General features: G+C 38.8%; 1 protein-coding gene across 2 annotated transcripts; it reads left to right on the forward strand.

The window, feature by feature from the left end:
* Positions 1-5,557: 5,557 nt before the first annotated feature.
* On the forward strand, positions 5,558-18,788 carry LOC112867568 (killer cell lectin-like receptor 2). 2 transcript variants are annotated; one of them, XM_025930551.2, is made up of 8 exons: positions 5,558-6,396; positions 6,832-6,868; positions 8,008-8,124; positions 9,700-9,789; positions 10,953-11,159; positions 13,053-13,195; positions 15,778-15,884; positions 18,614-18,788. In XM_025930551.2, the coding sequence occupies exons 3-8, from the start codon at positions 8,010-8,012 to the stop codon at positions 18,771-18,773; spliced, it is 822 nt and encodes a 273-aa protein (XP_025786336.1). In that variant the 5' UTR covers positions 5,558-6,396; positions 6,832-6,868; positions 8,008-8,009; the 3' UTR covers positions 18,774-18,788. The 2 variants fall into 2 exon arrangements, with proteins under 2 accessions (XP_025786336.1, XP_086570210.1); XM_086714084.1 differs by lacking the exon at positions 6,832-6,868 and having other exon boundaries at positions 5,560-6,396.
* The last annotated feature ends 53,301 nt before the right edge of the window (positions 18,789-72,089 follow it).

A 72,089-nucleotide genomic window follows, 5' to 3' on the forward strand; every position in this document is an offset into this window, starting at 1 on the left:
ACACGAATGGCCATCCTCTTCAGGTTTGCCCTGGAACGTCGCCCAATCTCCACGGTGCAAGACTATACTGTCATCACCTGCTGGTCTCTTACGAAAATAAGCATATCTTCTTAAGTTGCAGACCTTGGTGGATATGCAATGTAAAGTCATGTTATAATTTTCTTAGACGTCAGTCTCCAGGAGGAAGGGAAAAACAAATTGCTCTTTTAACCTTCTGTAGGGCCACAATTTTTGGTTGCTCCTTGAGAGAATCTTTATTCTGAGTCTCCTGAGGAAGACATTGACTAAAATGGTGAAGATTGAGGGAGTTGGGGGAAATAGTCCTTAGATTAAAAAAAAGCCTCTAATGTATTAACTCTGTTTTCATTCTCTGACTTCCCTCTAGCGCTGACTCACTTGTTATGCTCTGTCTCCACTATCTACTGTGTTTCTCATATTCAAACCAAGACTGGAGGATCGGTCATTAGGATAAATACTTTATATTGTTTCTGGCTTTCATATACCCTGTTTGAACTGGCTCTCCTTGATGGTAAGTTGCTAGCGGACAAGGATCACTAAAAACTAAATTGTGTGCTAATTTTATGTGAAACTAGATTGTTATAGCACTCAGGTCAGCAGATACATGTTCCCTTTCCCCTCTCCCCGTAAAAAAGAGACCTCTTACAATAATCAAAGTCATTTCCCAAGTATTGGTTCTGTGCCCCGTCCCTCCTTTTGTTCCTTTTTGGGATGGAGTGTCACCACCCAGCACCTAGCACAGTCTTTTCCATAGAGTAGGTGCTTTGTAAAAGTTGATTGAGCTTGTTGTCTTTTGTACTTCCTGCCTTCAGATTATGTGTCTTTGTAACTTAGTCTGAGGTGGAAGAGACTCATTTCTGTCACTGTGCAAACCTTCCAACTGCCATGAATTTTGCATACACACATACCTCTGCCACAGAGCTGTATATTCAAATTCCTCGGAACAGGATGTGTCTTTTGGATGTGGTCCCACTGCGATCCTAATTTTCTCATGTATGGTCCAAGTAGAGCACTTTAACTTTGTTCAGCCAAGGAATAGATAAATGGCCCCGCAAAGAGGACTGGCGAGAATTCTTTATTTTGAGTTTCTAGGTTTTGCATCTCTGCTTCTTACAGTTAAGAGTACATGCGGATACTTCATCGATGTCAGACTGAGTTTATTCATGTGGACATTTTTAATGTAAATGAGAGCTGAGATTATTTTGTGTATCCATCATTAAACCATTTTGTTTGAGACCTGTGAACATGGGTTGTGCTGTAAGTTCAACCAGCGATCCCTGTGATTTTTTTTTTTTAAAGATTTTTGAGGGGGGGAGCAATTTTCGGTTCACAGCTAAATGAGAGGAAGGTACAGAGATTTCCCATATACTCTAGCTGCCCACATGCACAGCCTTCTCTGTTATTAGCATCTCTCAGCAGAGTGGCACATTTGTTATATTGGATGAGTCTCCACTGACACATCATAACCGCCTAAAACCCGTAGTTTGTTTACATTAGGGTTCACTCTTGGCAGTGTGCGTTCTGTGAGTTTGGGCAAATGTATAATGACCATATATCCATCATTCTGGTCTCAGAGCTAGTATTTTCACCACCCTAAAATTCCCCTGGGCTCTATTCTATTTCTCCCTACTCTCATCCCCTGGCAACTGCTACTCTTTATATTGTCTCCATAGTTTTATCTTTTCCATAGTGTCATAGTTGGAATCAGACAACATGTAGCCTTTTCAGATTGACTTCTTTTACTTGGTAATACACATTTGAGTTTCCTTTATGTCTTTTCATGGTTTGATAGCTCATTTCTTAGCGCTGAATATTCCATTGCTTGGATGGACCACGGTTTATCCTTTTATCTAGTGAAGCACCTCTCAGTTGCTTCCAAGTTTTGGCAATTGTGAATAAGGCTCCTCTACACATCTATGGGCACTTTTAATAGTTGGCTTCTTAGCATTGTATGGTAATGAGCTAGAACAGAAAATCCACAGGATTTAATAAAAATAAAGAGCAAAGGTAAATGAATGGTTTGAGGGTGAGCTTAGAGTCTGAACTGTGTGATATAGTGGAGGAACACTAATTCAAACATCTAACTTCTTAATTATGCCACTACTTTGTAGAGCTATTTCCCTTTCAAACCATGAACAGACTTTATCCTTTAGTGGCACAGAGCCCAAATAGCAACCTGAAATCCTTTTTTTTTCTTTTCCCATAATTTTTTCATGCTTACTTATTTCCTGAGATGGTCTTCTCATTTAGGTATTTAGAAATTAGAGGAAAGATGGGTACTGTTTGATTGACTGCTGGAGGGCAATTGGGCCAATATCAAAGATTTTGACTGTAGAGTGTTAGAACAGTTTTTACTGTAAAGACAAGAAGGACAAATAAGGTACTAGTTAGGGGAACAGGAACCTTCAAATGAAGTCTTTTGAGTTTCTACAGCAAGAGCCAGAAGTTGCTCAGTGTCATAAAGTTTAGGCATTAAGTCTAACAACCGTGGAGGTGGGAATCTTGGCTAGGTGAGGTCCACTTCTCAGGAGAGGGAGGAAGACCATCTTTTTGTAGGAGCTAGTGTTTATGCTAGACATACTTCACGTTCAAGAGGAGGAACAGCATGCTGCTGTGAAATGATAAGCCGCTGAGGTTTGACAGTGTGACCAGAAAGCTGGAAGGTGTGACTAGAAGCTGTGATCTAAGCTCCTAGCTGACAAAGTGAATATTGTCAGTAGGGGTTGAGGTAAGTTGTGTGGTTTCCCAAATGGAAAAAGGCTTTGCAGCCAAGCAGCCAGGAAGTAAGTAAACAAATGCTTTGTATATACGTATGTTTTATGTATTATGTGTGTTTTGAGCAAAAGTGAATTCAGAAGACCAAGGATATCCTCTCACTGGCTTCTCTCTAAAATGGAAAAATCTAGATTTTATAGTCAATTCCTCTTAACTCGAACCCCCTTGCTCATCAAGCACACATGTAGGCATCGTATCTCTTGTCTGTGCTGCAGTTAAGATAAGGGGCCAGACAGACGTGGTAGTCACAGAGTTTATGTAGAGAAGACAGACAGGTATGGAAGTGCAAAAAGGTAATCTGCAGCTGTCTAGGCTCCATCGTGAGAACTCTCCACCCTTTCATCAGCTATAAGGATGTAAATCAAAGCAGAATAAAGGCTCAGCATTACTAGTGTCTCCACAGGGACAGGAAAATATAAATAGCTAGATCTGAGGGCACAGAATGGTTTTTCTAGGGCGGTAGTAGGATGCCGCCCATGTTTTTCCAGTACTAATGTGCCCGTCTGCCCCTTCCCACCTCCTTTCTTCCGAGCGTCTACACTCCAAACCTCACATGTTAGGACAGAGAAACTAGCTCAGCCTGTCAGGACTTCTGGATCGCAGTCCTGGCTTTTCTGCTATTTATAGAACCTTGGGAGAGAGAGGGAAAAAATGACTATTTATTTTGAAGTCTGAGAAATCCTATCTGTAGTGCTAATCTCATTGAAGTCTTCCAAGTCTATCAAGTGAGTGATATTCTCATAGGACATGGGAGGAAACTGGCTTGAAGATCGCAAATGACTCGTTCACATTTTTGCAGCTAGAAAGGATTTGAACCTTGGACCTCAAATAATAATATTTAACATGTAATGAGTGCCTACTGCGTGTTTACCAGGTCTGGTTGGCACTTGATAGACCTGGTCTCACTTCACTCTCATAACAACCCGAGAAGGCAAATATTCTCGCTATCTTACTATGATGAACCCGACGTTTTATAGAAGGGTAGTTACTTGCCCCACATCTCACAGGGAAGCTAGTGCTGGTATTTCAAGCCACATCTGCCTGCTTCCAGAATTCATGCTTTGTAGCATGAGGTTTGTTGCAAATCCAAGCCCTTCTGAATCCATATTCTGTCAGTGCTTTATATTCAGTCAGGCCTGATTTTAAACATGGGTCAAGACTTAGCAAGAACGTGGGTGGCGGCAAGTCAATTAACTTCTTAACGTTAGTTTCTTCATTTGTAAAATGGGGACAGTAATAAACAGCTCTCAGCATTGGAAGGTTTTGATATGGTTGGATGTACAGTGGGTCCTCCAATAAATGATAGTGTCTCTCTCTGCCACTTTTTTTTTTTTATTTTTTTTTTCAACGTTTTTAATTTTATTTTTGGGACAGAGAGAGACAGAGCATGAACGGGGGAGGGGCAGAGAGAGAGGGAGACACAGAATCGGAAACAGGCTCCAGGCTCCGAGCCATCAGCCCAGAGCCTGACGCGGGGCTCGAACTCACGGACCGCGAGATCGTGACCTGGCTGAAGTCGGACGCTGAACCGACTGCGCCACCCAGGCGCCCCTCTCTGCCACTTTTTTGATCACCATGAATACTTCTCCCACCCCTGCTCCCAATGTTCTCTCAGCAGAACTGGTTTTATTTATTTATTTATTTATTTATTTACTTATTTATTTTTGGCGCTAGGATAGAAGGCTAAGATCTTTCTCTGTTTGGAGATGAACAAAGTCGAACCAGGAGTGGGGTAAAGACAAGAAAATGCCCAGCAGCATGTATTCTTGAAGTGTCCAGAACCTACCCATGCAACTTTGCTTTGTCTTATTGAATTAAATTAGTCTCTGGGAGGTATTTCAGCTGAGTGCCTGCACATGATGACAAGTGGTGATTCAGAGATTCAGGACCGCTTTGGGGACAGCCAGGGACCAAACACTGGCAACATAACCTAGACATGGTGGTCCTAGCGGTGAGAACAGTCAGTAGCTGTGTTTGTAAAGTGGCATGGAAGTGAGGTGGGCAGCATGAGCAAACTGAAGAATGAGAAATCCTTCTAAAGGACAATGCTTTGGTTGTGGCTCGACGTGGTAAGGGAAAAAAAGAATAAGCAAGGAATTTGGTCAGAGTCGGGTGAAATAAGGTTGAGTTGTCTCTGCATAACCAATTTCTGTTTCTCATCCCACCTCACTCCTCTCTGCCACACCCCACGTTAACCATAATCATGTGATGTGAAGGGCAACGTCAGTTGGTTTCATAGATCTGTATGTCAGAAGACTGACAAGGACTGTATTACATGACAATGAACTTCAGGGAGATTTGGGTATATTCTGGTAAGGTCTGACTCATAGAAACAGTTGCAGAGATGAATTTCCTTTAGCTGGAAGGTTGAAGATCTTCACGAAGTAAGGTTCACGCACAAAACTCGAAGGGAGGAATACTTCAATAGTATCTCTTCTTAAAAGATCAAACGTGAGCATTTTCTCACACACCTAGTGATGTACAAATGGGAGCAACTTCACTGGAAGGCATTTGGCAATATGTATCAAAGTTCTTTAACGTATCGATCCCATAATTTTATGTTTAAAAATTTTTTCTAAGACAGTATTCAAAAATAAGGCCAAATATTTTTTATGTTAGCAAAAAACATGGAAACCACCCAGATGCCCAACCGTAGGGGATTGCCTGAATAAATTGTGATATAATCTGTCTGGGTAATGACTATATATGGTTTTTAAAATCACATTGTAGATGAATATTTTTTATTTATTTATTTTTTTTTTAATTTTTTTTTTTCAACGTTTATTTATTTTTGGGACAGAGAGAGACAGAGCATGAATGGCGGAGGGGCAGAGAGGGAGGGAGACACAGAATCAGAAACAGGCTCCAGGCTCTGAGCCATCAGCCCAGAGCCCGACGCGGGGCTCGAACTCACGGACCGCGAGATCGTGACCTGGCTGAAGTCGGACGCTGAACCGACTGCGCCACCCAGGCGCCCCTAGATGAATATTTTTTAAATGAGGAAACATTTATTAGGAAATAATCAAAAACATCATGTATGGAACGATTCCAACTTTGATAATAAACCCAGTGTGTGGATAGAAAAACTAGAAGAATATACGTCAAAATTTTTGTAGTGGAATTATGGACATGTAAAAACAATTTCTAAAATACATTTATCTGTAGTACACATAAATGGAAAAAAGAAATAATACATTTTTTTCAAATAGCAACATGGAAGACAAAGTTTCTAACAGGCTATTTAAGAGTTAAAGAATTTAGTTACTTAGAATTTAGAACAAAACTGTGTTCATTTATATGTTCAGTCCTCAAATAATTGATTTTGACTGTTATTTTGCAAAGAGTTCGAAGTGGTTGGTTAGTTGAAATGGAGGAAGATATACCTCAACATCAGCCTTTTGATATAATTTCCTTTCACCACTTTGGTCAAGAGGAGGGGCACTAATTTTTGTAGTGTGAGCACCATTCAGAGACAATTCATTTCTGCCTTCTGTCTTATAGTCCTGACGCACACAAGGGATCCAGGATTGGAAAGGCCAGCTTCTTCCACCGCATTTCTGGATCAGTGTTCTCCACCTGCATCACTGCCTGACATAGACACAGGTAACATTTGCTTTTGCTTTCTCATATCTTTGTTATCTGGTATCCTACTAGTCCCACTTATAAAGAAAAAATTCTCAGGAAAAAAGATGCTGGGAATATGGCATTTTATTACAAGTGGCTTGGCATGGATACGGGATTGCTAGAAAAGAATTTTCTAATAATCACATCAGAACTGCATGAACTCTAAAGGATGTGAAAACTACTGCTGCATTCATGGGAAGCTACTTTCTTTTTCTCAATATGCTGCGTGTTTTGCTTTATGCTGAGTTACTTACATACTATCCATCTTAAAGGACTGAATAAGTGAAAACACTCCTGTTCCTTAGGAAATTAGGGAAAATGTGAAGAAGTTAGAAAATTTTAGAAATTAATTAAAAAATTGGAAAAAGATATAGTTACATGTGCAATTTGTTTTCCACGTTTTCTGCTCCTTAGATATCATCTCTTCACACTGATTAATATAAGAACCAAGGTAAATTTTAGACGTTTACTATTTAATAATTTCTTGTTATATTGATATTAATATAGATGAAATCCTTTATGGATATTAACTAATGACTGCCTATTGACAAATTTTATTTTCACAGAGGCTTCTGTGGCAACATCATACACTAGAAAATTATTTCTAAAATTCAAATACACATGGAATCATTTGGGATTAAAAATACAGGAGTCTTGGCTCCAACTAAGAGATTTTTTTAATCGTTATTTTTTAATTAATTTATTTTTGTTTTGAGAGAGAGAGCACGTGCAAGTGGGGGAGTGGGGCAGAGAGAGAGAGAGAGAGAGAGGGAGAGAATCTTAAGTAGGCTCGATGCTCAAAACAGAGCCCGACATGGGGCTACCCGGGATTATGACCTGAGCCCAAATCAAGAATCGAATGCTCAACCAACTGAGCCACCCAGGCACCCCTAAGATATTTTTATTCCACACACCTTGCATGGGGCACTGGAATCAGATTGTTGAGCAATCTGTGATGTTAACTTTTAATAATTCTTTTGCAGATGGTTTATTGGATGTATTTTGGGAAACACTCTAGTAGAGTCATGTCATAACTGAAAAGAATGCAAGAACTTTGTAATATTTATATATAGATCTGAATGTGTATATTAAGGCTTTTTAAGGCAAGATACTTATATTTTTTCAGAACTTCAGAAACAGAATTTTTGTTTTTTGAATTGATAGTTTTAAAACGGTCTCAGTAATTTACAATGATGCCTCAAATTTGCCCAACATTTGTATATGTACATTGAACATTTGGAGTTAAATTGGCTGGGTGAATATGACTCAGCCTATTCAGTGTATTGGTAGATTAAAAAAAAAACACCTTTCTGTATTTCTAATCATAATGGCAATAATCACTAGAAGTATAAATGAGTTTAACAGAAATATTGAAAGGTTTTCGCTTTCCTATATATATCAGGCTCAGTCCACATGCTTTGTGCACTTGAAGGAGTTAAACACACCTCCCCTTACACATACAGATACACACACACACCTCTAGGTATGTATCTTGTATATTTCTATAGACTGACACTGTAATTTTTCTTTTGAAAGAAATCATCCTGTTGTGAGGTTTTAATGCAAAACACGTTTCCCTTCTTCCTGTAGAGATGAGCGATCAGAAAGTGATTTATTCCACCCTGAGATTTCTTCAGTCTCCTTCAGAGTCACAAAATAGAATAAGGCCAGGTAGGACTCAAAGGCCTGGGAAAACTGATGACAAAGGTATGTATCTTAAGCATCTCTTTCAAACTTTGACGTTTGAAAAAAAGTTCCTGTCTGTCCTTCAGGTTCTCAAATGGTGATAGGAAACGATAATGGCGTAGGTAGCAGAGCAAGCCTTTTTTTTTTTTTTTTTTTTAAGTTTGTGAGAATGGAGAAATTGATGAATTCTTTTAGATTCATAAAGCCAATAAAATGTTTTTATTCAAATTTCTGATCAAGAGGAATTTTTGAGGCCATTAAAAGTGAAGGACAGATTACAGTCTCAAGAAAACACTACATTTCCTAGAGAAATAAAGGTCTTAGAGACTGCTTGAAAAATGACAATATTTGTTAGAAACAATGTTTTTATTCAGATAGAAGGTGTTTTAGGTGTCTTAAATATTTACCAAACCTTAACGGCAATGAAGAAACAGAAGGAGCATTCATTTTTTTTTCTGTTCTCTTTTCTGTTCTGCCTTCAAATATTGTCACGAGCTCTAAAGTGAGAATGACTTTTACTGTTTTAATTTAGTGACAGAGATACAGTTTTCAGATCAAGGACCTCAAAAATAGGAGGCAAAATATAATATTGTCTAGGGAAAAATAGAATTGATGAAAAAGGAAATTCGATTTCTAGAAATTAAAAAAAATTTTTTTAAATGTTTATTTATTTTTGAGAGAGAGAGACGGACAGAATGCGAGCAGAAGAGGGGTAGAGAGAGGGACACACAGAATCTGAAGCAGGCTCCAGGCCCTGAGCTGTCAGCACAGAGCCCGATGCGGGGCTGGAACTCACAAACTGTGAGATCATGACCTGAGCTGAAGTCGGATGCTCAACCAACTGAGCCACCCAGGCGCCCCTATTTCTAGAAACTCGTTTAAGGATAGATCCCAATCACATTTCCAGCTTCAGAATATCCACTGTTGGCTACCAATTCCTCAAGAATATTGACTGCTTTTTTGTTCCTCTTCATGATTAGTTGTGATCACAGGAAAGAGTATACAATGTCCGTGTGGATTCTTATAAATGTGTATTATGTCTATTGCCTTCTGTGCTTCTTTTTGAAAACTTGGTTAGATTTTTTTAAATTGAAGGATAGTTGACATGCAATGTACCTTAGTTTCAAGTGCACAGCATATTCATTGGACAGTTCTCTATTTAGTAAGGGAAGTACTTTTAAAATCCTATTGGACTGTTCTTATGTGTAGTATTTCTACAGTGGGTGTATATCAGTCAGAAGTCTGAGACCTTATTTTTACTTTTCATAAAAGGGGAGAGGGGCAGAGAGAGAAAGAGAGAGAATCTCAAGCAGGCTCCTTGCTGAGCCTGACACAGGGCTGGATTCCATGACACTGGGATCATGACCTGAGCCAAAATCAAGAATCAGATGCTCAACCGACTGAGCCACCCAGGCGCCCCAGAAATCTGAGACTTTAAAACTGTAATTATTAGGTTATGAATTTAAATCAATTGGTATGATATATTTTTGTAAAAATTTTAGGGAAGATTGTCTCTTTGTTTCAAATGGTGTCCCAGGCTAAGGTTAGTAGGGGCCATGCTCTGCCCCTGATAATTATCTTTCTTTTTATTTAAAGAGTTTTCAGTGCCATGGCATCTCATTGCAGTGATTCTTGGGATCCTCTGTTTACTACTATCGGTGACAGTTGCAGTGTTGGGGACAAAGAGTGAGTAACTGAAATATATCCTTCAAGCCTGAGTAATAGCAGGGAATGCTAATTGTGCAAATATTAATTGTGCTCCATTAATTGTTCCCCGACTCCCATCAGGGAATGTCCCAGGTGGCTCTTTCTGGGTGATTTTTTCCATAGACATGTCACAGTGCTATTTTCATGTTACTTACCTATTCCAGTGACTCTGTGGTTCAGTGAGTTGTCTTACTGTGTATAGTACATGATAACATTCCTCCAGTTACAGGACTTAGTCATATTCTGACTTCTGAGTTTAGATCACTGTGATTCTTAAACATTCTTCAAGAAATAGCTGTTCAGAAGAAATTATGACTTTCTTGTGATTTTTTTTAAGTATTTAATGAAGATATCGTTTAGTGGAAAGAGTGATTCTGTACATGGACATTAGATGATCTTGAATACAACTTTTTAAATGTTTTTTTTAGTTTATTTATTTATTTTGAGAGAGACAGAGACAGCGTGAGTGGGGGAGGGGCAGGGAGAGAGGGAGAGAGTGAATCCCAAGCAGACTCCGAGCTGCCAATGCAGAGCCCCACATGGGTCTTGAACCCAGGAAACTGCAAGATCATGACCTGAGGCCAAAACAAAGAGTCAGATGCTTAACTAGTTGAGCCACCCAGGTGCCCCTTAAATTCAACTGTTATCTTTCATTTGAATTTCTTGACATTTCTCGAGGAAATTACTAATATGTTACACTCAGATAAATGTACATATTTAAATCTTTCTCTCTTTTCTTCTGTGGATATTCTATCTCCTCCAATAACAATGATGCTATTTCCTTATGTGTCTCAGCACAGTTTTTCATGCTCAGATGTGTTGTTAAAAGTTGATTGACTGATTTTTACTTTGGTACCTATTTATAAATGATGCACTAACTTTTTAAAAGAAACAAAACCGAATTATAAGGTGTTACCATCATAATTTTATTTATTTATTCTACACTCAGGTTACTAACAGTGTGAAATTTGGTGGTTCCATTTCTATGGTTAGTTTATTGAGGTGTTACTTTCTAAATGTCAAATTACTCATTTAAAGTAATGAAATGGGTTGGTTATCAAAGTGAGACTTTCCTTTGTCTTACATTTTAACAGTTAAGCTGTATGAGTACTTTTATATTATATCTATGCTATTAATTTTAGTTTTTCAGTATATTCAAGAAAACCATCAGCAGAGGGAAAATATAAGAAATTTGAGTCAAGAGTACCAAATTGTGCAAAATGACAGCTACTTCAAGGAGCAACTTTTGACAAATAAGATTTTGGAATGTAACAGTCGTGAAAATGAAAGTCTTCAGCAGAAAATGAAGCAGGATTTTATAGAAAGGACATGCCAGAGAAAAAATATAGGTATGGAGGGAAGGGAAGATTGCATGATTTTCTTTTCTTTCTTCCCCTCCCAGAAGGTTTGAGGCTAAATAGACAGGTTTACGATCTATGCTAGTGATCTAGGTTTACCAGGCAACTTTTTATTTCTACTTCTGAGGTAATATGAGTGTTCGGGTTTGCCTGTATCAAATATGAGACTGAGACTCCAGGAGCCATTTGGATTAGTAGGGCTCTATATTTCCCCCAAACTCAATGACAAGCCCTGCATTTCTACTGCTCCCAGAAGGTGAAATCGTGTGTCAGCTTCCCTGAAAACTTGGATCATTTTGGACCTGTGGGCAAATTAGGCACTCCGCTTTGTTGCTGACATGAAATGTGGAGGCTATAAGTAAAGATGTACTTCGGCTAAAATGGGCACAATGCCTTTCATTCGGATGCTCTTGGAAAGATGATTGTGTGCGCGTGTTCCCATTCTGCCTTGAGTTGAGATATTTGGCCTGTATGCTCTCTGCAGTGCTCCTGCAAGTTTTGCCTAAGTGTTGATGTTTGTGCGACTCGGTGTGATAATACCATTAAAAACATCCAAGAGATAAGAATATTAAATCTCACATAATAAACTCTGTTATCATGTATAATGGTGGAATGAACTGACCTGGTTAATTAACAACTATTAAATATTTGTTTAGGATTTGGAGTTTACAAAGATTTTGCATATTTAATATCATTTCAGTATGGTAGTTGTAGGAGTTTATCTTCTCTGTTATTAAAGAATCAATGCTATTTCAAAAATTTGATACATTATAAAATATATGAGGAAAAGAAAAAAATCCCAAAGAATGTTTCTTTTATTTAGAAGACATTCCAGAATCTTTTTTTTTTTAATTTTATTATTATTATTTTTTAATGTTTATTTGTTTTTGAGACAGAGGGAGACAGAGCGCGAGTGGGGGAGGGGCAGAGGGAGAGGGAGACACAGATTCTGAAACAGGCTCCGGGCTCTGAGCTGTCAGCACAGAGCCAGATGCGGGGCTCGAACCCATGAACCGTGAGATCATGACCTGAGCTGAAGTCGGATGCTTAACTGACTGAGCCACCCAGGCGCCCCCAGAATCTGTTTAAAAACTTACTTTGATTGTTTTAAAAACAGCTTTCTTGAGGTATTATTAACATGCAAAAGTTGCACATATTTACTGTATATCATTTGACAGGTTTGGACATATGCATATATCTGTAAAATCATCCATAATCAGGGTGATAGACATATCCATTACCTCCAAAAGTTTTCTCATGTCTCTCTTTTTGGGAGTGGGTAAGAACACACAAGATTCACCCTTTTAACAAGTTTTTCAGTGCACACTTCAGTATTGTTAACCAAAGGCATTTTGTTGTACCACAGATCTTTAGAACTTAATCATCTTGCACAACTGAAACTGTATACCCACTGAACAAAAAACTCCTTACTTCCCCCTCCTGTAGCCACTGGCAACCACCTTCCACTTTCTGTTTCTCTGAATTTGACTATTTTTTGTATCTCATGTAAGTGGAATCACGGAGTATTTGTACTTCTGTGATTGGCTTATTTCATTGAGCATAATATCCTCAGGGTTAATCCATGCTGTTGCCTATGCAGGATTTCCTTTTTCTAAAGGCTGAAGAGTATTCGATTGATTGTATATATCACATTTTCTTTATCCATTCATCCATTGAGGGACACTCGAGGTTGTTTTCTTATCTTGGCTGTCGTGAAGAGTGCTGCCAGGAATATGAGAGCTATCTCTTTGCATTCCAGAATCTTGATGAACGTAATATTGTCATTATTGATGATACTAAGATTTTACTTAGTTATGGAGGGCTGATAAATATATGGCTCTGCTTAATGGAATAGCAGGTCATGTTTCACCTTATATGTTGCAGGCAAACTCTACGAAAGCCACTGGTCCTGTTGTGGAATAAAGTGTTACTATTTTATTCCTGAATATAAAAACTGGAAGGGATGTAAACAGACATGCCAAAGCTATAATTCATTTCTTCTGAAGATAAATGATCAAGATGAACTGGTAACATGGACTGTTACATTCACTTTTATTTTCTTGCACCAGGTCTCTTACCCCTGGACCCAAGATAATGAGGATGTGGCAATCCAGACAGAGGGACCTTCAGTTATCCTCTGGGTTGTATCTGTTGAGTGAGCACAAGTTGTGTAGTTAAGAAAGTTAAGGGTTCTGGAAAACCCTGCCTACTGATGGGCATATATGATGCTGCCACTTACTAAGCATTCCTATATTATCTATTCATGATGACCATTAATATTTCTAAAATGGAAAACCCCCTTGAAGATTCACTTTGGGGTTTTGCATTCATTTCCTTTTTTTTTTTTTTTTTTTAATTTTTTTTTTCAACGTTTATTTATTTTTGGGACAGAGAGAGACAGAGCATGAACAGGGGAGGGGCAGAGAGAGAGGGAGACACAGAATCGGAAACAGGCTCCAGGCTCTGAGCCATCAGCCCAGAGCCTGACGCGGGGCTCGAACTCACGAACCGCGAGATCGTGACCTGGCTGAAGTCGGACGCTTAACCGACTGCGCCACCCAGGCGCCCCTCAATTCCTTTTCTAAGGCATCTTCAGAACAGCTCCCTGAAAAGCATGGCTCTCCTTCAATGGCGCTCTTAACCCTTTGGTATTTGCAGCCTGGAAGCAGTGGTTATTTATCCTTCTAAGGTGGCAACTAAGTACCTGGAGGCAATCTGATCCAGTAGGTACTATCAGGAATCCAGGAGCCAGACTGCCTGGTATCAGGCAAAATCCAGTTCTGCCACTTTCTAACTAAGTGACCTTGGGTGAATTACTTAGCGTCTGGGTCTCAGTTTTTCCAGCTGCAAAATGGAGATAATAATGAGTAACGTAAAAGTGATAACAGTTTTACGAATTAGCGTAATGGTGATTTTCATTGCATCTGTACATAACATTTATTTGATCAATATTCTAATATATCGTATCGATGTATATATTTTTAAAATGAATTGTAAAAAGAGAAAATAAAGTGACAATATCAAAATTATCTTTTTTTTTTATTTTTTTTTTCAACGTTTTATTTATTTTTGGGACAGAGAGAGACAGAGCATGAACGGGGGAGGGGCAGAGAGAGAGGGAGACACAGAATCGGAAACAGGCTCCAGGCTCTGAGCCATCAGCCCAGAGCCCGACGCGGGGCTCGAACTCACGGACCGCGAGATCGTGACCTGGCTGAAGTCGGACGCTTAACCGACTGCGCCACCCAGGCGCCCCCAAAATTATCTTTTAAATTAATTACCAATAAAAACTATCCACACACGCAGAATGTTTTTTACTGAGAAATGTTTGCAAAGATCAGTCTGAAACGTCTACTTATCACTTAGGGAAACAACACAAAATTTATATGCAAATCTACTAGATGTTTTAAATCACAACATAAAAAAAATTTACGATATGAAGTCATAAAATTATTTTTGTTTGTTGCAGTAAAACCCACTTAAATTTAAACCTATATTTTAAAATACACTCACACATTTGATCAGACATTATATGCCACTTTGATATATTACATTTTTTGACATAGCAAATATTTCCAAATATTACCCCTTTTCCCTTCACCCTTTCTAACTACTAAACTATAGCAAGCCTTTCTCAGCTCTGATGCACAACTTCTTATATATACTTCTTATTTTAATAAATTTGTTTTGAAAATTCCTTTCTTCATCTAAGAATATGTAATGATCACTGTCAGTATCCTTAAATATTTTTCTGGAGCATGATTTTGAGTAGTTTCATAGTGTCATAAATTATTTAACAAGTCTATTGTTAGATACTTAAACTTACATTTTTTTCGTGTTTTAAATAATTCATGAGACTTGGCAGCCATTTTTGTTTTTTATTCTATTAAAAAAAATTTTTTTAAAGGAGTGCTCCGTTTTTTTTTTTTTTTTTTTAATTTTTAAGTTTACTTATTTATTTGAGAGACACAGACGCAGCGTGAGTGGGGAAGGGGCAGAGAGGGACAGAGAGAATCCCAAGCAGGCTCGGAGACTGATGCGGGGCTTGAACTCATGAAACCACAAGATCATGACTTGAGCTGAAACCGACAGTTAGATGCTTAACCGACTGAGCCACCCAGGCACCCCAGGAGTTCTCCATTTAATTTTAATTTTAATTTTAATTTTAATTTTAATTTTAATTTTAATTTTATTTGAGAGAGAGAGAGAGAGAGAGAGTATGAGCAGGGGAGGAGCAGAGAGAGAGGGAGAGAGAATCTTAAGCAGGCCCCATGCCCAGCATGGAGCCCAACTTGGGGCTCAATCTTATGACAGTGAGATCATGACCTGAACTGAAATCAAGAGTTGGATGCTTAACTGACTGAACTACCCAGGAACCCCTTGGCAGCCATTTTTAATACTAAGTAAATAATCTATGATAAAAAATTACTTCAGAAGATAAAAGCACAGGGATGGACGGGAAGAGAGGGTTTTCTAGGAAGTAGAGATGAAGGATGGTATGGAACATAGCAGAGTACCAGCCATAGAAATAGCTGGGACCTTTATCTGGTTTTTTCATTTATCTAACCGATGGGAGCTAGTCACATGATATGTTTTGTTTCCTTTACAGACCTTCATTCAAACCCAAACTTATAGGAATTACTACTGGATTGGATTATCATATAATCGAGGAGAAAGAAAATGGAAATGGATTGACAGTGACCCACTTTTGGGGATGTAAGTCTCTGGAATGAATGCATTCAAACTCCAACATTGGTGTTGGAATCAGGATGTATCTGTATCTAAAAAGAATCTTGTCTTGTTTCCCACAGTTTTCCCACAGAGGTCATTGGTAAGAACAAGCAGAATGATTAAGAAAATGTTTTAGGAAGTATAATTAAAAAGGAAGGGAAATGTCATGCAGATTATTAACAAAATTATGATCCTAGGCACATGCTCAGACGTATGTGTTATGGGGCACACAAAATAAACCAAAATTATAAAGTACCTCATTCTGACTGAATTATAGTGATCCCTCCCACAATGACAGATGAGTATTCTGAGGATACCCCAAATTCATCTGACACACCTTTGTAGATGGTCCCTGAGTTATAATGGTTTGACTTATAATTTTTCTACTTTACAATAATGTGAAAGCAATATGCAGTAGAATTTGTACTTTGAATATTTCATATGATCTTTTTCTGGGCTGGTGATGTGCAGTATGATCTCTTGTGATGCTGGGAGCTGCGGCTCTCAGTCAGCCACGTGATCCCAGTCAGCCACGTGATCACAAGATCACCAACCCAGACACTTACAACCATCCTGTACCCATCCAACCATTCTGGTTTTCACTTTCACTATCAGATTCAACAAATCACTGGAGATACTCAACACTTGAGTATAAAATAGGCTTTGTGTTAGATGGTTTTGCCTAACTAAAGGCTAACATCGGTGTTCTGATCATATTTAAGGCATGCTAGGCTAACCTAGCAGGTTAGGTGTATTAAATGCATTTTTGACTTAGGATATTTTCGATACGTGTGAAATATTATCACATCATATGATCTGTATATTGTTAGTTATATTATTTATAGACATAAATATACATGAGTATACACACACACATGCATACATATATCTTCACTATGGTTTTATTTTGAATTTGTTTCTTTATGCAAGTAAGTGAGTAAGTAAGTGATCTCTATACCCAATACGGGGCTCAACCTCATGGCCCTGGTCGCATGCTTTTCCAACTGAGTCAGCTAGGCACCCTTAAAGTTTTATTTTGAAGTGCAGTGTTTTGTAAATGCTTGGGTTTATATTTAGTTATAATCTTCTTTTAAATTGCTCAATGATTTTTAAAAAATCTTAATTGTTACACTTTTGATTTCTAGGGGTTCTGTTTTAAGTTTTCAAATCTTGCTAGTTACTCATATTTTCAAACTGTCTTTGGAAAGATATCAAACATACGTGTTTATATTTGGTATCCGATAATTCTAATATTTGAAGTCTGTGGGTCTACTCTATTGTTTCTGCTTGCTTTTGTTCATGGTGTCATTTCCTTTGTAGTGTTTAGTGATTTTTGTTTTTCTTTTTGAGCTGCTGTGGAAATTATTTGGGGACTGAGAGGAAGGTTGCTTTTTCAAGGAATAATTAGCTGTTTTTGGATACCTTGGGGTATGGTGTATATGGGTCACTTTTAATTCTAAATTTAGGTCCTACAAGTAGTGTGATTTTGGGCTGCAAACTTACAAGAGATGTCATGAAGGAGATTACTTCAATATAGTCGTAGTGAGTACACTTCTAGGCAAAGACCTCAGAAGCATAGAACAGAAAGGCTCATGGGCCAAATTAAGATGCCTAAATTGTACAGTTAATCAAATCAATTTAAAACAAATAGCACTATGCAAGGGGAAAGAAATGGGACAGCTTTTCACAGTGGGCTGGAATGGGATCAATTGTCAAACTCAGGATAGGGTGCCAGCGGGTAAAAGGATCACTTGAATCCTGGTTTAAGTAATCTTCATATGCCCTGATTCTTCTGCATACCGCTTTCCTGATAATGGTGTGGTTTCTAGGACATCACTTGAGTTTTGACTAAGAGGGCCCACCAAACAGAAGGTTCTATGGCCAGCATACACATTTTCTCTATTGGGGAGAGGCAGGAACACGTAAGCCCAGCCACAACTGCAGCTTTTCAGTGAACCTGCTGAGCAGGTATGGATTTTATTTGGTTTTTTTAGGCAGAGGGCCAGTATGCATGTCATCATGGGAGGTGAGTTTAAGACCTCATGGATGTTGAGTATCTCTGTTCATAGTGTATATTTTGAGTGAGACATTTAGTGCTGCTTGGTTCTTTCTTCCTTTCCTATGCTCTATTTATTGTATATATACCTGACATGTCTCCAAGTTTACTGATTTACTTATCCATATATATTTAATACATCTTATGCATTCTGCCCATGCCTCACAAGATAGTTTCATTTATCTCCCTTCCTTCCTTCCTTCCTTCCTTCCTTCCTTCCTTCCTTCCTTCCTTCCTTCCTTCTTTCTTTCTTTTTCTTTCTTTCTTTCTTTCTTTCTTTCTTTCTTTCTTTCTTTCTTTCTTTCTTTCTTTCTTTCTTTTCTTTCTGTAAGAGATTTGGATATTCAAATACATAGCAAATACAAATTATATGAGGAATGGAAAGCAGGCTTACTGTATCGTGACTCCATAGCAATATTGCAAGGTAATTTTGCCTTCTAACAAAAATTCCCAGTGTAAAATAAAATGAGAGATTATTATGGGATCAAAAGGTTGATATTCTGTTTAATAGGCTAAGACCAAAAGAAAATCTTTTACTGATGAAGTTATAATATTTCCATTTTCTAGATATTTAGGCAATGGACTTGAAAAATTATAATTTATGTTATTGTCAGCTTCAGAATTAAACAGCTGAGCGTGTATGCTTTCTGTTCTACAGGCACTATGCATTCATGAATATTTCTGGGAGAGGACAATGTGCATTTTTATCTTCAACAAGAATAACAAATGCTGAGTGCTCTCAGATGTACAATTGTATCTGTGAGAAGACAATTGGTGATATTTTCTTTCCCTGCTTCAATAATTATAAGAAAAGATGAGTTAGAATTTTGTAATTTTTTTTGTTTGTTGCTGTGATAATTTGTGATCATTTACAAACTAATGTTTTTGTTTTTTTTGTTTTTTTTTAAATTTTTTTTTCAACGTTTATTTATTTTTGGGACAGAGAGAGACAGAGCATGAACGGGGGAGGGGCAGAGAGAGAGGGAGACACAGAATCGGAAACAGGCTCCAGGTTCTGAGCCATCAGCCCAGAGCCTGACGCGGGGCTCGAACTCACGGACCGCGAGATCGTGACCTGGCTGAAGTCGGACGCTTAACCGACTGCGCCACCCAGGCGCCCCCAAACTAATGTTTTTGATAGCAGGACTTAGTTTACTGTGGAAATGGAGATGAGTTAGAGAAGGAAGAAAATGTTCTTTTTGGACTATGATTTAAGAAATCAGATACCTGATCTTTTCTTGAGGAAGAGGGTAAGATTTTGTCTTTGGAGAGCAATTTCCCCTCTCTTTAATGGCCCTGAGAAATGCTCTCTTTCTATTTCCCTGAAGCAATTAGACATCTCTGATAGTCTAGTCTTTTCCTTATTAATAGGCTGGGTCTTTTAGGCTATTAAAGGCTGGGTCTTTCCTTATTAATAGGATGAATCATTTAAATAGCCTCGGCTTTGAGGGATGGCACGATTAAGAACTAAAAAATAGTTATCTAGCCTCCCCTCTCCCATCTAGATAATCACCTCTCATTAAAATGTTTTTCTTTTGCTATAATTTTATACTTCCTGAATAGTTGAAACAACAGTATAGAAACTCTCATGGGGCACCTGGGTGTCTGAGTTGGTTAAGCATCCGACCTTGGCTCAGGTCATGATCTCGTGGTTTGTGAGTTTGAGCCCGGCGTCAGGCTCTGTGCTGACAGCTCAGAGCCTGGAGCCTGCTTCAGATTCTGTATCTCCCTCTCTCTCTCTCTCTCTGCCCCTCTCCTGCTCACACTCTGTCTTTCTCTTTCTCAAAAATAAGTAAACATTAAAAAAATGAAAAAAAGCCCTTTCATATAGTCTTTGCACATTTACCATTTGTTAATATTTTGTTCTATCTGTACTTTATAGTCCTTCTCTCTCTCCCCTCCCCCCACCCTGCTCACCTGTTTGATAATAAATCGGGGTCATTATGTCCCTTTCCTAAATGTTTTATTAGAACTAGTACTTTGTCTTGTATAACCATAGTAAAATTATCAAAACCAAGAAATTTAGCATTGACAGAGTACTGTGTTTTCATCTATAACCCATATTCAAATTTGTCAACTATCCTGATTATATCATTTATAGGCATTTTTCCTGCACGTTTCAGGGTCATATGATACATTTAGTTGTGATGTATCCTTTTGGTTTTTTTTTTACATTTTATATTAGAGAGAGAGAGAGAGCGTGAGAGGGGGAGAGCCAGAGGGAGAGAGAGCAGGCTCCATGCTCAGTGCTGAGCCCAATGCAAGACGATCTCACGACCCTGGAATCATGACCTGAGCCAAAATCAAGAGTCAGTTGCTTAACTGACTGAACCCCCTTCTCAGGTGCCCCAGTTGTGATGTTTCTTTACTCTGGGAGAATTCCTCAGGGTTCTTTGTTTTCCCTGACCTTGACATTTTAAAATACAGCTTTACTGAGTTATTCTTTCATGCAATAAAACGCACCCATTTTAAGTCATGAGGTCAGTGGGTTTTTAACAAATGTATACATCTCTTAAACACCATCGGGTCAAGACATAGAACATTGAACATTTCTATCACCTGCAAAAGTTCCTTTCTTCCCTCTCACTACCCACTGGTTCCCAGACAACCAGTTACACATTCTGTCACTAAAGGATTAGTTTTGACTGTGAGAGAATTTCATAATCATGTACTCTTTCATGTATCAGTAGTTCATTCTTTTTTTTTTTTTTCTGAATCGTATTCCATTGTACCAATGTACCAGAGTTTATTCACCCACCTATGGATATTTGATGTAGTTCCTATTTTTGTCTATTACGAATAAACCTGTCATGAAAACTTTTGTATAAGTTTCTGTGTGGACATGTGTTTTCATTTTTTTTTAAGTTTTTTTATTCATTTTGAGAGAGAGAGAGAGCATCTGCACGTACTAGTGGGAGGGAGGCAGAGAGAGGAGAGAGAGAATCCTAAGCTGTGCTTACAGCACAGAGTCTGAGGCAGGGCTCCATCTCATGAACCATGAGATTATGACCTGATCTGAAATGAACAGTCTGACGTTCAATCTACTGAGCCACCCAGGTGCCCTCCTCCCCCCCTCCCCCCCTTTTAAGTTCATTTATTTATTTTGAGATTTTTTTTTTAATTTTTAAGTGTTTGTTTATTTTTGGGACAGAGACAGAGACAGAGTGTGAGCAGGGAGAGAGTGGGAGACACAGATTCTGAAGTAGGCTCCAGTCTCTGAGCTGTCAGCACAGAGCCCGACGTGGGGCTCGAACTCACAAACCATGAGATCATGACCTGAGCTGAAGTCAGACGCTCAACCGACTGAGCCACCCAGGCACCCCAATTTTGAGATCATTTTTTAAAATTATTAAATACCTAGGAGTTTGATATTTGAGTCCTATGGTAAGTGCATGTTTAATTTCATAAGAAACTTCTAGTTTGTTTTCCAGTGGTTGCAACATTTTACTTTCCCAGTAGCAACATATGAGAGTCCCAGTTGCTCCAGATCATTGCCAGTACTTGATACTATAAGTATTTTAAAATTTAGCCATTATGGGGCGCCTGGGTGGCTCAGTCGGTTGGGCGTCCGACTTCAGCTCAGGTCACGATCTCGCGGTCTGTGAGTTCGAGCCCCGCGTCGGGCTCTGGGCTGATGGCTCAGAGCCTGGAGCCTGTTTCCGATTCTGTGTCTCCCTCTCTCTCTCTGCCCCTCCCCCGTTCATGCTCTGTCTCTCTCTGTCCCCAAAATAAATAAACATTAAAAAAAAAATAAAATTTAGCCATTATGGTAGATGTGTAATGGTATCTCACTGTATTTTTTAATTTGCATTTCCCTGAAGACTAATAACATTGAGCATCTTCTCATGTGTTTTTTGGCCATTTGTAGATCTTCTTTTGTGAAGTGTCTGTTTAGTTTTTAGCCCATTGAAGTGTCCGTTAAGTCTTGTTTTAAGTTGGAGTTATGAGTGTTCTTTATGTAATTTGTATACAGATTATTTGTTAGATATATGTATTGCAATACTTTCAGTCTGTCTTCTCTTTTCATTTTCTTTTTTAAAAATGTTTATTTATTTTTGAGAGAGAGAGAGAGAGAGACAGAATGCGAGCGGGGGAGGGGCAGAGAGAGAGAGAGAGAGAGAGAGAGAGAGAGAGAGAAGGGGACACAATCTAAAGCAGGCTCCAGGCTCTGAGCTGTCAGCACAGAGCCTGATGTGGGGACGAACCCACAAACCGTGAGATCTTGACCTGAGCCGAAGTGGGATGCTCAACCGACTGAGCCACCCAGGGGCCCCTCTTTTCATTTTCTTAATTGTGTCTTCCCAGAAGCAAAAGTCTTACATTTTCGATGAAGCCTAATGTGTTTGTTTGTTTGTTTTTTCTTTTTTGGTGCTTTTTATGCCTTATCTAAGAAATCTTTGCCTACGTTAAAGTCACAGAGATTTTTCTCCAATGTTTTCTGCTAGGAGCTTTATAGTTTTGATTTATATGTTTAGTCTGTACTCATTTCATGTTAATTTTTGGGTGTGAGAAAGGGGTGAGGCTTATTATTATTGTTGTTTTTATTTTAATTCTCGTTAGTTTACATATAGTGTTGCATTAGTTTCAGGTATACAATATAGTAATGCAACACTTCTGTACCACACTCTGTGCTCCTCACAAGATGTGAACTCCTTAATCCCCATCACTTATTTAACCCATTCCCGCACCTTCCTTCCCCCTGCTAATCAGTTTCTTCTCTATCATTAAGAGGCTCTTTCTTGATTTATCTCTCCCTCCCTTATATTTTCCCTTTGCATTTTTGTTTTGTTTCTTAAATTCCACATATGAGTGAAATCATATGGTTTTGGTCTTTCTCTGACTGTTATTATTTTGCTTAGCGTGATGCACTCTAGCTCCATCCGAACCATTGCAAATAGCAAGATTTCATTCTTTTTTTATGGCTGTGAAAGTAGTATTCCATTTATCTGTCTATCTACCTATCTACCTACCTACCTATTATCTATCTACCTATCTATCTATCTATTATCTATCTATCTATCTATCATCTATCTATCATCTATCATCATCATCATCTCAACTTTATCTTTCCATTCATCAGTCAATGGACACTTGAGCTGCTTCCACAATTTAGCTATTGTAAATAATGTTGCTATAAACATAGAGGTGTGTGTACGCCTTTGGATTCGTGTTCTTGTACTCTTTGGGTAAATACCCAGTAGTGCAATTGCTGGGTCGTAGGGTAGTTCCTTTTTGAGGAACTTCCATGCTGTATTCCAAAGTGGCTGCACCAACTTGCATTCCCACCAACAGCGCAAAGGGGTTCCCTTTTCTCCACATCCTCGCCAACACCTGCTATTTCTCGTGTGTTGTAGATGTTAGCCATTCTGACAGGTGTGAGGTAATATCTCATTGTCGTTTTCATTTGTATTTTCCTGATGATCAGTCATGTTGAGGATCTTTTCATGAGTCTGTTGGCCATTTGTATGTCTTCTGTGGGAAAATGTCTATTCATGCTTTCTGTCCAATTTTAAACTGGATTATTCATTTTGGGGGTGTTGAGTTATAGAAGTTCTTTAAGTATTTTGGATACAAACCTTTATCAGATATGCCATTTGCAAATATCATCTCCCATTCTGTAGTTTGCCCTTAGTTTTGTTGATTGTTTCCTTCTCTGTGTAGAAACTTTTATTTTGACAAGGTCCCAGTAGTTCATTTTTGCTTTCGTTTCCCTTCCATCAGGAGACCTTTCTAGAGAAAATATGGTATGGCTGATGTCAGAGAAGTTACTGCCTGTGTTCTCTGGGATTTTTATGGTTTCATGTCTCACATTTAGGTTTTTCATCCATTTTGAATTTATTTTTGTGTATGGTGTAAGCAAGTGATCCAGTTTCATTCTTTTGTATGTTGCTGTCCAGTTTTCCCAACATCATTTGTTGAAGAGACTGTCTTTTGCCACTGGATAGTCTTTCCTGCTTTGTTGAAGATTAATAGACCATATAATCGTGGGTTTATTTCCAGATTTTCTATTCTGTTGTATTGCTCTATGTGTCTGTTTTTGTGCCACTGCCATATCGTCTTGATGATTACAGCTTTGTAATACAGGTTAAAGTCCGGGATTGTGATGGCCTCCAGTTTTGCTTTTCTTCTTCAAGATTACTTTGGCTATTCACGATCTTTTGTGGTTCCATACAAATTATTTTAGGACTGACTGTTCTAGTTCTGTGGTAAATGCTAGTGTTATTTTGATAGGGATTACATTAAATGTGTAGATTGTTTTGAGTAGTATAGGTAGTTTACCAATATTTGTTCTTATAATCCATGAGAATGGAATGTCTTTTCCATTTCTTTGTGTTGTCTTGAATTTCTTTCATCAATGTTTTATAGGTTTCATCTATAGGTCTTTCGTCTCTTTGGTTAGGTTGATTCCTAGGTATCTTGTTATTTTGGGTGCAATTATAAATGGGATTGTTTTTTTAGTTTCTCTTTCTTCTGTTTCATTATTGGTGTATAGAAGAACAATAGATTTCTGTACATTGATTTGGAACATGGACCTGTATTGAATTCGTTGATCAGTCCTAGCAGTTTTTTGGTGGAGTCTTTTGGGTTTTCTATACATAGTGTCATGTCACCTGCATATAATGAGTTTTACTTCTTCCTTGCCAATTTGGAAGCCTTTTATTTCTCCTCATTGTCTGATTGCTGTGGCTAGGACTTCCAGTACTATGTTGAATAAAAGTGGTGATTGTGGACATCCTTGTCTTGTTCCTGAGCTCAGGGGAAAAGATCTCAGTTTTTTCCCATTAAAGATGATGATAGGTGCTGGTTTTTCATAAATGGCCTTTCTTATGTTGAGGTATGTTCCTTCTAAACCTATGTTGAGGTTTTCATCATGAATAGGTGTTGTATTTTGTCAAATGCTTTTTCTGCATCTATTGAAATGATCATATGATTCTTATCCTTTGTCTTATTGATCACACTGATTGATTTGTGAATATTGAACCGCCCTTGCATCCCAGGAATACTTGATCATGGTGAATGATTTTTTTAAATGTTTATTTATTTTTGAGAGAGAAACAGAGTGCGAGCAGGGGAGGAGCTGAGAGAGAGGGAAACACAGAATCTGAAGTAGACTCCGGGCTTTGAGCTGTCACCAACCGCAAGATCATGACCTGAGCCAAAGTTGGACACTTAACCAACTGAGCCACCCAAGTGCCCCAGTGAATGCTTTTTTTAAAGACTTAAATGCATGCCTTTTTTTCCAGGTGTACAATATAGTGATTCACACTTTCATACATCACTCAGTGCTCATTACAGCAAGTGCCCTCCTTAATCCCTATCACCTATTTCACCCATTCCCCACCCACCTCTGTTCTAGTAACCATCAGTTTTGTTCTCTATAATTAAGAGTCTGTTTCGGGGCGCCTGGGTGGCTCAGTCAGTTAGGCGACCGACTTTACTCAAGTCATGATCTCACAGTTCATGATTTTGAGCCCTGTGTCAGGCTCTGTGCCAACGGCTCAGAGCCTGGAGCCTGCTTTGGATTCTGTGTCTGCCTCTCTCTCTGCCCCTCCCCTGCTCATGTTCTGTCCCTCAAATAAATAAACATTAAAAAAAAAGAAAATAAACTTCCTTAAAAAAAAAGAGTCTGTTTCTTGGTTTGCCTCTCTCTCTTTTTTCCCTTTGCTCAATGTTTTTTTGTTTCTTTTTTTTTTTTTTTTAATTTTTTTTTTCAACGTTTATTTATTTTTGGGACAGAGAGAGACAGAGCATGAACGGGGGAGGGGCAGAGAGAGAGGGAGACACAGAATCGGAAACAGGCTCCAGGCTCTGAGCCATCAGCCCAGAGCCTGACACGGGGCTCGAACTCACGGACCGCGAGATCGTGACCTGGCTGAAGTCGGACGCTTAACCGACTGCGCCACCCAGGCGCCCCTGTTTTTTTGTTTCTTAAATTCTACATATGATTTTGCCATATGTGAAATACAGTATTTGTCTTTCTCTGACTGATATATTTCACTTAGCATAATACTCTGTAGCTCCACCCATGTCATTTCAAATGGTAAGATTTCATTCTTTTTATGGCTGAGTAATATTCCACTTGTCCAATATGGACACTTGGACTGTTTCCATAATTTGGCTATTGTATATACTGTTGCTATAAACATCAGGATGCATGTATCCCTTTCAAGAAATATTATTGAGACTATATAAAAATAAAAAGTTTCTACACAGCGAAGGAAACAATCAGTAAAACTAAAAGACAATCTATGGAATGGGAGCGATATTTGCAAATGACATATCTGCTAAAGGTTTGTATCCAAAATACTTAAAGAACTTCTATAACTCAACACCCCCAAAATGAATAATCCAGTTTAAAATTTTTTTTCAACGTTTTTTATTTTTATTTTTGAGACAGAGAGAGACAGAGCATGAACGGGGGAGGGGCAGAGAGAGAGGGAGACACAGAATCGGAAACAGGCTCCAGGCTCCGAGCCATCAGCCCAGAGCCTGATGCGGGGCTCGAACTCACGGACCGCGAGATCGTGACCTGGCTGAAGTCAGACGCCCAACCGACTGCACCACCCAGGCGCCCCTCCAGTTTAAAATTGGACAGAAAGCATGAATAGACATTTTCCCACAGAAGACATACAAATGGCCAACAGACTCATGAAAAGATCCTCAACATGACTGATCATTAGGAAAATACAAATGAAAACTACAATGAGATATTACCTCACACCTGTCTAAGTGGCTAACTTCAACAACACACAAGAAATAGCAGGTGTTGGCGAGGATGTGGAGAAAAGGGAACCCCTTTGCACTGTTGGTGGGAATGCAAGTTGGTGCAGCCACTCTGGAATATAGCATGGAGGTTCCTCAAAAAGGTTAAAAACAGAACTACCCTATAATCCAACAATTACACCAGTAGGTATTTACCCAAAGAATACAACAGTGATAATTCAAAGTTAAAGGATTTTGTAACATGTACTGTTGAATTCGGTATGCTAGTGTTTTGTTGAGAATTTTTGCATGTTTCTTCAACAGGGACATTGACCTGTAGTTCCCTTTTTTAGTGGTGGCTTTGTCTGGTTTTGGTATCAGGATGATGCTGGTCTCATAGGATAAATTTGGAAGTTTTCCTTCCCTTTCTATTTTTGGGATAATTTAAGAAGAATAAATATTAATTTTGCCTTAAATGTTTGGTAGACTTTGCCTGTGAAGCCACCTGGTCTTGGACTTCTGTTTGTTGGGAGTGTTTTGATTACTGACTCAATTTCTTTGCTGGTTCTTGCTCCGTTCAAGTTTTCTATTTCTTCCTGTTTAAGTTTTGGTGGTTTTATACATTTCTAGGTATTTTTCCATTTCTTCTAGGTTGTCCATTTGTGGACATAGAGTTTTTCGTAATATTCTCTTCTAATTGTTTGTATTTCTGTGATGTTGGGTGTTATTTCTCCTCTTTTATTTGTAATTTTATGTATTTGAGCCCTTTCTCTTTTTTTCCTCACAAATCCGGTTAGAGGTTTTTAATTTATTGATTTCGTTTTTCAAACAACCTACACCTGGTCTCATCGATCTCTACTATTGTTTTTTTTCAATGTCTGTAGTATTCATTTCTGTTCTAATCTTTATTATTTCCTTCCTTCTTTTGGTTTGAAGTTTTGTTTGTTGTTCTTCCTCTAGCTCCTTTAGATGCAAGGTAGGTTGTTTATTGGAGATTTTTCTTGTTTCTTGGCATAGATTGAATTGCATTATTTGTTAAAAAGACCGTTTAATCCTCAGTTGAGTTACGTTAGTGTCTTTGTAGAAAATTGATTGGCCATATATGTGTGGGCCTGTTTCTGGATTCTTTATTCTGTCTCCATGATCTGCATGTCTATTCCTGCAGTAATACCACATGGTCTCAATTACTGTAGTTTTACAGTAAGCCTGGGGATCAGATGTGCTAACCCTCCAAAAAACATTTTTTTTTTTTTTTGAAACGATGTTTGCTATTCTGGGATCTTGTGTTTTCTCAAAATTTCTTCAAAATTGCCTAATGATATTTTGACTGGGCCTGCATTGAATCTGTAAAATAATTTGGGAGAATTGGTATCTTAGCAATTTGAGTGTTATAATTCACGAACATAATTTATCTCTCCACGTAGGTCTTCTTTACTTTCTCCCAGCAATGTGATACATTTCAGGATATAGGTCTTATACATATTTTGCTAAATTTATATTGTTTGATGCTATTATGAATTACACTTAACATGTTTTTCTAATTATTTCTTGTTATTTTGTAGGAATAAAATTGGGTGTTTTTTAGACTGAGCTTATATTATCCTATCACTTTGCTAAATTTACTTATCTCCAGTAGGACTTCTTTCTTTCTTTTCTTTTTTTCCCTTTATTATGAACTTTTATGGTTTTTCTTTTCTGTATACACAACCACGTCTTACAAAAATATGGAAAGGTTTACTTTTTCCTTTCCTTCATTTTTTTCTCTTGCTTAATTGTACTCTGGTACAATTAAGGTACAATTAATTGTACCTCTGGTACAATGTTGAAGAGAATGATGATAGTAGACTTCCTTGTCTTGTTCCCTATCTTACAAAAAAAAAAATTTAGTTTTTCACCCTATGTGTGAGGTCTGCTTTTGGTTTTTCGGAGATCCTCCTTATTATGTTGAGGAAATTCCCTTCTATTCGTGTTGATTGATACTTTTATCATGAATGGGAGTTGAATATTGTTATATAATTCTTTTATATCTCTTGAGATGCTTATATAGATTTTCTCTTATAGTCACAATGTGGTAAATTGCATTAATTGATTTTTCAATGTTAAACGAAACTTGTACTTGTTGGATAATTCCAACGTGGTCATGCTATATTTCTTATCCTTTTTTATATATTGCTAGATTTGCTTGGGTAATATACTGTTAAAAGTTTACTTTGTGTACTTATATTCATGAAGAATATTAGTCTGTTATTTTATTTTTTTAAATCTCTTTTCCTGTTTACGGTATTGGAGAATTACTGGTCTTATATATTCATTTGGGATGTTTCTGAATATCCACCAATCTGGGGGCATAGGATTTGTATTTTCATTCTGTAAATGTTATTCAAATTTACTAGAGAAATAATCTGTTTCTGAAGCTTTCTTTGGGAGATGATATTTAATTGGGAGTATAATTTCTTTAATCGAGGATTTTTAGACATTCTGATTCTTGTTAATTTTGAAAATCTTTATCTTTCAAGAAATTTGTCCTTTTTGTCTAAATTGTCAAACGTATTATCTTGTGGTTTTTCTTTTTTAAAGAGCTTTTTTTTTTTTTTTCAACGTTTATTTTATTTTTGGCACAGAGAGAGACAGAGCATGAACGGGGGAGGGACAGAGAGAGAGGGAGACACAGAATTGGAAACAGGCTCCAGGCTCTGAGCCATCAGCCCAGAGCCTGACGCGGGGCTCGAACTCACGGACCGCGAGATCGTGACCTGGCTGAAGTCGGACGCTTAACCGACTGCGCCACCCAGGCACCCCTATCTTGTGGTTTTTCATGGTTGTATTAATTTCCTGGGGCTGTAGTAACAAAGTATGACAAATTTGCCAGCTTGAAACAATCAAAATTTATTCTTTCATTGTTCTGGAAGACAGAAGTTCAAAACCAAGGTATCAGTATGTTTTCTCTGAGACTTGAAGTGGAAACTTTCCTTGCTTTTTCTGGCTTTTGGTGGTGGCCATTGAGTCTTGGCATTACTTGTTTTGCAGCTGCATTTCTCATTTTCTGCCTCTGTTATCACGTGGCATTCTTCCTGTGTGTCTCTGTCCTTACATATAGTTTCTTCTTCATAGAAGGACACCGGCCATATTGGATTAGAGCTCACTGTAATGACCTCATCTCAACTTGACTACACTTACAGAGACCTTATTTCCAAATAAGGTCATATTAATAGGTGCAGGGGTTAAGACAAGCATATCTTTTGGAGGACACAATTCCACCCATAGCAATAATATTCCCTTATTATCTGTCTACTGTTTGTAAGATCTATAATCCTGTAATTTCTTCTTGGATATTGTTTGTGTTTCTGATATTGCATTTGTGTTTTTCTCTCTTAATCAGTCTAGCTGAAGATTTACATGAATTTTGTTGATCTTACTGATGAACCAGATTTTTGTTTCAATGACTTGTTTATGTTTGTCCATTTTCCATCTTATTCATTTCATCTTTTATCTTTATTATTTTCTCTCTTCTACATATTTTGAGCTGGACTGCTTTTATTTTCCTGGCTTCTTAAGTGAAAACTTTTATATCCTGTCATCAAACGTAGATCTTTACCTATATGAAGTCAAACTTAAACCTAAAAAGTTTTTAAAGACTTGAATAAAAGGTTCAAACATCTTGCATCACTGGGCAGTGTGCTAGACTTGGTTTATGTTCTCAGCCGTCTTACTCACCTGGATGCTTGCCCAGCTTCCCAGCAAGCACAGCCTCAATTCTCTACCTATGGTTATAAAACTGGATCATCATAACCTGTATAGTAGCTAGACTTTGGCATGGCCTCCATCGTGTCCATCTTGGCATGATCTAAAGCAGATCCAATGCCCAGATTGACCAGATCCCTCAGAGGTTATGGGTATCCAGAAGTTGTCCAAAGGGTTCAGTTAACACAATCCAGAAATGCAAGAATATAAGATCTTATATGACAAATTTCCACAGAAAAAGACAGGAGACGGGAAAGAAGCAGCTGATGAATTGCTAGCCTCTTCCACCCAATGTGAAGGACTGTTTAGAGATGCAATGTTTGTGTAAGGGCTCTTCAGAGATGTTCCATATGCATGAGTAAAAACCTGTTTTTTTTTTTTTTTTTCTGTGAAGGTATGGCCAGTCTGAAAGTGTACGATCGTGTGATTCCATTTTCCTTCTTCCCTGACTCATTTCCCTTTCCTTTTGCCTCTCAGGCTTGCTTTTTTTGGATTTCACCCCTTCCTCCATTAGGTGTTTCCACATAATGCTTGCCTCAGGCTCTGTTTTCCAACAACCCTGGGCTAATGAAAGGCACGGTTATAGCCATCCAGGGGAGTTTGCAACCAGGATTTGGTTCACACAAAATAAGCCTTCTCTAAATAAGTAAATATATCATTAGCCAGTGAGAAAGGCTATCATATTTACAATATAAGAGAGAGGGGAATTCTATATTATCTTTGATCCTTTCCTTAGAATCCAAACCATACTTAGAGAGGAGATACAGGAACAGCTGGCTTCATGTTGTCTTATACCTGCTTTGGAAATGAGAATTCCAATCCCTTCTCCACAAAATTTTTAGTTGTTTGTACTGCTACCATTGACTTATCAGGTGATTTAGGAGGGTTAATTTTAATCATGAATGATTGAAAATTATGTACGAAAAACCTATAGAATGCAGAAATACAAAGAATATGTTGTGGGGAATAAGTTGAGGAATTCCCTGAGCTTGCACCAATGGATTAACAAAGGCTTAGGATGAAAGCGTCCAAGATTAGGTAAACAGGGCAAAAGCGCTTCCCTTATAGAACAAAGGCATAGGAATAGGAAGCCACAGGATGAAAACATCCAAGATTAGATAAGTAAGGTGGAAGTGCCCCCAACATAGTAGGAAAACAGAAAGCTGCTTTCAGAGGAAGGAAGGTCCAGAATAGGTAAACAAGTAAACAGGGTTATAGACCTCCGCAGCAGGGTGAAATTGCCCAGGGCAGAGCAATTAGCAAAAGAAAGGTGCCTTGTGGACCCTGAGGTAGCATGCTCTATCTGTCTTATCCCCTAGGCAAGCTAAGATAATCAGATGGGGCACCTGCTTGATGCTGTGATTTTGTTTTGTATTGACCCAAACCCCTAACACCGCATATCTTTGAAACCCCCTTTCTCTCACACACATGAATTAATGTTCACCATTTCATTGTCTCTTGTTGCACATCCATCATGTTTGTAAGCCTTTGGATCCTAATAAAAACGGAGCAAAGGCTCCTACAAACAGGGCTCTTGTCTCCTCCCGGACATTAGCCTCTCTCACATTTAATTCTGCATCTGCTCTCTTGTTGGACAAGAGAGAACTCCAGACTCAAAGGCTGAGACAATATGTGATGTAGAAAATGTTGGGGTTTGGAGCCGACAGCCAAGAAGGAATTCTTGAGACGTCTTCAGTGCAAAAAGGTAGCTTAATTAAAGCAGGGGTACAGGACCATCGGCAGAAAGAGCTGCACTGAGATTGCGAGGAGGGACTGATTATATACTTGAGAGTTGGGGGCAGTAAAGATAAGGGGAAGTTTCCAAAAGGACTTTCATTTGTTAAATAAGACTCATTGGATCCTGGAGTCCTAGCTGCTGTCAAGCTAAGGATGTTTTTACTTCTAGCAAAGCATTATCATTAAGACAGTTGGGAGTTCCTGAAAGAATGTCACACTCTGCCTGCCTCAAGTATTTGTCAATGGGCTGCAGGTTATAAGGAGATTTAATTTTATCTACATCTCTCTCTGCCTTCGCTCCCTATATCATTCTCTCTGAACAGTTTTGACCCTTAAATCTTTAGGGTTGCTGAGGGGGGAAGGTCTTCTGTAAATTCTTTCTACTGAATAGGGGCGTAGAAATGTCCCTCCTTATGAGTCAACATTGGTCAATTGGGGAACTTTATATATAGGATTTACCAAAGGCAGAGACATCCAGCCCAAGGTAGACAACATATATGAACCTCCTGGAGGAGAAAGGATCGTTCGTCAGCTGGAAGTTATGGCAGTGGAGTCTTGGCACCAGAAAATCGGACATCAGAAAAGACAACAAAGTAAGCTTAATGCTATTATGAGAAAGAGAGGTCTGAATAAAAGACCTTTGATAGATGACCAAAATTTTCCTCCCGTCCAGGCATGTAACCAATGTAACCAACCATGTAACCAACTAAAGGAAAGAGGGATCATTTAAAGTGCAGGTGAGAATATTTATATCTTTTAGCAATCCTGCTACTGTTTTGTGTTATCTGCAATATATCCCCAACATTCTGTTTTTATGCTAGTGTGTTTCACCTTGTGCAGCCGTTAAAACATTGCATGCCATTTTGAGAGACATTCAAGGCCTTAATTAAATAACAAGTGGTGTTAGCTACCATATATTCTGTTTGGTTTAGCAACCAATCAAGTAATTAAGAAGAGGCACATTTATGGAAGCAAAAAAAAAAAAAAATCTAGGTTAATGTTTGGAGCAAATTAGAAACCCAGTGTCTTAAGTCTCAAGTGCTTAAATCTTATCTACAAAGATGTGTCCTTGAAACATAATTTTCTCTATCATAACCCTCATTTCTAAAGATAGCCAATCAAGATTAATTCGTTTGTAAAACAAGTCCAATATTAACAGACTTGGCCTAATTATTTACAGAAACTCAGAAACAATAGTGACTGTTTATATAGATCTTTAAAAATTTGCTTTGCTGGAACTTTTTATAAGGAATCTTGATTGAACTTTTAGAAGTTTCTCCAGGCCAGAAGCCAAGACAAGTGCTTGCCATCATATATGCCTGCAATACCTGTAGACTGGGGTGAATTCCTCTTCTCAACATCCCCCAAATATCCTGCGGTTCTTGCCACCTGCCAGGAATTGACATTCTTTATTCATCTGATAAGGCTGCTGGGAACTCTGTAAGCAAGGTATCAGGCCAACATTTCCAAGGGGCTTTATTGGCTTCCTGCTTCATAAAGTCAACCTTAGTTTCTTAACGCTGTCTGCTCATATCTGTGTCTATACATATCTGTCTCAGATATGACATTCTAGTCAGAGGCTTGGTAAGATAACGGGTGTTTCCAATGGTGTCCTATTACAAGGAGAGTGGAATCTTTTTATTTTTTAAATAATTTTTTAAGTTTATTTATTTTTGAGAGAGGGAGGGAGAGACAGACAGAGAGACAGACAGACAGAGAGAGAGAGAGAGAGAGAGCACACAAGCAGGGGAGGGGCAGAGAGAGAGAGGGAGGCAGAATCTGAAGCAGGCTCCAGGCTCTGAGCTGTCAGCACAGAGCCCAACGTGGGGCTCCAACCCACGAGCCATGAGATCATGACCTGAGCCGAAGTCGGACACTTAACCGACTGAGCTGCCCAGGCGCCCCTAAGGAGAATGGAATCTTACTGGATTTATGCAAATAACTATGATTGTCATGAAAGAAAGAATACTTTGAGAGTTTCTGAATTTCAGAGGGTTCAGGTAGAGAGAAAAGTCAAATGCTTCAATTTGTTCACAAAGGAGTATTTTATCTTACTTCTGTATATCATGGATATCTTACAGTTTCTTTAATCTGGAAAAGCAAACATTAGAGAACCAGCAGTATTTCAAGCAAGAGTTCCAAAAACTCTAATCATCTTCAGTTCATTTAGTCCCATGTTACTAATTTTGTTCAGTTTGTGAGGAATAAGCCCATCGACCCAATGAAAGGAGGGATGCAGAGACTCGTAGCACAGTGAAGCGAGGCTTTAATTAAAATTCTTGTAAGAGCGGGTGTCTGACGGACAGGCACACTTGGGGCGGTTACAGCAGACAATTTAGTTTCTAGCATGCAAGTCCCTCCCCTGGTTCCTCATTGGCTGAGTACTACAGACGTTATAGCCTTACCTGGATACTGCCTATGCCCACGTAAGGCAAAAAATAGTCTGGCTGGAGCAAACGTACATTCCCTGAGGTGACCCAGAGACTTTCGGTCCCTCTTCCCCGTGTTCTCTGGTGCATGCTCATTGCAAAGCCCAGGAAAATAAGCTCGAGAAACGGAAAGGGGAAGAAGAACCAGGAAGTGAAGTGTCTGAGGGTTTGGGACTCCATTGTGGTGGGGAGTTCATACATATTTCCAATAGGTTGTAAATGTACTGTTAACTAGACAGCACAGTTTTTGTTTGGCACTTCTGAAAATGAATCATCTCCCTTACTTCTCAAGAGTTTGAAAATAGCTTTTTAGTGAGTTCTGAAAATTTTTACCCATTTCAGTTTTATGATCTTAAAGATATAGTACCTGTATTTGTTCTAAATGCCCTTCTTGTAAATCTTCTTGAAGATGAAATACGTTTTGTAAGAGAATAAGAACAATTAGTATAAATAACAAAAGACTCAAAAGTGGACATGGTTAAAGATCTGATGAGATTTCATTATAATGTAGCTGGCAAGGAAATCTGGTTATTTCTGTGACACACAACACTTCAATAGTCAGAATATCAAGTGATGACCTTATACCAGAACATATTAAAATGTTAGGAATTGCATAGCATATCCTTAGAATAGTTATACCATTTATCCAAATGTAAGCCTTATTATTTGTTTAACAGAGCTTCCAGAGTAATTAAAAAAATATTTTTGAATATTTATTTTTGAGTGAGAGAAAGACAGAGCACAAGTTGGGGAGGGGCAGAGACAGAGGGAGACACAGAATCTGAAGCTGATTCAGATCTCAGAATCTGAGCTGTCAGCACAGAGCCTGACCTGGGACTTGAACACATGAACTCTGAGATCATGACCTGAGCCAAAGTTGGACGCTTAACTGACTGAGCCACCCAGATGCCCCACCAGAGTAACTTAACATACCAAACAAACAAGCCTAAATGGTCAAAAAGATTTCATCTACAATTTAAATCTTGAGAAGTTTGTTTAAAAATCTCAGAAAGTTATAAAACACATGTCTAAATAGGATTACAGATCATTATAAAACTTGATTATTTATTTAACCAAGGTAGCAATAAGAGATTCCATAGGTAAACATGTAAGGTTATATAGTTGTTAGCAAAACTTAGTTCCTTTAATATTGAGAAGTGTTAATTAAGTAATCAAAGACCTGATAGAGACAAAACATAAGCTTTGGTTTTCCAGGTAGATAAAAGAGAAAAAAAAACAAACTTTGTTTATATTTTCTTATCAAGAACATACCAACAATTTCAGAAAACCTTTATTTTTTTAAACAGAAAGAAAAGTAAAATTTCAATCTTATATCAGTATGCTTTAAAAATCCATTCATTTCAACTTTAGTCTACCTGACCACATATAAAATTCCTTTCCAAAGATTTCCCTTCATAAACCTTCTGCAACAACTTAAAAATTTTTTAAAGCTTATTTATTTATTGAGAGAAAGAGAGAGAGAGAGAGAGAGAGAGAGCAGGGGGAGGGGCAGAGAGAGAGGGAGAAAGAGAATCCCAAAAAGCCTCCGTGCTGTCAGTGCAGAGCCTGATGTCAGGCTAGATCCCATGAATCTCGAGATCATGACCTGAGCCAAAATCAAGAGTTGAATGCTTCATAGACTGAGCCACCCAGGTGCCCCTGCAACAACTTTTTAAATTCAGAATTCCTTCTCTTATTTCCATTAGTCTTAATTACATTTAGCAGAATTTTAACTCTTAGAAACCTTAGTCTCCAGTGAAAACTAAGTAGTAGCCAATTGTAAAATGTTACCCCAGAATTCTTTAATTTTTTTTTTCGACGTTTTTATTTATTTATGGGACAGACAGAGACAGAGCATGAACGGGGGAGGGGCAGAGAGAGAGGGAGACACAGAATTGGAAACAGGCTCCAGGCTCCGAGCCATCAGCCCAGAGCCTGACGCGGGGCTCGAACTCACGGACCGTGAGATCGTGACCTGGCTGAAGTCGGACGCTTAACCGACTGCGCCACCCAGGCGCCCCAACCCCAGAATTCTTTAGATGGTAAATTCATGAATCAGTTAAGTACAAAACATGTGTTCCAATAGACCCAAGTATTCTTAGTTTCTCTGCAATAAGAAGTCAAAGCACAAACCTACATTGAGCAATCAATGCTTTAGCATTTTATCTCAGTTGAGAAAGACTTATATGTCCAATGGATTCAATCCCATTTATCATGCAAGCAAAACTTTAAAGTTCCAGGTTACCAAAGTGAAAGCTATCTTAACAGTTACTCATGAAAAGGTCGAGACAGACAAACTTAACCATCATTTTAAGTCATCTTTTGGCTGCTAAATGACAGCAGAGAGAGAACACGAGCTTATTTGACCTTTAGCAAACCTAGATAGAATACAAGTTTCATATTTAATGCTGATAACTCTAGAGGCATGTCTATCTTAATTAAACCAACAAACTTAACAGGGCGCTCTTTGCTTCTTGACAGTGAAGGTAGGAGGAGGACCCCAGGATGCTGGAGACACTGAGGATGGTATATACAGGCTGCACTCAAAGCGGCACAGAAACAGGAGGAGAGGCAGGTGGAGGCAGAAGAGGTGAGGTCCTGTTGGAAGGCAGAGAAAGAAAGTTCCTGGTTCTAAACCTCATCAGCTGGGCTGATGAGCAGCCACCATGTTTTTGTTTTTGTTTTCCCCACCAAAGTGGAAAAACGCAGTCTGTGTTGGGCCAGAGAAGATAGGGAATTTCCCTGAAACAAAGGGAGTTTTGGCAGCTGCTTGGGAATATTCTTTAAAGTCCCCATCCTGAGGTAGATTAACCATAGTTAACTCCAATTTTAGCCATTAATCCAGGAAATGAATGAGAGAGAAACTCCCACATCTATGAGAAGAAGGAAGAGTGAGAGAGTCAGTGTCCCCTTCATTAGGGATGGCCTATTTTTCCTATTTGTTAATAGGCTGCAGGTCATAAGGACATTTAATTTTATCTACATTATTTTCTGCCTTTGTTTCCCACATCAATATATAACCATCAGATGAACATAGAAAGCAGATCCTCTCTACCGTGAATAGATACTGGATGTCTAGAAGATGTAAACGACAATGTTTTTTATATAAGGGAAAGAGATAAAGTCAAGGTCAGGTCAAGAAGCCTGGTCACTGACCATTGTCTGAAGCTAAGGGGCTAAGTCTCACAAATGACCTCCTAAACTAAATCGTGAAGAAGGCATAAGATGGAGGAGTTGCACAGAGACGGGACATCTGTGATGGGGATGTTCCTCAGTGCAGCTGAGTCCTAAATCCCTAGAGTATCTGCTATGGCAGGATTAAGTTAATGGGTAGTTTTATTAGTGCAATAACCCAGAGAGTCCAAGGTAAAGGAGGACATAATGGAGACAGTCCAATCAAATAAAACTTGTATGTAGAATAGGAGAGGAAGAGTTGAGAGGGGCCATTACACTAGAAAAAGAATCCCAACTAGTTGAGGCATTAGCCTCATAAGGAAAATGAATGAGTGGTGGGGGTAGAAAGTGGTAACTATCAACTATGGCTTCATGACCTATTACAGAAATGAGGATGTTGGTAGCTATTTTTGTCATGCCTATGTGATAAGCAATTGTATATTTTTTTCTTTCCTTTCCACTGCCATTTTGTGTAGGGAGTGTTGATAGAATTTATCAATGGAACACCGATTTCTGAATTAGGAGGGGCCACATCTAGAGCTGATGGGGAGGACTGCATGTCATTCGGAGACACGATGTTTGAGGTGGCCTAATGGGGTTTTGTGTCTCTAGGGAGACTAGGGAGAGGGTGAGAGGCTCTTTATTGGCATAGCAGAGAGTCGCCTCATCTTAGGATGAAGCATGAAGTTGTTAAATACGATTTAAATATGAATATAATGATGGCAATGACTTCTGGGCCTGTTTGCACTCAGATCTACTCTTTGCCTCTCTCCTACTCAGCTTTGCACTGCAGGGGAACTAACCCCTCTGGGCTAGATGTCCCAGTGCCTTAACCAAGCAAAGCCTGGGGCAAAATTTCAGTGCTCCACTGCTTTATAGGGTAGTGGAAATGAGGGAAAAGAGAAGCGGGGAGAGAGAGGATGGGAATCATGAACAAGGGGACACATCACTGAGCTGGCCACAGTTTCACGAAGAAACAAAGCTGGCCACTTGACCATGGGGAACACGGCTGCACAGAACATCGTATGTGTAAACAGTCCACGGAAGGGAGGAGTGGAGAGAGAATTTATGTGTCAGTTCCTTTCCATCTCATCTATCATTGATTGTAGTTCATCCCAAGCAAACACAAGCAACCTGCACTCGTGGTACATACAGCTGCTGGTGAAGCCAGCTCTTATAGCCTGTGGTGTGGTGCTTATCAGAGCCTGGAAATGGCATTCAGAGCTAGACAGTTCAGTTGTTGACTTCAGACAGTGGAGACCTATAGGCCTCACTTATAGGTGATCATTGCCGGGGCAACCGTGTAAAAGTAGGGGCTAAGACCCTGAGAGACGTCCGAAGCTGAGGCTGAGAATCTGAGAAGGTACGTAAGATGCGCTTTGTACAACCAGGCTCCAGGATTCAAGGTGGGGTTTGTCAAGAGGGTATGTTGATAGGAAGTTGGGGGATAGGAGCAAGGGAGGAGGCAGGGTGGTTTTAAGCCTTCTCTCCTTGAAGTTGCACCTCTAGCCACAGCTACATTACATTTATGTTTTTCTACCTCTGGTTGGACACGTCGTCTGTGCTGCTCGCTTCCGCCAAATGACCCGGCCACCGCCTTCTTTTGTCCCTAGTTTACCGGTGGTAGTGGCGTCCAGGTAGTGTTAAACTCTGAGTTTCCTTATTGATTGCTGGCTGGTTTCTGAGCATCTTTGCCACTGTCTTAATTCCCTGAATGAAATTACCTTCGCTTTCGATACTCAGAGATGTTTCTGTTTCTTTGCTAACCCTTGCGGACCCACTTATATTTTCTCATTTTACCATTGTAATTATCCTGTGTTTTATTATATTATTGTATTATTGTATTACTGTATTATTATGAAATAATACCCATTTTATAGACGGGGAAACTGAAGATTAGGAAGATTCGTCAATTAATTAATAGTTGGAATTGGGTCTTTGAACCCTGGCTGCTTGCCTCCACTCTGACAATGATATAGCTCTGATCTTCATCTTGGATATCTTTGCATTATCTTAATAGGCTGAGAATAATGATTGATAAAAATAATTAATGATAATAAAGGATATTTTCTTGGGTACAAAGGCAGATGTGTATGTTCTGATTGGCATTTAAAAATGGTAGGTGCAATGCTTTCAGGCAAGTTATTATGCCAATTATTTAAAATAGGCTTTTCAGTGGGAATGCAAGCTGGTGCAGCCACTCTGGAAAACAGTATGGAGGTTCCTCAAAAAACTAAAAATAGAACTACCTTATGACCCAGCAGTTGCACTACTAGGCATTTATCCAAGGGATACAGGTGTGCTGTTTTCAAAGGGACACACGCACCCCCATGTTTATAGCAGCATGATCAACAATAGCCAAAGTATGGAAAGAGCCCAAATGTCCATCAATGGATGAATGGATAAAGACGATGTATATATACACACAATGGAGTATTATTCGGCAATCAAAAAGAATGAAATCTTGCCATATGTAACTATGTGGATGGAACTGGAGGGTATTATGCTAAGTGAAATTAGTCAGAGAAAGACAAAAATCATATGACTTCACTCATATGAGGACTTTAAGAGACAAAACAGATGAACATAAGGGAAGGGAAGCAAAAATAATATAAAAACAGGGAGGGGGACAAAACATAACAGACTCTTACATATGGAGAACAAATAGAGGGTTACTGAAGGGGTTGTGGGGCGGTGGTGGGCTAAATGGGCAAGGGGCATTGAGGAATCTACTCCTGAAATCATTGTTGCACTGTATGCGAACTAATTTGGATGTAAATTTAACAAAATAAAAAAATTAAAAAAAATAAATAAAATAGGCCTTTCAGTCTGTGACAGTAGCAGTAAGACCAAGTATAGATACAAACTGGATCTGATAAAAGAAAACAAAACAAAACATAAAAAACAAAACAAAAACAACAGTTGAACGTGATACTAAATTGCCTTGGTAGATGCTGACTCATGATGTAAAGAGAAGAATATAGGAAATCAAGTGTGGAATAGAGCCGTTTTCAATTTTTTCCTTTGATTTTATCTGCCAGGTGTTTGCTAGCATCTCAAAGTAGAATCTAAATATTCTACCCCAAAATCCCTAAGGTAATTCAGGCATCTGAAGTGGTTATTGTTCTTTGTCTTTTTTTTTTCCTTTTTCTTTTCTCTTTTCTTTTCTTGTCTTTTCTTTTGAGAGTGAGAGCTGGGGAGGGAAAGAAGGAGAGGGAGAAGAAGAGAGAGGTCCCAAGCAGACATCAAGCCCAACGTGGAGCCCGATGCAGGGCTCGATCCCACAAACGGTGAGAACATGACCTAAGCCAAAATCAAGAGTTGGCTGTCCAACCGATGGAGCCACCCAGGTGCCCCTCAAGTGGTTATTGTACTTTGAACTCTCTATGCTTAATGCTGGTCGTATCACCCCTACTTGCTCTGGGCTTGAGTTTCATTTGGCCTCGTGTGCTTGTTCCCTTCCCAGTTTTCTCTCAGGAATCAGCTCAGATGGGACCTTTGTACAGTTGCTCAAGTTCCAGCGCAGTCAGAATTAACTGCCACTTTCTTGCTCTAGGAAACTCTTGTCTTCTATGATGTCATTTCGGATTACATTGAGTAAATGTTTGTTCATAATTGCGTTGGGAAGGATTTTTTTTTAACGTTTTGTGATTTCTATTAATTTAATTTGATTCAATTTTTAATGTTTATTCATTTCATTATTTTTTTACGTTTATTTTTTGAGAGAGACCGAGCGAAAGTGGGGGAGGGGCAGAGAGAGAGAGGGAGACATAGAATCCGAAGCAGGCTCCAGGCTCTGAGCTGTCAGCACAGAGCCCGACGCGGGGCTCGAACTCGTTGACCTCGAGATCATGACCTGAGCCAAAGTGGGAGGCTTAACCGACTAAGCCACCCAACCGCCCCTCTGTTAATTTTAAACAAGTTTCTTTCTCACTTAGTAGCAGTTTGCTTTTGTCATGAAAGCAATACAAAAACAAAACACATCAGTGGCTTTCCTAGAGATGCCTTAAAAGAGAAGCAAGCATTTAAAAGAAAAGGAGAAGAAATTTCTTTGGTTGAATATGAAGAAAACTATTTTCCAGTGGCCGAAAGTATAAGCTGAGTAGTGGTATAGCTCTAACACCTCGTTTGAAAAATCTCTCAGAATATTTATCATGGTAACACTGTCGGGAGAGATCAGGCTCTGGAGGACAGTGTGTACTTTAAGGGTCCAACAGGCAAAATGCACTTCAAAGCTAAATAATAAGGACGTGTTTAGAGTTCAGTTTCAGTCGAGAAATGTTAATTAAGCAACTACTGTGTATAGAAAACTGTGGTAAGTACTAGATATTCAAAGTGCATACGGGCATGGCCATTGCCTAACATCTGGGCTGATGGCAAAGTGATTATTAATTAAAAGACAAGTATCTATGACAGCAAATAACTTGTTAATGAGAAACAAATATTGTAACTAGGGAAAGATTCAGACGATAAATAACATATATTAAGTACAGGGCAGCTAAAGCCTGGGAATATAGATACTATCTGCTCTTACGTTTTCCACATTAACCCACTTGATTCCTTACGGGGTTTGCTAACGGTGCGGGTGTATACACTGAGAATCAGAGGCAACTCTTCACAGAAACATGTTTAGGGACTGATGTCAATGTTACATTAATGTGCTGCACTGATTCCCATTGTGCATAATACATTGCTGACAAGGAACCACACACACAGTGAACATATCAAGTAGTGTCATATTTGTGCTAGAAGCACAAATATATAACTTTGCTTATGTTTCCACACGTGGTGGTAACATATGTATAATATACGTTATATATGTATATGTATAATATAATGTATATGTGTATATATGTATAACATATATGTATAATATAACACATACCTTATAATATAATTTAAATATTTGACCATTATTCTTTTATTCTTTCCTTGGAAGAAAAGAAGGTTGTGCTGTTTTCTAGCCAACAGTTTAACAAAGTAAAACATAAGAGCAATTAGACAATGACAATATTTCATTATTTGTAATCTTTCCTCTGGCTAATTAAGAGATCACTTTTCTTCTCTCCCATTTTCCCACAGCTTGAATTTGCAGTATTTTTCTAAGCGGAGAATTCTCTTGTGTATTTTCTTCTTTTGCTCTGTCTGCCCGGATGTGGGAGGTGCTATCAGACAGAACATTCTGTATCCTCTCTTAGTTCTTCTCGGATTTCCTCTGCCATCATGCAAACATCAGGGAAAGATGACAGCCCTGTATGGAAACTACATGCAAAATGATTACAGAGATTTAGCTAACCAGCTCACAATTTTGACCAAATTATTTCCCATTTCCCTCTCTTTTCTTTTTTTTCTCTCTCTCCATTCTTTCCTCCCTTCCTTTCTTTCATTAGTCATCTATGTTGTTATTTTTTCCTCCACTCATCGGTCAAAAATAGTTACTTTGCAGATACTTGTTTTGGGCTCTCTCCCCTGGGTGATGAGAGGAGCAAACGTCTTTCAAGAAAAATGCAAACAGGGGCACCTGGGTGGCGCAGTCGGTTAAGCGTCCGACTTCAGCTCAGGTCACGATCTCGCGGTCCGTGAGTTCGAGCCCCGCGTCGGGCTCTGGGCTGATGGCTCGGAGCCTGGAGCCTGTTTCCCATTCTGTGTCTCCCTCTCTCTCTGCCCCTCCCCCATTCATGCTCTGTCTCTCTCTGTCCCAAAAAATAAATAAATGTTGAAAAAAAATTTAAAAAAAAAATGCAAACATGTGTAAGAATTATGACCAGAACAGAAACTTTCAGAATGTGCCTGAAAGGTCAAGATCCCTTCTTCTAGTGCTGGGAATATTTTCAGTTGTTCTGCCCATCAGGTCTTTTCTTTCTGTTCAGCCTGTGTTAGGGAAGGTGATCCCCTGTCACCTCTCTATCTGACCAAGCTGTAAACGGCACATTCCAGCAAGGTTAAAGATGTTATCAGCTACTGTTTCTAGATATTGTGTTAATATCCTTAATTCTGTCTGATGGAGATTGATATTTGAAATTCAAAAACAACGGGAGAATAAACTCATCACAATAAAACTTTGGGGAGGGGGAGTACACCTCCTGGATTTTCAGGTAGAATTGTATTAAATTAAAAGAAGATCATTGAGGGGCGCCTGGGTGGCGCAGTCGGTTAAGCGTCCGACTTCAGCCGGGTCACGATCTCGCCGTCCGGGAGTTCGAGCCCCGCGTCGGGCTCTGGGCTGATGGCTCAGAGCCTGGAGCCTGTTTCCGATTCTGTGTCTCCCTCTCTCTCTGCCCCTCCCCCGTTCATGCTCTGTCTCTCTCTGTCGCAAAAATAAATAAATGTTGAAAAAAAAAATTTAAAAGAAGATCATTGAGGAGAAAAATTGGTATTCTGGTAACGGAACGAAGTGAATTTCAAAGACTGAGAAGAGTGAAGATAGAAGTTTACTTTCCTCCTTCTTTAGAAATACTATTTTTGTAAATTTTTTTAATCATCTTTTTTAGTTAGCCTTAATTCTTAGTTATAAACGATAATCCAGATAGGGCATGTTGTGTTCTCTGGAGGCACGTAGACAACTATATGAGATTTCTTTTTTCCTTATACATTGAAAACTTTTTGGATATGAGCCCTTTGCATTTTAATTGAAACAAACCCATTTGAGAGCATCAAATTATTCTTTCTCAGATACCAGAAAACAGAACCAACGGCTCCTTCTTTTTAGATTTGTTTATAATTGTCTCTCCTAAAAGGGCATTCATTTGTTCCTTTATTCACTTGTTTCAAAAATTTGTTTGACTTTTTTTTTTAATAGAGAGAGAGCGAGTGCACATGCGCGCATGTGTGCAAGAAGGATAGGGCAGAGGGAGGGAGAGAGAGAGAGAGAGAGAATCTCAAGCAGGCACCATGCCCAGCTCAGAGTCTGAGTCAGGACCTGATCTGAGGACCATGAGATCATGACTCTAGCTGAAATCAAGAGTCGGGAGGCTTGACTTAGCCACCCAGGCACCCCCAAAAGTTGTTTAACACTGACTATGTGTAAGGCATTGTCCTTAATACTGAAATAATAATGGTAATTAAATCACAGACCTTCCCCTTAGAGTGCTCAAACCTCCTCAGGGAGAAATCTCCACAAATAATTGAAACTCAATGTGAAAGCGAGTAATTGGGTCATAATTAAGGTGCTCTGAGAACTCATAGGGAGGATAGAATTAACTCCGCTCAGGCACAGAGAGGACTTCTTCAAAGAAATCCATTCAATTGTTTTTACAAGACCACTATGTATTTTGCCAGGTGGACAAGACAGGAGAATGGCATTTCACTCAGAGTGATTTACAGGCCAAATGCACAGCTTTCCATGACTGTTGAACTGCTGAAAGGTAGGATATAGGACATTGCTGGAGAGAAGCTGTGAATTGGGACAAACCGGTATGGTGTTCAGCCAGAGCAGGCAAATAAGGGGCAGCTATTTATGGATGTGAGAAGGACTGTTAAAGAGACATCGAAAAGTGTCTGAAGATTCCTGCTGAGGCCCAAACTGTTTCTCTTTTCTTCTTTGATGCAGGTCCCAGAAACTCATCTCTCTTTCCTTTGCATTAAAGGTTTCACTACCTATGGGATTTAGTATCACCACCAACTTGGACACATATTTCGGGCGGAAAGTTTCTAAGTCTATTGTGTTGATTTCCTCAAAGGCAATTGTTTAGATTCCTTTGCTTTTAAGATTTATTTATTCATTCCCTTATCAGTTTGCTTATTTTCACTGATGATTTCTACAGATAAACTAGCAGAGGATAACAATACCAAACAAGTAACACAGTACAAGATTTTTTTTTTTTACTCACTGTAGTCTGTGGCATATAGTTCCCGGTTCTTTTTTCTGAGAAGTAAAAATGCCCTCGTGGCTCCATTACTCCTACACTTATTTGGGGGTATAAGTAGTAACTCCTCAAAAATTTGTTGACATCTGGTTAAATCTTGTGTTAGCCTTAGCCTAGGGTAACAGAGACTGTTGGCCAACCCATGAGCCATTCCAAATCACCTTTTCCCCTGCTAGTCCCACAAGTTACTCACTTTCCTGGCTCCCCATGCAGTGAGAGTGGCCATGCAGCTCACATTTGGCCATTAAAACTTAAGGCAAGTTTCGCTAGAAGACTTCTGGAATGGCTTGCATTGCCTCTGTTCTCTTTTGTTTGCCAGAACACTGACAGTTACCTGGAGCCGTGGCAGCTATATTGTAGCAATGAGGTTGTCAACAAATGCAAAGACAGATTAGAAAGATTTTGAGAGCTGGTGGCATTGATGATGTTGTTGAGCTGTTGGACCAGTGCTCAGTTGCTTGATCTTTAGATTTCTTTGTTATATGTGTCCAGATGTATGTCTAAGAACCACCTGTCCACGGTTGTCAATTTCAGTTGGTTCCTCATCACACAGGAGAGGGAACTCACCGCTGAATTAAAAATATAAACAGATGGTTTGACAAATGGGGAAAACAAGATGGAGGAATCAGAACGATTCTGTATTTGTTATTACTGTAGCAATAAGCTGTGTTCTTATCATCTGATATTACAGTACACATAGTATGTGCTGTGCTATCAAACAAGATGGTTTAAGATTAAAAACAAAACAAGGCGAAGCACATGGAAACTCCTTGTGATTCGTGGTTTAAAAATCAAAGGGCCTTATGGGGCACCGGGGTGGCTCAGTCGGTTAAGCCTCTGACTTCAGCTCAGGTCGTGATCTCAGGGTTCGTGGGTTCGAGCCCCGCGTCGGGTTCAGTGCTGACAGCTCGGAGCCTGGAGCCTGCTTTGGTTTCTGGGTCTCCCTCTCTCTCTGCCCCTCCCCTGCTTGCACTCTGTCTCTCAAAAAAAAAATAAACATTAAAAAAAGTTTTTGAAAATAAAAGGACCTTAATTCTCACAGGCAGTCCAAGCTGCCTTTTCTCTGACAGCTCTGCTTTTATGTATGTTATTCCCTGACCTGTTATTTTATTTTATTTTTCTGATTATAGTAAGAAGGGAGCCTCTTCAAAATGTCTTAACACCTGATAGTTTTGCCCCCCTCAGATTTAACACTTTCTCCATCCTTCATTCACACAGCAGCATCTCTCAAACTACAGAAGATCGCAAATGGGAAAACCCAAGATAAGCTTTATTTAGAAATGCAAAGTTCAAAGGAACAGTCATAAAAAGGAAGAAAAGCTACTCATATATTATTTTTTTAAGTTTATTTATTTATCTGGAGAGAGAGAGAGAGAAGGGGGGGAGAGAGAGAGAGAGAGAGAGAGAGAGACAGAGAATGAATCCCAAGCAGGCTGTGCACTGTCTGCACAGAGCTCAATGTGGGATTCAAACACACTACCCTGGGATCATGACCTGAGCCAAAATCAAAAGTCAGATGCTCAACGTACTGAGCCACCCAGGTGCCCCCTCATATATTATTTTTTTACTGACAACTAAATCCCATATGTCATATGGGATGTATGAATTGTACATAACGATTTTTTTTTTCTTGAACCGGGAGGATATTTACATAATGTGAAATCTCCTGACAATAGGTTTCTCTCCTCCCAGAAATGACCGAGGGGGATATTTACATAATGTGAAATCTCATGGCAAAAGGAAGAAAATACAACCCAGAACTTCTGACAGGAAATATGATTCTAGTGAGCATTTATTTTTAACGGAATCATAAAGTTTGAGCAGGGTCTTTACGTCTAAAAGTCCCTGCTAAGTGGTGATCTACCATGTTCGAACACCTTCGGGGAAATCTAACTCCTTTTTCCCCAAGAGTCAATCACAGACTTTAACCGCTCCTAGAAAATTCAGGAAAGATTATCTTCTTTTATTTGACATTGGGTCAGTGTATGTTTGCTATTTAAGGGTTTTTTTTTTTTTTAATCATTTAGGGAGATGAATACTAATATCAGAGATTTGAGTTCCAGTGAAAGGAAAAGTTAACTTACACAGCAAACTTCATTGTCTTAGTTTGAGAAGTTGCCACGGCCACCCCAGCCTTCAGCAACCGCCACCCTGGTCAGTCAGCAATCATCAACATCGGGGTGAGACCCTCCACCAGCAAAAAGATGATGACTCATTGAAAGCTCACATAATGATTAACACTGTTTAGCAAGCAACAAAGTATTTTTTTTTTAATGTTTATTCATTTTGTTTTGAGAGAGAGAGAGTGCGCGTGCAAGCAGGGGAGGGGTGGAGAGAGAGGGAGACACAGAATCTGAAGCAGGTTCCAGTCTCCGAGCTGTGAGCACAGAGCCCCACACGGGGCTTGAACTGACTTGCGAGATCATGACCTGAGCTGAGGTTGGATGCTTAACCAACTGGGCCACCCAGGCGCCCCAGCAACAAGCTATTTTTAAATTAAAGTATGCACTTTATAGGGGCACCTGGGTGGCTCAGTGGGTTAAGTGTCTGACTCTTGATTTGTGTCAGGTCACGATCTCAAGTTTCATGAATTCTAGCCCTGTGTCGGGCTCTGCAGTGACAGTGTGGAGCCTGCTTGGGATTCTCTTTTTCCCCCTCTCTCTGCCCCTCCCTCTTTCTCTCCCTCTCTCAAAACAATTAAGTAAAATTTATTAAAAAAAAGAATGCACATTTTTTTTTAAAAGACATGATGCTATTAGACACTTAATAGGTTACAGTATAGTTTAAACATAACTTTTCTATGCGCTGGGAAACCAAAATATTCATTTACTTGCTTTCTTATGATCTTTGCTTTCTTGAGGTGGTCTGCAACCGCACCCACGATATCTCTGAGGTATGCCTGGACATAGTGTTACACATACTATCAATAATATTATCATAATATCATCATATCATATCATATCATATCCAGGAAATGTTGGCTAAATGAGACATGAAACTTATATCATTGATAGTAAAGATTGTATAACACAGGTCATAAAAATCCAAAACCCGTGTGAAAGGTAAGAAATTAAAATGTGCTGTTTTTGTAACACATGACGTTTATCTCTAAAACAAGAAGTAACTTAACGGTCTGTAGTTTCAGTTAGATCACAGTGGGAAAAGGAAACAGGTCCCAAACTCTGGCTAAAAATCAGTTATTTGATAAAACATTTCCTGAAATACTTTGGCTTTTATGACCTAGGGAGATTACCGTAAGACCAGGAAGGTATCAGAGGACATAGTAACGCACCTACTGGAAAGTACAATCATAGCCTTGGAAAAGTATAAAAAAATTAAAGGAATAATAAGCAAAATGAAGCTTTAAAACTACTGCTATGTTTCAGGTTGAGTTTAAGAATAAGAAGAACAATAGATTTTGAAACAGTCTTATTTGAGTACGTTTGCTACGTAAGGCATTTCAGGTGTTCAGAAAGTTCGACTCTTTGCTTATTTTTATTTTTTATTTATTTATTTTTTTAGAGTAAGATTCTTTAACTGCATTTTAAATTTTGTATAGGACTTCAGTAACTAAATTGAAATTAATGTTTAAATGTTGAAACAGGTTTCAAATTCCCTCCATTAGTGAATTAGGTATTTCTGTGTAATACATCACCCTACAACTGATCTCCCAGTTCTCGTGCACCAGCAGCGAGGCATGGCTCACAAAACTACCCCCAGGGTGTGGGTCACAGTTGGGGTCTCAACTGGAGGCTTGATTAGGAATGATCCTCTTCTGAGCTCACGGACATGGCTGTTGGCTGGCCTCCTTCGGACCTTCCTGGCTACTGCCTGGAGACCCCAATTTCTTGCTCCATGGGTCCCTCCGTAGGCCTACTCACAGGATAGCAGTTTGCTCTTGTGGAGGTGGGGAGGAGATGGGGGGAGAGTTATGGAAACCAGCTCACACTCCCAAGGAAAGGATTAGGCGATGGCGTGAGTACTAGGAGGTAGGGGAGGTGATTTGGAGGCCATTTTATACAATTCAAAGTATAAATATTATCTTCTGTCTGCAAATGCCTAGGATCAAGTTTGTAATGGTCAGTTTGCTTTCACGTATCCTGATTAAACTGTAAACTCTTCGAGGTCATGCATTGTGACTCATGTCTTCTTTAGCACTTGATAGAGCAGCCACCTTGTGAGCAATGCCACAGACATTCAGGCTGAATTAAGGAGTATCATTTGAAACAGTTGGTAAGCTTTATTTTACTTTCTGTTTTTTTTTTTTAAATTTTTATTTAATTTATTTTTTCGTTTACATCTACATTAATTAGCATGTAGTGCAACAACGATTTCAGGAGTAGATTCCTCAATGCCCCTTACCCATTTAGCCCACCTCCCCTCCCACACCCCCTCCAGTAACCCTCTGTTTGTTCTCTATATTTAAGAATCTCTTATGTTTTGTCCCCCTCCCTGTTTTTATATTATTTTTGCTTCCCTTCCCTTATGTTTTGTCTCTTAAAGTTCTCATATGAGTGAAGTCATATGATATTTGTCTTTCTCTAATTTCGTGTAAGCTTTATTTTATATGGTTACTGATTATTTTTAAAAATCCAAATGGCAAGAATTCTTTTTGAAAACTTGTAAGACCTGTACTGTCTGCCGCCACTTTATAAATTCGATTCTGCTTGCTACAGTTTTTAAATGATCTTTTTCATTTCTGATTTTGTAATTTTGTCCTATCACCACCAGATGGCATCACCACACCGACGAAGCTCTAAAATCAAGGCTCCTAAATTTAGAGAGATCTTGCTCTTAAGAATGAAGTAATGTATATTCTCATAAACTGCTATTGGGAATGTTAGGAAACCACTACTGCAAGTAAACTTAGCAAAATATATTTGAGTGTTAAAACTGGTAGTACTTTTTGACCTCATGACTCTACTTGCAGAACTCCATCTGCTACAAACGGCCGCACGCTTAGATTTTTTACCTCAGCGCTATTTGAATTGCCAAATTCCAGGGAAGATCACATGTCCGACAATAGTGGGAAGGTCGAATATATATGATGCAACCATCCAGTTGAAAGCTATGAAAACTTTAAAATGATTTTGATGAAATATTCCATGATATGATAAATGCTTCTGACATAATGCTAATTGAAAACAATTGGATTGTAAAATAATGTGAGGTCCGTATCGTGTACAAGATAGAGAATATGGGACAAAAATATATTGACATAATTTTATAAGGCAATTTTAAGGTTTTTTCCTTCATATTTTCCTTATTGTTCTGCTTTTTGACAATGACTAGCTAGAAATAGCATTGTATGTCATTAAGTCAGTGTGAGGACAACAAAGCAATGGAATAGAAGTTTTTTGTACTTATCACAATTTAAGATTCTTTGTCCTATGTTAAGCCATAAACAATTCACTTATTCGGGGCACCTGAGTGGCTCAGTCAGTTAAGCCTCCGATTTCGGCTCAGGTCATGATCTCGGGGTTTGTGAGTTCGAGCCCCGCGTGGGGCTCTGGGCTGGAGCCAGGTTCGGATTGTGTGCCTCCCTCGTTCTCTTCCCCTCCCCCACTCACGCGCTGTCTCTTTCTGTTTCTCAAAAATGAATCAATGTTTAAAAATTTTAAAAGGTTCATTTACTCAATAATTATCTAGTGTTTTTTATATGCCAGATATTGCACTGTGTGTAAGACACAATTTCTGCCCTTAGTGAACACGTGGTCGAGAGAGAGAGAGAGAAGCAGATATTCTGAAAGCTATGTGATAGATGCAGTGTTAAAGACTAATAATGGGTTTTCTTTATCTCATCTTATAGTCTCAATTCTCTGAATTTGAACTGTCAAATATTCAATTTATGAGTGTGACATACTGAACTTTGTATAAAGTTTTCATTGTTCAAAGGTTTCCAAGAGCAGACAGGATGCATGAGTAAATAATCTTTGCAAGTATTTACCTACTGGAAGAGATATTATCTGCCTGTGAGAAATACATTATTAATACTGTCCCTCAGGTAGATTACAACATAGAACACTGTTACTGAAAAGTCTTGGTTGTTTGAGTTTACCAACATTTGGATTGTGAGACTGAAATTAGGTTTTCTGATACAGATTTCTACAAGATTTTCCCTCTTCTCTGGAACTCGGTGTTTTAACACAACATAGTATATGTGTAAGGATTAGCTGAGGTGATTTATGCAGAACTGAAATAATAACACAAATCTCCCTAAACCTAAAAAAAATATGGCTGGCACAAAAATTACCTAAAAGTTCATTTTCTTCAGCTGGTAACCAATGAAATATAGATGGCAGCACACAGAATTAGTTCATTCTTACTCATGTTTGAAGAGGAACAAAAAATACCGGAACAGCAACAACAACAACAACAACAAGGAAAAAGCAACTTCTAGGACCAAACACTACAATTTCAAGCAGTAGCCACTTTAGTACAATATCAGATTCTCATGTGAAAGTTCGTTACAGACCATACTGGAAGGATCCATACTGAAGAGGCTAAATTTAAACTAAGCCAAGATTTCAAATGTAAATTTTGAATCAATGTTATTTAAAAAATCTACCTTTTACCTTGTTTCTAGACCTTGTATGAAAATGAGGGAAGATAGGAGGCCCTTGTTGGGGTCACCTTGTCTCACACAGTGAAATGTTCCTGCACAGCGCTTTGAGGTACACAGTGAGCTCCTTGAGTTTGAGACTTCCTGTGTGGTTTTAGCTCCAGTTGCTGGGCTAGATATGTTGGTAACCTCTCAGGAAGTGTCTGAGTCTATTTTTATGTTTATTTTATAGTATCTTTGGTAATGGACTTTCAGTTATCTTCATGATGATGGATGGTGGAGTTGGCATAGAAAAGTAGATGATCTAACATGCATTTATGTCTCACTTAACTATATTTTATATTTTACTATTGGTTTGGGTACACTTTGGCAAAGCAATATCAAATGATGATATTTTTCTGAGCTTTAACCAACTGGTAATTGGTGAAGGTGGATTAGGACGGTGAGGTGCTGGTAGGAAACTAGGTGAGCATGAAAAAACACAAGTGTAAATCCACTAAGTGGAGAAGCCTTTGAGATGTAACACTGAAAGTTGAGTTCAGAGCTATATATCTCTGTGTAGGTTTGAATTGAACCCCTGTATGTATGTATGTATGTATGTATATATATATATATATATATACATATATATATATATATACATATATATATATATATATATCACATTTTCTTTATCTATTCATCAGTTGATTGGCATTGGCTCTCTTTCTGTAACTCGGCTATTGTTGATAATGCTATAAACATTGGGATGCGTGTGTTCCTTCAAATCAGTACTGTATCCTTTGGGTAAACACCTAGTAGTGCACTTGCTGGGTCTTAGGGTAGTTCTATTTTTAAGTTTTGGAGCAACCTCCAGAGTGGCTGCACCACTCTGCATTCCCACGAACAGTGTAAGAGGGTTCCTCTTTCTCTACATCCTCACAAACATCTGTTATTTCCTGTGTTGTTCATTTTAGCCATGCAGACAGGTGTGAGGTGGTATTTCCTTGTGGTTTTGATTTGTATTTCCCTGCTGATGATTGATGTGGATCATCTGTTCATGTGTCTGTCAGATCATCTGGATATCTTCTTTGGGAAAAATGCCTATTCATGTCTTCTGCCCATTTCTTAACTGGATTATTTAGGTTTTGGGTGTTGAGTTTGGTAAGTTCTTTATTGATTTTGGATACAAACCCTTCATCAGATATGTCATTTACAAATAGCTTCTCCCATTCCATAGGCTGCTTTTTAGTTTTGTTGATTGTTTCCTTCACTGTGCAGAAGCGTTTCACCTTGATGGAGTCCCAATAGTTCACTTTTTGCTTTTGTTGTCCTCGTGTCTGGAGATGGGTTTAGTAAGAAGTTGCTCAGGGTAAGCTGCCTGTTTTCTCCTCTAAGATTTTGACGATGTCCTGTCTCACATTTAGGTCTTGCATTATTTCGGATTTAGTTTTATGTATGGTGTAAGAAAGTGGTCAGTTTCAGTCTTCTGCATGTTGTTGTCCAGTTTTCCCAGCACCATTTGTTGAAAAGGCTGTCTGGTTTCTATTGGATATTCTTTCCTGCTTTGTTGAAGATGAGTTGACTATATAGTTGTGGTCCATTTCTGGGTTCTCTGTTCTGTTCCATTGGTCTATGTGTCTGTTTTTGTGCCAATACCATATTATCTTGATGACTACAGCATTACCTTGATTCCAAAATGAGAGAAAGACCCCACTAAAAAGGAGAATTACAGGCCAATGGCCCAGATGAACATGGATGCAAAAATTCTCAATAAGATACTAGCAAATTGAATCCAACAGTACATTAAAAGAATTATTCACCACAATCAAGTGGGCTGTAGGGGTGGTTTAATATCTGTAAATCAGTCAGCGTGATACACCACATTAATAAAAGAAAGGATAAGAACCATATGATCTTCTAAATAGATGCCGAAAAAGCATTTGGCAAAATACGGCATCCATTCTTGATAATAACCCTCAACAAAATAAGGGTAGAGGGAACATAACTCAATATCATAAAGGGCATATAAGAAAGACCCACAGCTAATATCATCCTCAGTGGGGAAAAACTGAGAGCTTTCCCCCTAAGGTCGGGAACATGACAGGGATGTCCACTCTCACCACTGTTGTTCAACATAGTACTGGAAGTCCTAGCCTCAGCATTCAGACAATAAAAAGAAATAAAAGGCATACAAATTGGCAAGGACAAAGTCAAACTTTCACTATATGCAGGCGACAAGGTTCTCTGTGTAGGAAACCTGAAAGACTCCACCAAAATATTGCTAGAACTGAAACATGAATTCAGCAAAGTCACAGGATATAAAATCAACACATGGAAAGCTTTTCCATATGTTGCATTTCCATACACCGATAATGAAGCAGCAGAAAGAGAAATTAAGGAGTTGATCCCATTTACAATTGCACCAAAACCATAAAATACCCAGGAATAAATCTAACCAATGAAGCAAAAAATCTGTTCTCTGAAAACTATAAAACACTTATGAAAGAAATTGAAGAAGACACAAAGAAATGGAAAAACCTTTCATGCTCATGGATTGAAAGAACAAATAATGTTAAAATGTTTATACTACTCAAAGCAATCTGCACATTTAATGCAACCCCTATCAAAATACCATTAGCATTTTTCACAAAGCTGGAACAAGAAATCATAGATTTTTTTTATGGAACCACAAAAAATCCCTGAATAACCAAAGCAATCTTGACAAAGAAAAGCAAATCTGGAGGCATGACATTCCAGATTTCAAGCTCTATCCCAAGAATGCGTTTTAAGTAGTTCTCAGGTAATGCTTATGCTATGGGTCCCAGGACCACACTTCCAGACCTTCTGATCTTGTTTATTTTTCATCATTTCACAATGAAAGCATTTATTATGTTTCCTAATACCATATGCTGAATCAGAATTTCTTCCTTGAAATGGCTTTCTCTGACAAGATAAACTGCTATTGATTTCTTCAAACATTCTCAATTAGCGTTGCCATTTCAGAGCCATATTTTCTGCTTAAATGTTATCTCCCCAATAGAATCTGCTCTCAGAATTAAGGTTTACATTTTTACCTTGTTAAGGTTCACTCCTCCTTTCTGTAGCAGAAGATCTCTGCTTTGCTTGTTCTTAAGGGAATCCCATTTATGAATAAGTTCAGTTCAGTTTTATTTTGGTCAGCGGCCAAGATTATCCCTTTGTGGTTCCAACCCCCCTGCCCCCACCCTCAATAGAACGTTCAAGTTTCCTACCTTCTGTTGAGGAGAGCTTGAAAGTGTCCAGAACTGTTGAGATAGTAAATCACCCAAAGATGAAAGAGAGGTGGTAGAAAATGCATGATCCAGGACAACTGGGTTATTTCTTGCTTTCTGTCCCATTATGTTCAAAAGTTCTCTTGTTGGCGTCCATCTCCCCATCATCTTGTGCTATTCTTTCTGCCTTTCCCTTCCCAAGTGCCTGTGGGAAAACATCAGGTTCAACAAGTGCACTTCTTCCTTCTCTTAGAGTACTTTCTTTGTAAATTAGTTTCAGCTTTGTCCCAGGCTGGGTGAGAAAGAGTGGCTTTCAGGGTATGAGTGACAGGGAGGGAAAAACTCAGAGAACAAGAAAACAGCTAGGGGAATAGCCTTGTAATTCTGCCCCTCTGTATTTATATATTCATTCATGCATACATCAGTTCAGTCATATATTTTTTCTTCATTCAGCAAATATGAGTTCTGTGTTACTTCACTTAATGCTAACCACCACTTTTTAAGACATTAGTTCCCCTCCCCATATGTCATTTTCTAATTAATTAAAATGGCATAAATTTAAAAAATGTTAAGCATGTATATACAAATGAAACATATATTTAAATGTATATCATTTTAATATATGTCTATCAAGTGTGTTTAAAATATATGTGTCATAGACTTTATTTTTAAGCTATAATCAAATATGATACAGAATTGGTGATCTTTGGGACACATGTACAGTTCTTGTTTATCTCCTAATCATCAAGAGTTAAAAAAATATATATTTTTGCTATACTTAATGACTACATTTCTGTAGCTTCTTGATATTTTCCAGCTTTTGTAAATGTTTCTCTATTGTGTCTACATGATCACAAATATGACATGTGAAATTAAAAAATTTGGCCCAACATTCTTAAATACAGGAAATTATGCAACTAAAACATCTGGGAGGACAGAGTTAAAAGTTATTAGAAATTGGTATACTGCATAAAATTACAAAGGACAAAAATTTCACCATCAATAATCACTCAAAATTTGTTTAAACTCCCTTCTAGTCATTGTTTGTTTTCTTGTGTGGTCAACTCATAATAGTTTAATAGTTCTTTATATATATATTCTTTACTGCTGGTTTGCAGCCCTCTCTGGAATTTTCCTGGTGTGATCTGAAATTGGCACCTGTACTCAGAGGTCAGAGTGAGATCAAAGAAAGAAGCAGGCCACTCCAGATTGGTAGGTGGCAAGTTTAATAAGCAAAGGGAACTTATGAGGCTTGTCTTGGGCAGCAGCAAAGTGGATGCATTCCTGCACCCACCTGCTAAATCTTAAAAGTTTAAAAAGAGGCCTTAACTGGTATAGGTGTTCTCAATATCACATCACTAGCTCAAAGCTCAAAGCTCAAAGCTGTGGCCTTGGCACAGCCCCTGGGAGCAGGAAAGGCAAGCAGAACCCACATTCCAAGGACAAGGAATGGGGTGAAGAGCCTCTGAGTGCTTGGGTCCATCTCATGAACCAGTGAAGTCAGGGCACATCTTTTTATTATTCCCCAATATTCACAGACGCTTAAAATTTCACATAAGTACAAAGAAGAACGTCTTAAAAAATACAAAATATTTTATATCACCTAGAATAATCATTGTACGTATACACTTTGTAAACATATAACAGTAGGATACATAGGTAGATAAGTGGGTAGATGCATAGAAGATACGAGTGTTTTTAGCAAAATAAGATCACTCTACTTGCTTGAATTTTAAAACAGTATTACATTTTATTTTAGCAAGATCTCAGAAAATAACAGATTGAAAATTAAACTAAAGAAGTACTACTTCAAATGAATACTTCCTCAAAATAAGACATTATTTCCTAGATTTTATCTGTTATGGTTAAGAGAAAACATTATTTTAAAAGTGTGTTGAAATTTTTAGACTTTTACCCTTTTAAGGGTGTTTTAATTTATTTTAACTTTTTAAAAAATATGTCTCAGCTTTATTCAATATAACTGACAAAATTGTATACATTTAAAATGTACAATGTGATGATTTTATAGACATATAAATTGTGAAATAGTTAATTAACACATCCATTACGTCACATAGTTACTTTTTTGGCAGGCGGAGGAGGTGAGAAGGCTTAAGATCTATTCTGTTAGCAAATTTCAAAAATACAATACAGTATTAGTGTTATTTGCTGTAGCCACCACGCTCATGCTCAGAATGTATTCATCGTGAAACTGAAAGTTTGTACCCTTGACCAACATCCTTATTTCCCCTACCTCCCCCAACCTATGGTAACCAGCATTGTACTTTCTGTTTCTATGAGTTTGGCTATTTTATTTATTCATTCATTCATTCATTCATTCATTCATTCATTCATTCATTCATCTAAAGATTCTACATGTAGGTGATACCAAATAGCATTTGTCTTTCTCTGTTTCTTATTTCCTGCTTTTTTGATGATAGCCATAATAACACATGTGAAGTGATATCTCATGGTTTTGACTGGCATTTCCAAGATGATAAATGATGTTGACCATATTTTCAGGTACCTGTGGGTCATTTGAATATCTTCTTTTGAAAAATGTCTGTTCAAGCAAAGGCAGCCTAAACCCAGCAGAAGAAGAGAAATAATAAAGATCAGAGCAGAAATAAACAATATAGAATCTAAAAAACTGTAGAGCAGATAAACGAAACCAAGAGTTGGTTTTTTGAAAAAATAAACAAAATTGACGAACCTCTAGCCAGGCTTCTCAAAAAGAAAAGGGAGATGACCCAAATAGATAAAATCATGAATGAAAATGGAATTATTACAACCAATCCCTCAGAGATACAAACAATTATCAGGGAATACTATGAAAAATTATATGCCAACAAATTGGACAACCTGGAAGAAATGGACAAATTCCTGAACGCCCACACTCTTCCAAAACTCAATCAGGAGGAAATAGAAAGCTTGAACAGACCCATAACCAGCGAAGAAATTGAATCGGTTATCAAAAATCTCCCAACAAATAAGAGTCCAGGACCAGATGGCTTCCCAGGGGAGTTCTACCAGACGTTTAAAGCAGAGATAATACCTATCCTTCTCAAGCTATTCCAAGAAATAGAAAGGGAAGGAAAACTTCCAGACTCATTCTATGAAGCCAGTATTACGTTGATTCCTAAACCAGACAGAGACCCAGTAAAAAAAGAGAACTACAGGCCAATATCCCTGATGAATATGGATGCAAAAATTCTCAATAAGATACTAGCAAATCGAATTCAACGGCATATAAAAAGAATTATTCACCATGATCAAGTGGGATTCATTCCTGGGATGCAGGGCTGGTTCAACATTCGCAAATCAATCAACGTGATACATCACATTCACAAAAAAAAAGAGAAGAACCATATGATCCTGTCAATCGATGCAGAAAAGGCCTTTGACAAAATCCAGCATGCTTTCTTAATAAAAACCCTTGAGAAAGTCGGGATAGAAGGAACATACTTAAAGATCATAAAAGCCATTTATGAAAAGCCCACAGCTAACATCATCCTCAACGGGGAAAAACTGAGAGCTTTTTCCCTGAGATCAGGAACACGACAGGGATGCCCACTCTCACTGCTGTTGTTTAACATAGTGCTGGAAGTTCTAGCATCAGCAATCAGACAACAAAAGGAAATCAAAGGCATCCAAATTGGCAAAGATGAAGTCAAGCTTTCGCTTTTTGCAGATGACATGATATTATACATGGAAAATCCAATAGAATCCACCAAAAGTCTGCTAGAACTGATACATGAATTCAGCAAAGTTGCAGGATACAAAATCAATGTACACAAATCAGTTGCATTCTTATACACTAACAATGAAGCAACAGAAAGACAAATAAAGAAACTGATCCCATTCACAATTGCACCAAGAAGCATAAAATACCTAGGAATAAATCTAACCAAAGATGTAAAGGATCTGTATGCTGAAAACTATAGAAAGCTTATGAAGGTAATTGAAGAAGATTTAAAGAAATGGAAAGACATTCCTTGCTCATGGATTGGAAGAATAAATATTGTCAAAATGTCAATACTACCCAAAGCTATCTACACATTCAATGCAATCCCAATCAAAATTGCACCAGCATTCTTCTCCAAACTAGAACAAGCAATCCTAAAATTCGTATGGAACCACAAAAGGCCCCGAATAGCCAAAGTAATTTTGAAGAAGAAGACCAAAGCAGGAGGCATCACAATCCCAGACTTTAGCCTCTACTACAAAGCTGTCATCATCAAGACAGCATGGTATTGGCACAAAAACAGACACATAGACCAATGGAATAGAATAGAAACCCCAGAACTAGACCCACAAACGTATGGCCAACTCATCTTTGACAAAGCAGGAAAGAACATCCAATGGAAAAAAGACAGTCTCTTTAACAAATGGTGCTGGGAGAACTGGACAGCAACATGCAGAAGGTTGAAACTAGACCACTTTCTCACACCATTCACAAAAATAAACTCAAAATGGATAAAGGACCTGAATGTGAGACAGGAAACCATCAAAACCTTAGAGGAGAAAGCAGGAAAAGACCTCTCTGACCTCAGCCGTAGCAATCTCTTACTCGACACATCCCCAAAGGCAAGGGAATTAAAAGCAAAAGTGAATCACTGGGACCTTATGAAGATAAAAAGCTTCTGCACAGCAAAGGAAACAACCAACAAAACTAAAAGGCAACCAACGGAATGGGAAAAGATATTTGCAAATGACATATTGGACAAAGGGCTAGTATCCAAAATCTATAAAGAGCTCACCAAACTCCACACCCGAAAAGCAAATAACCCAGTGAAGAAATGGGCAGAAAACATGAATAGACACTTCTCTAAAGAAGACATCCGGATGGCCAACAGGCACATGAAAAGATGTTCAGCGTCGCTCCTTATCAGGGAAATACAAATCAAAACCACACTCAGATATCCCCTCACGCCAGTCAGAGTGGCCAAAATGAACAAATCAGGAGACTATAGATGCTGGAGAGGATGTGGAGAAACGGGAACCCTCTTGCACTGTTGGTGGGAATGCAAATTGGTGCAGCCGCTCTGGAAAGCAGTGTGGAGGTTCCTCAGAAAATTACAAATAGACCTACCCTATGACCCAGCAATAGCACTGCTAGGAATTTATCCAAGAGACACAGGAGTACTGATGCATAGGGGCACTTGTACCCCAATGTTCATAGCAGCACTCTCAACAATAGCCAAATTATGGAAAGAGCCTAAATGTCCATCAACTGATGAATGGATAAAGAAATTGTGGTTTATATACACAATGGAATACTACGTGGCAATGAGAAAAAATGAAATATGGCCTTTTGTAGCAACGTGGATGGAACTGGAGAGTGTGATGCTAAGTGAAATAAGCCATACAGAGAAAGACAGATACCATATGGTTTCACTCTTATGTGGATCCTGAGAAACTTAACAGGAACCCATGGGGGAGGGGAAGGAAAAAAAAAAAAAAAAAGAGGTTAGAGTGGGAGAGAGCCAAAGCATAAGAGACTGATGAGAACTGAGAACAAACTAAGGGTTGATGGGGGGTGGGAGGGAGGGGAGGGTGGGTGATGGGTATTGAGGAGGGCACCTTTTGGGATGAGCACTGGGTGTTGTATGGAAACCAATTTGACAATAAATTTCATATATAAATAAAAAAAAATAAAGAGTATTATAGTTTTAGCTCTTAAATTTAAAAAAAAAAGAGAAAAATGTTCAAGTCCTTTGCTCATTTTTGAATGGGATTTTTATTATTATTATATTGATGTTGAGTTATATGAATTCCTATATATTTTGGATATTGACCCCTTAAAAGATATATGGTTTTCAATTATTTCTCCCATTCTTAGGCTTCCTTTTCATTTTGTTGTTTCTTTTATGGTGCTAAAGCTTTGTAGTGTGAGGTGCATTGTTTATTTTAGTTTCCTTTTTTCCCCTGTGCTTTGTTGTCATATCTAAAAACAAATCATTGCCGAGATAATGTCAAGGAGCTTTCCTCTATGTTGTCTTTGAGGAATTTTATGATTTCAGATCTTACATTTAAGTCTTTCATCCATTTCTTATTATTTAATTTCATTTAATGTATTTTGGTAGAGAGAGCGTGAGTGCGGTAGGGTCAGAGAGAGAGGGAGAGAGAATCCCAAGCAGGATCCACCCTTAGAGCAGAGCCTGATGCAGGGTTGGATCTCATGACTGTGAGATTACGACCTCAACGAAAATCAAGAGTCAGATGTTTAACCGATTGAGTCACCCAGCCGCCCCAAGTCTTCCATCCCTTTCAAATTAGTTTTTGTGAGTTTTGTGTGTAAGATAGGGGTTCAATTTTGTTCTTTTGCATGTGGATATCAGTTTTCCCAGCACCATTTGTTGAAGAGACTATGATTTCCCTTCTGTGTGTTTTCAGTGACTTTTCAGATTAATTGATTGTATATGTGTGAGTTTGTTTCTGGGCTCTCTGTTCTCTTCCATTGATCTATGTATCTGTTTTTATGCCAACACCACACTGTTTTGATTACTACAGTTGTGTAATGTGGTTTGAAATCAGAAAGTGTGTTGCTTCCAGCTTTTTTTCTTTCCCAGGATTTCTCTGACTCTTTAGGGTCTTTTGTGGCTCTATAAATGTTTTAAGATTGTTTATCCTATTTCTGTGAAGAGTATCATTGGAACCCTGATAGGAATTGAATTTAATCTAAATATGGATTTGGATGGGATTGGGAGTTAAGACGGTGCAGTAGTAGGAGGACCCTATGCTTGCCTCATCCCTCAAACAAAGCTAAATAATTATCAGATCATTCTGAACACCCAGAAAATTGATCTACGGATTGAGAGAACAAACTGCACAACTAGGGGGAGAAAAGAGGCCATGTTGTGGAAGGTAGGAGGTGTGGAGACGTGATTTGGGGGGAGAAAAGAATTGCCAGTGCTGCAGAGGGGAGTGAGCCTTGATCAAGGAATGAGAGAGAGAGAGAGAGAGAGAGAGAGCAGGGCACAGGGCATTGCATAAGAAAAAACACTTCTCCAAAACCATTGACAGGGAAAATGAGAGGGGCTGATAATAACAAGTTTTTACAAGCAGCAGAACGAAAGTCTGAAGTTTAGAAATTGATGTCATCACTGGATTGCAGCATGGTGGGCATAGAGGTGCTCCTGTGGAGAAGAGGGCAGAGGCCCAGGAGCAGACAGCGTGTTCTGAGGATCCCCTGGGTCCCACTGAGGGAGACAGAGAGACAGTTGAACTGCCCTGTTCATTAGCATAAAGTAGAGACACCGGATGAGGGCAGCTAACCTGGGTGCTGGCTTTTGGCCACACTTCACCATAAACTCTAAGCTCCTGCATGTTGGTGCCCTTCTGGGACTAACCTGCGCCGGCCCTGACAGTGAGATCATCCCCCAGCGTATCAGGGCAGGTCTGTGTCATGCCGGGTCCCTAAAATTTGGAGTCCTGAAACCCATCCAGTTCACCTGAAATAAAACACAGGAGCGCTGCACTGCCAGGTGGGCAGAAGGCTGGGACACAGACAAGGTGAAGGCAGGGATCTGAGGGAAGCCTGAGACAAACAAAAGGAGATTGATTGTTCGCTTTTCTGTGAAGGCTTCCTGAATAGCAGTGGGCTTGAACTCCCCTCTCTGGGGCTGAAAGAGCCAGATGACACCATTTTTACCCCTCCTCATCAGCACAGACAGACTTCAGTGAACAAAACGGGGCCCAGAGTGGAGGCTTGAGCCGCTTACACCAAGCTCTGCCCCACTGTGTACTGCAGGTGCTTTTTTACTAGGGCAAGTGTGCCTGAGAGTCAGGGTAGAAGCAGGCCCCTCTCCCAGAAGGACCAGCACAAACCCTCCCATGCACCAAGTCCACTGACCACAGAGGGCAGCAAAGCTTCAGCTCAAGCTGATGTAGGATCTAGCTTCTTCTAGCAAGCAGGCCAAAGCACATTTAGTTAAAACTCTCCACACAATAGACTAAGTCCCAACACTCCCCACCGCAGGCAAGGAGAGACTCTGCAAAGGACTGATCTGAGGAAAAGAGCAGACAAAACAAAACAGCAGAGTGCACACAGGTTAGACCAGAAACACTTGCCAAAGTGCCAGGCCCTGGACGGTAGATGAGTTCTTCTTAATATAACCATTACTGTCAGGAGCAGGATACATAACAGTATTTCCTAACACAGAGAAGACAGAGACCTAGACAAAATGCCAAGATGGAGGAGTTCATCTCAAAATAAGTTCGTGGCTGGGTATAAGTAGTATGCCTGGACCAGAATTTAAAACAACAATCATAAGGATACTAGTTGGGCCTGAGAAAAGCATAGATGATCCCCGAGAGTCCCTTACCACAGAGATAAAAGACCTAAAAACTAGTCAGGCAGAAATAAAAAGAAAAAAATGCTATAGTTGGGAAGTCAAACTGACTGAATTTACATAATGATTACAAGGATGGAAGAAACAGAGGAATGAATAAGCAATTTATAAGATAAAATTATGGAAAATAAGGAGCTGAAAAGTAGAGGGAAAGAAAAATATTGAATCATGAATGTAGACTTGGGGAACTCAGCAGCCCATAAAGCATGATAACATTCATATTATAGGAGAATCAGAAGAAGAGAGGGGAAAAAGGGACAGAGGTTTATTTATTTTCTGAGGTATTTAAAATAATTTTTTTTCTTTCTTCCTTCTTTTCTTTCTTTCTCTTTCTTTCTTCCTTCCTTCCTTCCTTCCTTCCTTTCTTTCTTTCTTTCTTTCTTTCTTTCTTTCTTTCTTTCTTTCTTTCTTTCTTTCTTTCTTTCTCCTTCCTTCCTTCCTTCCTTCCTTCCTTCCTTCCTTCCTTCCTTCCTTCCTTCCTTCCTTCCTTCCTTCCTTTCCTTCTCTCTTCCTTAATTTAAAAAAAAATATAATTTATTGTTAAGTTAGCTAACATACAGTGTACACAGTGAGCTCTTGGTTTTGAGGGTAGATTCCCACAATTTATTGCTTACATACAATATCCAGCCCTCATCTCAAGAAGTGCCCTCTTCAATGCCTATCACCCATTTTCTCCACTCCCCCAATCCCACACTCCGAACAGCCTTCAGCTTGTTCTCTGTACTTAAGAGTCTATTATGGGTTTGCCTCCCTCTGTGAAACTATTTTTTTCTCTTTCCTTTCCCCCATGGTCTTCTGTTAAGTTTCTCAAGTTTCACATATGAGTGAAAACATGTGATATCGGTCTTTCTCTGACTGAATTATTTCACTTAGCAAAATACCCTTAGTTCCATCCATGTTGTTGCAAATGACGGATTTCATTCTTTCTCATTGTTAAGTAGTATTCCACTGTATGTACATATATATAAACCACATCTTCTTTATCCATTCATCAGTTGATGGATATTTGGGGTCTTTCCATAATTTGGCTATTGTTGAAAGTGCTGCTATAAACATCGGGGTACAAGTGCACTTATGAATCAGCACTCCTGTATCCTTTATCCTTTGGATAAATTCCTAGTAGTGCTATTGCTGGGTAATAGGGTAGTTCTATTTTAAATTTTTTTGAGGAACCTCCACACTGTTTTTCAGAGCGGCTGCACCAGTTTGCATTCCCACCAACAGTGCAAGAGGGTTCTCCTTTCTCCACATTCTCACCAACATTTGTTGTTTCTTGAGTTGTTAATTTTAGCCACTCTGGTGTGAGGTGGTATCTCAGTGTGGTTTTGATTTGTATTTCCCTGATGATGAGTGATGTTGAGCATCTGTTCATGTGTCTGTTGGCCATCTGGATGTCTTCTTTGGAAAAGTATCTATTCATGTCTTCTGCCCATTTCTTCACTGGATTATTTGTTTTTCAGGTGTTGAGTTTGGTCAGTTCTTTATAGATTTTGGATACTAACCCTTTATCAAGTATGTCATTTGCAAATAACTTCTCCCATCCCATAGGTTGCCTTTTAGTTTTGTTGATTGTTTCTTTTGCACTGCAGAAGCTTTTTATCTTGATGAGGTCCCAATAGTTGTTTTTTTTTTTTTTTTTTTTTTTTGCTTTCGTTTCCCTTGCCCCTAGGGACATGTCTAGTAAGAAGTTCCTGCGGGTGAGGTCAAAGAGGTTGTTGCCTGTTCTCCTCTAGGGTTTTGATGGTTTCCTATCTCACATTCAGGTCTTTCACCCATTTTGAGTTTATTTTGTGTATGGTGGAAGAAAGTGGTCCAGTTTCCTTCTGCATGTTGCTGTACAGTTCTCCCAGCATCATTTGCTAAAGAGCCTGCCTTTTTTCTTTCCTGCCTTGTCAAAGATTAGTTGGCCATACATTTTTGGGTCCAGTTCTGGGTTCTCTATTCTATTCCATTAGTCTATGTGTCTGTTTTTGTGCCAATACCATACTGTCCTGATGATTACAGCTTTTTAGTAGAGGCTAAAGTCTGGGATTGTGATGCCTCTCACTTTGGTTTTCTTTTTCAACATTATTTTGGCTATTCGGAGTCTTTTGTGGTTCCATACAAATTTTAGGATTGTTTGTTATAGCTTTGAGAAGAATGCCAGTGCAATTTAAACTGGGATTGCATTGAACATATAGATCACTTTGGGAAGTATTGACATTTTAACAATAATTGTTCTTCCAATCCATGAGCATGGGATGTTTTTCCATTTCTTTGTGTCTTCTTCAATTTCTTTCATAAGTTTTCTCTAGTTTTCAGTATACAGATATTTTACATCTTAGGTTAGGTTTATTCCTAGGTATTTTATGGTTTTCGGTATTTGGGATAAATTTCTCGATTTCTCTTTCTGTTGCTTCATTATTTGTGTATACAACTGCAACCAATTTCTGTACATTGGTTTTGTATCCTGCAGTTTTGCTGAATTTATGGGTCAGTTCTAGCAACTTTTTTTTTTTTAATTTTTTTTCAACGTTTTTTATTTATTTTTGGGACAGAGAGAGACAGAGCATGAACGGGGGAGGGGCAGAGAGAGAGGGAGACACAGATCGGAAACAGGCTCCAGGCTCCGAGCCATCAGCCCAGAGCCTGACGCGGGGCTTGAACTCACGGACCGCGAGATCGTGACCTGGCTGAAGTCGGACGCTTAACCGACTGCGCCACCCAGGCGCCCCTAAGTTCTAGCAACTTTTTGGTGGAGTATTTCGGGTTTTCATGTAGAGTATCAGGTCATCTGCAAAAAATGAAAATTTGACTTCCTGTTTGCCAATTTGGATGCCTTTTATTTCATTTTGTTGTCTGATTGCTGAGACTAGTACTTCCAACACTATGTTAAACAACAGTGGGCATCCCTGTCCCTGTCAGGCCACCTCCTGATCTCAGGGGGAAAGCTCTCAGTTTTCCCCCATTGAGGATATAATAGCTGTGGGTCTTTCATATATGGCTTTTATGATGTTAAGGTATGTTCCTTCTATCCTGATTTTCTTGAGGGTTTTTATTAAGAAAGGATGCTGTATTTTGTCACATGCTTTTCCTGCTTCTATTGACAGGATCAAATGGTTCTTATCCTTTCTTCTATTAACATGATGTACCATAGTGATTGATTTAGAAATATTAAACCATCCCTGCAGCCCAGGAATGAATCCCACTTGATCATGGTGAATAATTCTTTTAATATACTGTTGAATTTAATCTGCTAGTATCTTGTTGAGAATTTTTGCATCCATGTTTATCAGAGATATTGGCCTATAATTCTCCTTTTTTGTGGGGTCTCTGGTTTAGGAATCAAGGTAATGCTGCCTTCATAGAATGAGTCTGGAAGCTTTCCCTCCGTTTCAACTTTTTGGAACAGCTTGAGAAAGATAGGTATTAACTCTGCCTTAAATGTCTGATAGAATTTGGCCCAGGACTCTTATTTTTTTCTAGATATTTGATAGCTGATTCAATTTCTTCGCTGGTTGTGGGTCTGTTATTCTTGTTTCAATTTTGGTAGTGTATGGGTGTCTAGGAATTTGTCCATTTCTTCTAGGTTGTCCAGTTTGTTGGCACATACTTTTTCATATCTCTCCCTTTTCTTTTTGAGACGTCTGACTAAGGGTTTATGAGTTTTGTTAATTTTTTTTTTAAAGAAAACCAGCTCTTAGATTCATTGATCTGTTCTACTGGCTTTTTTTTTTTGATTCAACATTGTATATTTATGCTTTAATCTTTATTATTTCTCTTCTTCTGCTGGCATTAGGATTTCTTTGCTGTTCTGATTCTAGTTCCTTTAGGTGTGCTATTAGGTTTTGAGTTTGGGAGTTTTCTTGTTTCTGGAGATAGGCCTGGATTGCAATGTATTTTCCTTTTAGAACTGCCTTTGCTGCATCCCAAAGGGTTTGGACTGTCATGTTTTCATTTTCCTTTGCTTCCATATATTTTATATTTCACTTAATCTCCCCTCTGCCTTCTCCATCCTTGCTGTCACTACATCTAGTTTATTTTGCACCTCATTTATAACATTTCTTAATTCATTGTTACTATTTCTTAGTTCCTTGATCTCTGCAGCAATAGATTCTCTCCTGTCTTCTCTGCTTTTTTTCAAGCCCAGCTATTAATCTTATGACTATTATCCCAAATTCGTGTTCCGTTATATTGCTGATACCTGTTTTGAGCAATTCTCTAGCTGTCATTTCTTCTTGGAATTTGTTTTGAGGAGAATTCTTCCATTTCATCATTTTGGCTAATTTTGTGTTCCTTATGTGTTTTAATAGCTTATTATGGGTCCTGCACCTGTGAGCACTATTATATTAAAACGGGGTCATACACTGTCCAGGGTATGGACCTTCAGGAAGTGTTTTTGGAGTGTGTTGTGTGGTCTCTGGTTGTTGTGACCCTGGTTGCTTTATTTCCTTACTCGTATTGGTGGTTTGGGCCTTCCACCAGGTCTGCTTTGATTTGTTCATTGACGTAATCCTGGAAAAATTTAAAAAAAAAAGGGGTGGTGGTGGTGGAAGAAGCCTTATCCCCTACAAAGAGAGACATGACAGGCATGAGGAAAAAGAAATGAAAAAAAAAATGACCAAGCAGAGAATCAGAGAAACGATATGGTTTAATCCAGACAGAGAGGAAAATGAAGACGAGGGAGATACAGAAGAGGTGTAAAAAGAATGGATTAAAAATGTCTGCTTAAACAAACCAACAACCAGGATAGCCAGAATAGAGAAGGGAAGGAACAAGCAGAAGAAAAGGAAGAAAGAAGAAGAAGAAGAAGAAGAAGAAGAAGAAGAAGAAAAAGAAGAAGAAATATATATATATATATTTAATATATATATATTTAATATATATATACATATATTTAATAAGAATTGATGAAGAATCAAGTCAGAAAATGTAAAACTGCTGGACTGATATCTGATGGTGCTTTGGAACTGGTGGTTGTCCTGGTCTGGAGGAGGGGCTGTCTGGTTCTGCCAGTGTCAATCTTGATCTGGTAGATATGCAGTTACCAAGTGCAGAGGGTCCTGGTTTGGTGTAGGTGGGTCCCGCCTCCACTCTGGGCCCGTTGACTATTCCCTGAAGTCCCACCATGTTGGTGATGGGAAGAAAAATGGCAACACCCCAGTCTCTCCCATCCAGACCACGTATCCCAAACCACTCTGGTCAAGCCATGCTCACAGTGCCTTGCACAGTGTGAGTGCGCTGGTCTGTTCGGTTCCACAGTCCCCTGCACCTTCCAGGTTCTAGGCTGGGAGTCAAACCCGGATGTCTTAAAGGGTCCCCCTCTGTGTGCCACAGTTCTGGGGAAGTGCCACTCTGCCCAACCAGCTGACAAAGGGTCTCTGGCTCCTCACAGTGCCAAGAGGGCATGAGAGGCTGGTGTGTTGGATGTCTTAAAGGATCCCACTCGGCACACCTTGGTTTTGATTCCAGGGAAGTGTCACTCCACCCAGTCAGCTGACAAAGGTCCTCTGGCTTGTCACAGTGCTGCATGGGCATGAGTGTGCTGATTTGTCCCACTCCACAGTCTTCCACGCCACCCCAATCCTTAAAGGATCCTGCTTCATGTGTCTCAGTTCCAGGGTAGAATGACTCCACCAGCTAGTGGACAAAGGGCCTCTGGCTGGCAGGCGCCTGCAAAGTCTTTTGTCCTTGGAAACTATTTGCCTTCTTTCCACAGCACTCAAAGGAGAGGATTTCTTATTCTGACTGCACTTCTGAGCTGGCTACTGAGCCAGGCACTGGCTCCCCTCCTCTCCAGGTGTGCACACAGGGAAGCCCCAGTTCAGAGAAAGCCGTGCAATCCTAGAATGAGGAAGAAATTGATTCTCTCTCCGTTTTTTCTGTTCCCTGGTCCATGGCTTTTCTCTTGTCCAAATTCTATCCTACACTTCCACAGCCTCTCTTTCTCTTCCTTTTGTCTCTCAACAGAGGGGGATCCCCCCTCATGCCTATGCCACCTGTTTTATCTCTCCCAGTTCACAGCCATGTACCTATGGCCTGCCAAGTTGTTCCTGTGGGCCCCTGGAGATATTTCTGTCACTCTTTAACCCAGATTCCTGGAATTCCAAGTCTTCTGGCCTCAATACTTCTGTGTGTGAGGGACAAAGGAACTTCTGGTCCCCTTATTTCTCCACCATGTTGACTCCACCCCCAGCAGAAAGTTTATTTAAGCAAATTATAGCTGTGAACATCTCTAATATTTGGAAGGAAACAGACATCCAAATCCAGGAGGCACAGAGAACTCCCATCAAAATCTACACAAACAGGCCAATACCAAGCCATATTGTAGTAAAACTTGCAAAGTACAGAGATAAGGAAAGAATCCTGGCAAGCAGCAAGGGAAAAAAGTCCTTAACCTAGGATGGAAGATAGATCAGGTTTGCAGCAGATCTGTCCACAGAAAATTGGCAGGCCAGAAGGGAGGGGCAGGATGTATTCAACATGCTGAATGGCAAAAAATATTCAGCCAAGAATCCTTTATCCAACAAGGCTGTCATTCAGAATAAAGGAGAGATGAAGAGTTTCCTAGAAAAACAAAAACTAAAGGAGTTTGTGACCACTAAACCAGCCCACCAAGAAATATTAAAAGGGGCTTTTTGGGTGGGAAAGAAGGATCAAGGCAACAAAGACTAGACAGGAGCAGAGAAAATCTCCAGAAACACCAACTTTACAGGTAATACAATGGCACTACATTCATATATATCAATAATCACTCTGGATGTAAATGGACCAAATTCTCCAATCAAAAGACATAGGATATCAGAATGGATTAAAAAAAAAGTCCCATCTATATGCTTCCTACAAGAGACTCATTTTAGACCTAAAGACACCAGCAGATTGAAAGCGAAGGGATGGAGAACCATATATCATTCTAACAGAGGTCAAAAGAAAGAGAAGCCATACTTATATCAGACAAACTAGATTTTAAGCCAAAGACTGTAACAAGAAATGAAGAAAAGCACTATATCATACTAAAGAGGTCTATCTAACAAGAAGACATAACAAATGTAAATATTTATGCCCCCAACTTGAAAGAACCCAAACATATAAATCAATTAAAAACAAACATAAAGAAATTCATTGATAACAATACAATATTAGTAAAAGACTTTAAAACCCCACTTGTGGCAATGGACAGACCATCTAAGCAGAAAGTTAACAAGAAAACAATGGTTTTGAATGACACACTGGACCAGATAGACTTAACAAATATATTCAGAACATTTGAACCTAAATCAGGAGAAGATACATTATTTTCAAGTGCACAGGGAACAGTCTCCAAAATAGATCACATACTGGGTTACAAATCAGCCCTCAACAAGTACAAAAAGACTGAGATCATAGCGTTCGTATTTTCTGACTACAATGCTACGAAACCTGAAGTTAACCACAAGAAAAAATTTGGAAAGACCACAACTACATGGAGGTTAAAGAACATTCTACTAAAGAATGCATGAATTAACCTGGACATTAAAGAAGAAATTAAAAAAAAAATACATGGAAGCAAATGAAAATGAAAACATGATAGTCCAAGACTTTGGGATGCAGCAAAAGCGATTCTAAGAGGAAACTATATAGTAATACAGGTCTACAATAAGAAGCAAGAAAAGTCTCAAATACTAACCTAACCTTATACCTAAAAGAACTAAACAAACAAACAAACAAAAAACAGCCAATAAAGCCCAAAGCCAGCAGAGGAAGGGAAATAATAAATATTAGAAGGGAAATATATGATATAGAAACAAACCAAAAACACAGTATATCAATGAAATTAAGAACTGGTTCTTTGAAAGAATTAATAAAATTGATAAATTCCTAGCCAGACATATAAAAGAGAGAGAGAGAGAACCAAAATAAATAAAACCAGTAATAAAAGAGGATAGATCATAACCAATACTGCAGAAATACAAACAATTATAAGAGAATATTAAGAAAAATTATATGTCAACAAATTGGGCTATCTGGAAGAAATGGGTAAGTTCCTAGAAACATATAAACTACCAAAACTAAAATAGGAAGAAATAGAAAATTTGAACTGACCCATAACTAGCAAAGAAACTGAATCAGTGGTCAAAATCTTCCAACAAACAAAAGTCCAGGGCCAGATGGCTTCCCAGGGGAATTCTACCAAACATTCAAATAGTTAATACATATTCTCAAAATGTGCCAAAAAATAGAAATGGAAGGAGAACTTCCAAACTCATTCTGAGGCTAGCATTACTTTGATTCCAAAACAAGCTGGAGTACACTAAAAAGGAGAATTACAGGCCAATATTAATAAAAGAAAGGATAAGAACATATGGTTTTCTGAATAG

Source organism: Puma concolor, chromosome B4 (genome assembly GCF_028749965.1).
Source record: "Puma concolor isolate L17-30 chromosome B4, mPumCon1.1.hap2, whole genome shotgun sequence".
Lineage (NCBI taxonomy): Eukaryota > Metazoa > Chordata > Mammalia > Carnivora > Felidae > Puma > Puma concolor.

Coding starts and splice junctions, on each gene's coding strand:
- LOC112867568 (XM_025930551.2), top strand. CDS start 8,010: ATGAGCGATCAGAAAGTGATTTATTCCACCCTGAGATTTCTTCAGTCT. Junction 8,125..9,699: donor TGGGAAAACTGATGACAAAG/GTATGTATCTTA, acceptor TTTTATTTAAAG/AGTTTTCAGTGCCATGGCAT. Junction 9,790..10,952: donor TGCAGTGTTGGGGACAAAGA/GTGAGTAACTGA, acceptor TATTAATTTTAG/TTTTTCAGTATATTCAAGAA.